At 40.0% G+C, this 72,089-nt stretch overlaps 1 long non-coding RNA gene across 5 annotated transcripts; it reads left to right on the top strand.

The window, feature by feature from the left end:
* The first annotated feature begins 32,456 nt into the window (after window positions 1–32,456).
* Window positions 32,457–41,249, top strand: LOC309846205. Of its 5 annotated transcripts, none has more exons than XR_014301785.1 (6): window positions 32,457–33,154; window positions 33,476–33,615; window positions 34,452–34,621; window positions 34,908–34,980; window positions 35,602–35,693; window positions 40,695–41,249. It is a non-coding gene; the product is annotated as an uncharacterized lncRNA (long non-coding RNA). The 5 variants fall into 5 exon arrangements; XR_014301787.1 differs by having other exon boundaries at window positions 33,464–33,615; window positions 40,834–41,249; XR_014301788.1 differs by having other exon boundaries at window positions 33,464–33,615.
* Window positions 41,250–72,089: the final 30,840 nt, after the last annotated feature.

Genomic DNA, 72,089 nt, shown 5'->3' with positions numbered 1-72,089 from the left:
CTTGGTCTGTTAAGATGGCTGTCCCAGCTTGTTATGTGACAGATCTCTTTTTCCCTTCACTCCCTCAGTTCCCTTTTCCTTCCGCCACCCCAAACTGTCTGTTCTCTCCATCTCCCTGTTGGTCTCTGTTATCTGAGAGGTGGACAAAAGCCAGGCTTAGCAGTGGTTCTTTGCCATGTCACTAGCTACACCAGTTGTTGACGAAAATCTGGCACCGAGAGATGAGACCATCTGTGGTGAAGTTTAAACCTATTTACCTCTCTGGCAAGCTGGTTGAAGCCTTTCTTTGTATTCAGTGAGGCTGAAGATGACAAATGCAGTGGGATTAAAGCCATGGGATGAAGTTGGGGCAAAACAAAACCCTTCCCCAAAGACAGCTCATGATAGTTGTTAGCTGTAAGGATAAGCTAATTCCCGGTGTCTGGAGAGGATAGCCAAGGGGCGCCCCCGTCCTGGGTTCTACTCCCCGTGCACTTGACAGAGGCAGACAGTTGACTGTGTTACAGGCTGGACTTTGGGTCCTGGGAACTGCAAACTGGAATCTGCCACTTCTTTGCTGAATACTCTTGGAATAATCCTGGGCTGTACCTCCTATTGTCAGGGCAAACCCCCTGTTTCAGAGAACTGTTCTCAGATAGAGTTAATGATCGGCGGAACGCCACCCAAACTTCTGACCTGAAAACGGGGCTCCACAGCCTGGCCAATTACCTGAACCATAACACTTGAGTCCAAAGGATTGTGGCTGTTTCCAAAAGTCCAATCAACCCTTAAAGCTACCAGTGAGACTATTCAGACAAGCATGAAGTGAGCTCTGAAGTCAATGCCAAATGCTTTGGACAATGGCAGGAACCCTGGGCAGAGGCCAATTTACCATGAAGCTAATAAAGCTTAAGCTCCTGGGCCCCTTTTGAGGCCCTGAGAGGGATCCTAACAATGTGTTCACATGTTTGCATTTTTGTTGCAAATTCTGCTAAGGCCAAGGCTCAATGAGTCAACCACTACCTCCATTTCCAAGTCCCCTCTGCTGTATTTCTCCTCCTGTTGCATGGGGTCAGAGGAATCCCAAGCAGTTGAGTTAGAGATAGATTTAATCTGAGTTTAATGAGATATATTTATGAGGGTCCAAGTCACTTCCATGTCTGGCCACTTGGTTGCTGGCAGGCCCGGAAATTGACTCTCCATAGGAAAGTACTCCAAGGTGGTTGGGCCTGGAAATATATGGGCCATGCAGGAGGAGAAATGTGCAGAGCCAGAAGCTAGTCTGTGAAATGGGCATAAAATACATCGTGAACTTATAATGAAGATTCAACAAAATAAGGTGTGTTGGGTGTGGTAACCAGTGTTTGGTGTTGGTTGGGAAATAAAGTTACTTTAATTTCTGACTTGGGGCATGTTGGTATCATCACTATGAAAACCAGGCAGCAGGATACCTGGGCGATTATGATAGCCCTTGAAACAAATTATTCTAAAAAAAAAAAAAAACTCATGTTATTTTTTCCTCTTTTGTTGCCTCCTTATTCTCAAAACAACTCATGGGAGAAAATATTGAAAATGCTGGTTCTTTGGATTCCAGCTAATAGAAGTGCCCTCACTCTAAAGAAATTAAAATGTTCAACATCCTCAAGCTGCTTCTCAGCAACATTAGTATTAGGAATCAAGACCTTCCAAACGCTCCCAGTGAGAAGCAGAGCACATGCGATATGATTAATCAGCTCTTTGCTTTATCTATTGCTAGATTCTCTGAGGAGAGGAAGACCATTTGGGGACTGAGTAATATATGGTGCCTGTCCCGTGACACAGACACCTCAACAGGGACTGTTACACATTCCTGATTGTTCTTTCTATTGGCTCCCGCTCCCTGGCCTCTATCCAGACCGAGCTTTAAAGATGAAATTGAAATGGACCACTTAGTGTCCATTTGTTCCCATTTCTGAAGTAATGGCTGAAATCATCTCTAGCTCGAGCGATAAAAAGTAAAATGACACCTGAAACATTCTTGTCAGTGAGGCAACAACCGACAGGCTAGAAACACACTTTCCACTGCAGAGAAAAGGCCACGCGGCCCTGTCCTCTGCCCAAGCTACCTTCTGTTACACTCTTTTTCCGCCTTTTTCCCCCCTGCCTCGTCCAAAAGAAAAGAGGTGCCTCACTGAACTGAAAGCAACTTTCCCGGCATTGGAGAACCAGATCCCTGGTCCTTTTAGCCTCTGCATCACCTTGGTGAAACTTCAAGAATGTGCCCCTACACAAAAGAGAATTTGCTCCTCCTTCTGGGAAACTGCTGCCTCAGGGCCCCCATCAGGTTTGGCGGAACCCGTTGAAAGTTCAGTGATCTTAACGGTACTTTGGGACGTCAGATTCAGCCAAGGCCCCGGCTGTAAGGTGTTAGCGCCTAGGGGTGGACTGAGGGCAGAGAGGGAGAGAGGGCGGGGAGGCAGGGGGACCCCGTGTGTTCTGCAAAGTGCCTCGCTCCTGCACCCAGCCATGAGTGTATGAAATAATTCCTCCTTTGTCCACCAGCTGGCTTTCAAAGCTGTCGGGATGAGCCTGCTGGACCTGTCTGGGAAGCTTGTTAAACTGCACCGAGGAAGTCAGGGAGAGGGAGGGGCGGGGAAAAGATGAAAGAGGGGAGCGCAATTTGTGTGAGGCAGTGCGCCCGCCCGCCCGACTCTAAAGAAACAGCCGATCTAAGGAAAGGAAGAGCTTCCTCTAAAACCACAGCCCGCATGCGATGCAAATGACCCCTCCAGCAGCTGCCTCTGGCAGGCCGCCACCCGCCTCCCAAAGAATAAAGTCAGAGCAACAATTCCCTCCCGAACCCTGAAGCTTAGTGACTTCAAACAAGAAAAAAGAAAAGTGACATGTTTTTTTTCCCTTTCCCCAGTGAACTCATCTAGTCCCCCCAAATTGTGCTGATGACCTCATCAGCTGCAGCTGTGTCCTCCTGAGCTCGCCACCCGCTCCCCTCGACTTCAGCTCCCAGGGAATCACATCTGGTGCAGAGCCTCGATACCTGGGGCGGGCACATCTGGACGGAACAGTCTCTGGAAATGCAAGGGTATTGTGACCCCCTCTCACTCTTATTGATGCAGCCAAGGGGCAGGGCAGTTTGCTTCCTTGGACGATAGCTCTCTGGGCTTCCTGCAGTAAGGGATTTGCAGGGGAAAGCAGTGAGGTCCGGGTTAGCGTTTGGGATAATTTTCATTTTTCATGCTTACACTGATGAGTGATTGCGGAGCTGACTTTAGACATGATATTGGTCTTTTGAATCCATCCTGCCGGTGTTTGTTGTATAGTCTGGCAAGGCCCTGGCTGACAAGGACTATAACCGTGTTAGCTGATATGGATAACGACCCCAATGAACAGAATTAAGAATGGCACCATAGTGTCTGTAGCTTAGGGGAAAGGGTACAAACTCAAGAAGGAACCCTTTGCCCTATTGCTAGAGTATCAGTTGACCCAACAAACCCTCAAACCCTCAAAAAGGCCATTTGGCAATCCTCTAGATAGCAAGGGCCTTAAAAATGCTTGTATGCTTTGATCCACAGTTCTATTTCTGGGACTCTCTCCTACGTATAATACAGGCATGCGCTAAACCATGGTGATGATCTTCACTCCAGCATTTTTTATTATAGTAAAAAGAAAAATAAAACAGCCCCCTAATCATAAAGAATCTAATTAAATGCCCAACATTAGAGAAATAACTTTTATGGTCATATCATGGAACATTATGCAGTCATGAAAAATGATGAGCTGTTTATGCTGCAGTGGTTGGGACATGCTGTGCTGGAACATTCTAGAATACAAAATAATTTCAACTTGTATGAGATGATACATGCATGGGCGAGGGATTAAAAGAATATGTATACCCTTTCCACAGGAGTTATTTTTAGAAGGGGATACTATTACTAATATCTGTCTTTTTTAGGGCTTTCTGCACTTTTACATTTTATATAGTGAGTGTGCCTTACTTTTATAATTAAGAAAAAAAGTTATTTTAAAAGGGGTAAAAATAAAATCTTTGGCAGATCCGTGCCCCTGGTAGGACGTAATGAATTGTTAGCCCGGGAATTGTACACTAAAATGGTGCAGGTATTAGGCAGATAATATAAATGAGTGAGCCAGGGCTGGAAAAGAAAATGGCAAACCACAGGAAAGCTTATCCTGCTGATGTTTATCATATGGAAATATAAGTGGCAACTAAATTTTTTCAGAGAAGTCCTTAATATTTTTAAGTGAAATTGACTGATTTTTAATTTAATTTTGTTTTTCTTTTTAAAGATTCATCTATCCATTCTGGAGAGAGAAGGAGGGGCAGAGGAAGAAGGAGAGAGAAACCCAAGTAGACTCTACGCTGAGAATGGAGCCCCATTCAGGGCCTGATTCCAAGACCCTAATACCATGACCCAAGCTGAAATCAAGAGTCAGACAGCAACCGAATGCACCATGCAGGTGCCCCGAAATTGACTGATTTTTAAATGAAGGCAACAAACTCACATTAAACAGAAATCAGCTACATGTTTTGGGCAAACAAAAATATCCTGCCTCCAGGGCATCTCTCTGAAACCTACTTGTTAGTCAATGAAAGCGTACTCTTGGGGCGATATCCACCAGCCTAGGGAGTGTCCAGAGACTCCATTACTATTACTAATGCTGCAGTGAAGAGCCTTCTGTATCTGTCTTTTCATATCTAGGCAATTATCTCCTTAAGGTAAACTTTAAGAAAGAATATTTGAGATTCAAAAGTTACGGACATAGTGTTTTGGGAGTTATTTGGAACACACATTGTCAAATAGCTTCTCAATAAGTAAGCACATTTATATTTCCATTAACTGTTCATTAACTGCTCTCCATTTCTCACACTCTAACTGGGAGTTTGCTCAAGATTTTACTTATCACTGATCTTAGAGATGAATGTTTATATCAAATCATGTCAACTTGGATTTCTTTAATGAATGCTATTAAACTGATCTCCTGTTTATTGATCTTCTTTTATGAATTGCCTGTTCTTATTTTTTTCCCAATTAAAAATAGTCTCTTGGACTTTTTCTGATGGTTTTATATAAACTTTTTCTTTTTTATATATTATGGTTATTCATTGTTTCTCTCATATGAATTACATTGTAAGAGAATCTGTCATTTGTCTTTTAACCTTATATAATGGGAACATTTTTATTATTTTAACATTTGTCCTGAGAGTATTTTGAGTGCGAAATTAGGAGAGTAGCTTAAGGAACCACTTAGACTGTAGACAATGAGAGTGCGGTTTGTACTAAAAGAGGGAAACAAAGGGTCAGCCAAACTCAGTGCAGTGCCGGCAAATGTTTAACAAAAGACACAACAGAAGGAGAGAAACAGGGGATTTTTGCAGCACATAGAATTCATGAAGTATTAGTTTTTAGTTTATATAAAGAAATGCTACAAATTGAGAGAAAAAGGTAAACAACCAATAGAAAAATGGACAAAAGATTTGAACAGAAACTTCATAAGAGATCCAAATGACCAATAAATGTATGTAAATCTTCTAAAACCTAATTAGTAATCAGATCAATGTAAATTAAAACATCAATAGAAACAAACCTATTAGATGTTTGCCGCCACCAAATGTTTTTGAGGGTATAGATCGGGAATTCCTCTCAATTGTTGATGTGACTATACAATCTTTCTGGAAAAGCTCCTAGCATATTGTTTCCAGCGTAGATATGCGTGTCCTATGATCCAGGGATTTTCTGCATATATATGCATCTATCTATTTCTCTCTCTCTCTCTCTCTCTATATATATATATATGTTCAATAGTGGTTACCAAAGCCTGGTTTACAATTTCCCCAAACTAAAAACAACTCAAATAGCCATCAACATAGAATAGATAAACACATTGTGATAATGGAAAACTATATATCTGTGACTACGAACACATTAAAGTTGCACACTGGCATGGATAAATTTTCCCAACATGTGTTGGGCAAGAAAAGCGAGACATAAAGAACATTCACGAAGATTATTCTATGTATAACAAGTTCAAAAGGAAACTAAATGATATGGTTTAAGGATGTATGCTCAGGTGGCAAAACTGTAAAGAAAAGCCGGGTATGATTACTATCTTAGTAGTATCCTAACTACTAGAATCCTGGTTGTTTTTAGCAGATGGAGTGGTGGTTGTGATAGGAAAAAGGAGCATGTGTGCATGTGTGTGTGTATGTGTGCGTATGTTTGAGAAGAGTCACAAGGTATCAATGACGTTGTCTTTCTCCATGTAGGTATTTGCTATTTAATATTTATGCATTTTAACTCATGTTATATTTAACAATAAAATAGAAATTTGGGGAGTTAGAGAAAGCAGAGAGATGAAGATATAGGAAATCCGAAGGAATACCGTAATAGAAGGGCCTGGACAACACAACAGAGGGCGGAAAGCTGCAGAGAAGTACTAATTATTTGTTCCAAAGAGGAAAGCGTACAAGGGAATTTTTAGGGCAAAACAATCAAGTATTCAATTTGATGTCAGTATATGTCTTCTCACTCTAAATCTTCAATACATTTTGTCAAACATGCACATATTTTATCTGAGGTTTGGGGGAAATAAAAGAATATAGTTGGCATGAAAGCAGGAGGGAGGTGTATGCAGATTTAGATCAAGGATTCTTCGAGAGAGGTGAGGGGTGGCCAGTCTCATGGATCTGGAATAGGGACTTAAACCAAATCGATATAAATATCCAAAGACTGGTATTTCACCTGATGTCCATAGATATTAGTTTACAGCAGGATTTGTCTCCTCCTCCTCCTTCTATTTCTTTATTTCATACAGAAACTTACAACTTATAATCAACTGTTTACTTTTTGATTTCTGGTTTTTTATAATAGGCTTGAAAGACATTTTATTTTATTTTATTTTTTAAGATGTTATTTACTTATTTATTTATTTGAGAGAGAGAGAGAGAGACAAAGATAGTGACAGGCAGCACGAGTGAGCAGGAGCCAGTAAACAGGAGGAGAGGGAGAAGCAGGCTCTCCGCTGAGCAGGGAGCCTGATGCAGGGCTCCATCCTAGGACGCTGAGATCATGACCTGAGCCAATGGCAGACCCTTACCGACTGAGCCACCCAGGCGCCCCAACATTTTATTTTAAAGATACTTAAGTCTTCTAAAAAAATTTAAAAATTAATTAAAAAAAATACTTAAGTCCTCAGTTTGTCTAGAATTCTACTTAGTGTAAAGTTGGAGGGAGAGCTTGATTTTTTTTTTTTCCAGAAAGCCAGCTCAATCTTTTTTTCTGACAACTTTAAACATCTCATTTAATCAAAAATTAAACTTCACATTGATACGCTCTCTATTCCACATTCTATTTCTGTACTACTATCTTTAAAACCATGAAAGTTTGTTGATAAATTTAAATATTTGATAGGAAAAGTCAGTATTTTCTTGGCACTTTCCCTCTGATGATACTTTTCAAATACAGCTTAGAATCATTTCACCACATTATAGAACAAAATGTATTGGGATGTTGATACGGATATCACTGAATTTACAGAGTATTCTCAGGACCTCAGGAGCAGTACAAAGTACTCTTTTTTTTTAAAAAAAAAGATTTTCTTAATTTATTTGAGAGAGAGACACAAGCAGCGGGGAGAGGCGGAAGGGGAGGAAGATGGACAAACAGGCTCCCTACTAAGCATGAAGCCCCAAATGGGGCTCGATCCCAGGACCTTGAGATCATGACTTGAGCTAAAGTCAAACGCTTACCCCACTGAGCCACCCAGGCGCCCCAATATAAAGTATTCCTCTTAAAAAAACTTGTATCTCTAATTGATCAGTTATTTTTGTATACTTCTCTCTATTGGGCTTTTTATTTTTTTATTTTTTATTTTTCTTTATCAACATCCTAAATATTTGTGATCTCTGAACAAACTATCTTGTTTATCAGCTTCCGTATTCAGTATTCAATTTGGAACCTACTTTGATAATTACTTGTTTCTACATTAAAAGATTCTCATTACAGGGGCACCTGGGTGGCTCAGTGAGTTAAGCCTCTGCCTTTGGCTCAGGTCATGGTCTCAAGGTCCTGGGATGGAGCCCTGCCTCTGGCTCTCTGCTCAGCGGGGAGCCTGCTTCTCCCTCTCTCTGCCTGCCCCTCTACCTACTTGTAATCTCTCTCTGTCAAAAAAAAAAAAAAAAAAAAGATTTTTATTACATTTCATTGGGAATGTCAGTTGTTGTTGTTTTTAATATATTATATTTCCTTCTATTTAATGGAAAATCTTCCCAGTTTCTGGCACTGAGTTGACAGTCTCTGTTTTGGGTGGTGTGAATTTTCAAGTTTTCTTGTTTTTCTGGGTCTCCATAGATATTTTTAATAGAAAGCTGGGGAGGCCACACCAGGAAAGTCTAGGCAGGCACCATTTTAAATGAGAAATCTGTTCACTGACAAATAAATAATAGACTTCCAAGGCCTAATTTATGTGTCTTAGTGCTGCTCAAGGTTACAAACCCAGTCTGTTGCTTTCTTTACTTCAAAACCACTCCTGTCATGTTAATTGATATATGCAGCTAATATCTGTATGTTTGACTTTTAAATGTATGTGATTTCATGGTGTGCTTAATATACAAAATATGTGGCATGTTCAAGCACCTGTCACTGTTGCTTTTCATCAGACCCAACTAGAGCAGAGATCTTACTACTTTTATTTAATTCCAACTTTAGTCCTTTTATGATAATCAAATGTCAATTGCCAGGGATGGAAAAGCACTGTACTGTGTGCCCGGGGGTTCTTGAAATAAAATGGTGGGTAATTTATATTTTTAATATAAGTGATTTAGGGCCTGAGGTTTTTAACCAATTAAGGAGAGAATCAAATTAGCTGGAGATTAAATGAAGATGGAATGAGGGAGAAGTCTTGCTGGCTCCTGACTTTCTAAAGGAGGATTCTTGGAGTGCAGTGGCTCTCAACCTTGGCTGCAGAATTACTTGTGGGGGTTTAAAAGAATGCTCATACCCAGACTCCCTACCCCCCCACCCCGCCCCTCCTGGTTGGAGAGTGGAGAGTTCAGTTTGGTCTGACCAACAGCTGGGCATCAAGGATCTAAAGATCTCCCTAACTGATATGATTCTTCCATCCAGCCATGGTTGAAGATGACATAGTTCTTAACCCCTGGTGAGGTAAGTAAGGGTCACCTTGGGCCTAATTTAAAAACTGAGATGTCAGGGCTCTCCCTAGACAATTTCTGACACAGTGAACTGGGATACGGTCTAAAAAACCGCATTTCTCATATGTCTACATGATTGTGCTATAAAGGATTCCTATTCTACCCAAGGATGGGTCTGTCTGACTGCAGTCCATTCTCTCCCCTTCTACCTTTAACTTGGTTCACAGAATATCTTTCAAAAAGAGCGATCCCTTCCCCAGTCTAAAACATTCAGTGCTTACCCCTTGTATTCAAAACAGTCTTTAGTGTGGCTTTGAAGGTCTTTCCCCACCTCCAGCTTTCATCCATTTACTTGACCTTCTCAAGCATTCCATTTCAAACCTCCTCCCCCTTTATTTTTTCGAAGAATTATTTATTTATTTGAGAGAGACAGAGAGTGTGGAGCAAGGGGCAGAGGAAGAGAATCTTCGTGCAGAATCCCTGCTGAGCTCCATCTCCCACCCATGAGATCATGACCAGGACTGAAACCAAGATCAGATGCTTAACTGACTGAGCCACCCAGGTGCCCCACTGCAAACCATCTCTTAACATGCACATTAGATCCTTTCCTGAAATAACTTCTGCCTTCTTTCAGAGTCTTTGCTTATGTAGTCAGCTCTACCTTCAAAAGACTTTCCCACCTTGACCGGCCTATATCCTGCTCTCCAACAACCTGAATGCCATGACTTTCACGAAACTTTGATCTTTTCAAATGAAGACAATTCATGCTTTTCTCTCTATGCCCATTGCAATCGAGCTGCATCTCCCTTATTTTGTTTGGTTTGGTTGGACTTGAGCTGTACAAAGCTGAGTTCATCATACTCCTTTATGTCCATCATATTCTCTTCATTGGTTAATGCAAGACCCCTCTAATATGTTTGAACGGTATCCAAAAATATATGTGTATCCTCCTAAAATAAGTCATGCTACCTTGTGTGTAGATGTTTTTAATTTACTTAGATGATTTTATGCTCTAAACCTCACTTTTTCTTTTTCACCCTAGATTTTTTATGACCCATCCACACTATTACTTTTACTTGCTGCATAGTATTCCTTAGTGGGCCTTCACTACATTTTCCTTGTCTATTTCCCTCTTAAAGGATGTGAGCCGGCCGCCAACACTCCGTTGTCTTAAGGAGGCCACAGCAAACATTCTCAGAGGTGGCCTCTGATGGATCTGCATAAGAAGCTCTCTGAAACACCAACTGAAGAACAGCGTTACCTAGTCACAGGACTTATGTTGCCTCAATTTCATCAGACATTACCAGGATATCTGCTAGGCAGCTGTGCAGTTGCATTTCTTGTCTAGTCCCAGACACGCACCTCCTGGGGTGTACTTAATCTTTGTCCCTCTAAACCACCCTGGCAAGGGGAGGCACCATTTGTGAACTCAAGACCTTAGAGGAGAAACTTGAGGTTGTAATTTTACAAAAACGCTTTGAGATATTCTTATGTCTGCTACAACAATAATTATAAAAACCATGCCCTTACGAAGGAGATCATCACTGGTATTTTACAAACTACAGGTAATAATAGATAGTTTTATGAGGGGGAAGTAAGAGAGCCAAAGTTCTGTTCTGTCCAAGAAAAAGTGGTCTAGAAAACTTAGTGACTACAGTTTGATTTGGCCCATTTTATGATCATGAATAACTCAAGATCACTCAGTCTAACATTTTTTGCTAATGCAGAAACAATCCTCAAAGGCAATTTACAAATGTTAAAATTTTAGAAAAGGGGAAATGTGTCAACGAGGGAGTCACCATCACAGAATAAGTTCCTAGAGAACAGCATGGAAAATCGTCATCTTGATGTGTAGTTAATACTTCTTGAAAACTTCTTATGTACCACATATTGTACTAAATAAGGCACCAAGCATTATCTTATTTAGTTCTCATCAATTCTATGAAATAGATATTATTTTATCTCTTTTAAGAGATGAAAACACTCAAGCTTAAAGAATTTAAATCATTTGGCCAAAGTCATACAACTACTAGATAGCAAAGCCAAGAGTTGAACCTAGATGTTTAAATTTCTTTTGTTTTTAATTCCAGATTTCTAGGTCATACCTAGGTGCAGAAAAAGTGAAGGCTTAGAGGCAGGCAAACCAGGTTTAATTTCTTGCTTTGCTTACAGCTTACTAGTTATAAGATGCTGGGTGAATTACTTTACTTTATTGAGCCTCACTTTTCCCATCTATAAAATGGGGCCAGGGGTCCGTACTTCACAGAGTTGTCAGTACAAATGAGCACAATGTATGGCCCATAGTAGGTACTTAGTAAATGTAAATGTGACTTCCCTTAGGAGATCTGTTCTTTCTAATCTCTGGTACCGAGTAGATTGGTATTTATTGAATGAATTGAATAGGTGATTTTAAAATTTCAGATATTATTGGAAGTCTCCCCTACATTAATTTGGTTGATCCGAGAGAGGTGAGAGGATGTATATGAAAGGTAGGGGCCCTAAAAAGGTTACCTTGAGAAGCCAGAGGCAACTGTTGTCTATTCTGTAGTTCCCCTGAAGACAGCCCTGGCTTCTGCCCCTTCCAAGCCTAGTCACTGAGTTCCCTGACTTACTTCCTGAAAGACAGACAGAGAGAGAGAAACAAAGACACCAATGAACAAAAAGCTCATTTTTTCCTCCTTCACCAGGCCTCACGCAGGGAGTGTTGTGGGTTCACACAGCTAGGAACCAATGCAAACTCTCCCAGGGAACCGCTAGAGAGGAAATTAATTAACCCCTGCCATGGTTTCCTGGTGGGGGGCCGGGAATTAAGCTGTCACTCCTCCTGTATGTGTGGATCCGGCCCCTCTCGGTGGTTGTCTTAGATTCTGAACAGAAGCCCATCTTCCCTCCCCTCCTGGGGGCCACGAACTCAGAACACTGCCCTGAGCAGGTAAGATGGATATTCCCTTTCAGAAGCCAAATTGCACCCTACCGCCGCTGGTTTCTAGGGTTGGAAACTCCAGAGAAAGCTCTTCTGGGAGACTCAGAGCCAGCTACCCGTAGCTAAAGTAATGCGATTTGCAGAAATCTTGAGAAAGTAGCGTTAGCTGTGGACACCAAGGAAACTGTTCAGCCTTTGGGATTCTCCGGCATCTAGACCATTGTTAGTTCTCCAAAGGGAGGCTCCTGCCATGTGAATTCAAAGCTGCTGAGAGCTCCACTTTTAATGAGATCTTTCAAAGGGGATAGCTCCAACGGTCCATAAAAATCATAATGTCAGGTGGATTTCATGGTCTAGACAGATCTGACATTCCCTCCACCCTTTTTTTTCTTTAAGGTTTCCCCATAAACCAACAGTAAGAAAAAAAAAAAAACCTTAAGTTCTGGGAAGGGATTGATTTATTAATAGAAGCTACTGGTTTTCTGCATTGATGGCCCCAGGGACTTTTGCTACATGGTTATGATGACTGGCTTTCTCCACCAAGCCTCCAGAGCTCCCAGCAGTCAATTTATCAACACAGGATGACAAGTTCATTGTTGTTCTCTGGAAGCTTTGGCTCTCAAGAACTACTCGGGGTTTTAGGCTAGGAAGATGCCTTTGGGAGAGTGTTCTTATATGAAGTAGTACATCTGCTTGAAAAATGCTGGATCTTTTGAAATTGTGATAGAACCAACCTTTTACTCCCCCTCACTCAAGGGAGTATGTTTCTTTCTAGAACTTTCCAAGAGCTGATCAGCTGGAAATAAAATCAATTTCTGGCAGCCTGGGACGGCAGGAGTTTAGTTTTGAGTAACCCAGACATTCCCATGTGGCCGAGCTTGTGTGCAAAAGGGAATCCACATTCATATGAATAACTGAGCTTTCCTGCTTTTACTAGCTTTCCAGTAGTGCTATAACAAATTACCCTACGTTTGGTAATTTAAAGCAACACATACTTATTCTCTTGTAGTTCTGTAGGCTAGACGTCCCATATGGGACATTTAGCCTCATTGGGCTAAAATCGAGGTGCCAGCAGGGCTGGTTTCTTCAGAAAACTGAAGGGACGACTCTCTTTCCTTGCTTTCTTCCCTGTCTAGTGACTGTCCTCATTCTTTGGCTAATGGCACCTTCCTACATCATTCCAACTCCTGTTTCTGTTGTCATTTCTCTTACTCCTCTGACTCTGACACTCCCTGCATTCCTCTTAAACTTATAAGGATCATTGTGTCCCATCAAGTCCACCTGGACAATGCAGGACAATCTCTTCATCTCAAGATCCTTAATTTGATTAACATTCACCAGTCCCTTTTGCCACATAAGATAATATTCACAGCTTCTGGGGACTGGGACCTGGGCATATCTAGGAGGGCCATTGTTCTGCCTGCCACACTGTCTTGCTCCCATTTGTTTATAGAGGACCTTTGACCCCTTCGGTTGTTTCTATCTGGTTATTTGGAGTTCCTTAGGAGTGCCCTGACCCCCTACCAGTTGCTCACAACAGACTCCCCCTTGTTAAAGTTGGCTGCTCCCCAGAAAATGAGCTGAGGAAGCTTCACCTTGACACCAAAATGATAACTTCAAGACCTGGGCCTGGAATGCGGGCCTTCCAGAGAGTGGGGATCCCACGGGAGAGATGTGGAGGATGGCCTTGGGCTGCACCGTGTCATGTGGGCCCCACAAACTACTGTGACAGGAGTTCTTCAAGACCAATCTTGAAAATAGCTCCTTGACAGGGATTCAAGACCAATCTAAGAGGTCAGGTGAGGTTCAGGTATAGGCACAGTGCCAAATTTAGTTCCTGGGACATGCCAGATACCATGGTAGTTACTGAGGATCCAGAGCTGAAAGACAGTTTTACCTCTCGAGGCCCCTCACAGTCTTCCTGTAAGGGAAGCCTTCTCAAGCTTTAGTGAGCATAGGAATCACATGGGAATCTTGTTAAAATGAAAAGTCTGGGGCACCTGGGTGGCCCAGACAGTTAAGCGTCAACTCTTGATTTGAGCTAGGTCATGATCTCCCAGTTGGGCTCTGTGCTGGCTGGGGAGCCTGCTTGGGATTCTCTCTCTCTCTCTCTTTCTCTGCCCTTCCCCCCACCCCAAAAACCCCCAAATTCGGATTCAGTGGATCTGAGGTGGGCCTGAAGAGTCTGCATTTCTGATATTTCAAGTAGCAAGGGTCTAGGGGAGACTGACCTACACCAATAATTAATCATGATATGATCTGCTAAGTGTTTTGCCACCAAATCCACAAATGTTGTGAACACAAAAGAGTACATCTAGCCAAGGCTTGGCAAAGGATGGGGCATGATTTCTAGAGGAAATGACATTTGAATAGATGTTTTCCAGGCAAAGAATCAGGGGAGAAAGGATACAGGCAGCCAGAACAGCATGTACAAGGGAGGGAGACAGGAGAGTTCTAGAACTGCAAGAATCGCGCAATGCCAGTAGCAGAGGCAAAGGACGAGGGAATGGCATGAGGTGAGTAATCATGGAGGACTTTGTACCCCAGGCTAAGAAGTTTGGGCTTCATCTGATAAACAATGGGGAGAAGTTTTTTTTAAACCAAGGGGAAGGAGAAATGGAGACAGAATTATCTCTGTAACTACCCATTCTGGGAAATGTGCCCTTTGTTTTGATTGGCAAATCATAGGGCAATTAAGTGAATGACAGGAAACTTTGCCTTAAAAAAAATAGACCTTCTTTAGAGCCTATGGGCACATCAGGGCACTGCCATATTTGAGGTCAGCCAAGATCTGTTCCATTAGAGAATAGTGGCCAGGGCCGAACCAGGTCCTGACCATTGGAAATGAGCCTGGGTGCGTGGATGGGGTGAGGGGATGAGGGAGAACAGGACCTGCTCTACAGGCCGGTGAGGGACACCGCCTCAGGGTCTTGTTTTCAGACGTTTTCCCTTCGAATCTTTCATGCTAGTCTCAACAGTAACCTAGTCAGCATATCACCTTTTCAAAGGCGCCACATCTGGAGGGTCCGCAGGGGGCCAGCCCTCGGTATGCAATCTCCCACCCCACTCCTGCCCGAAGATCAGAAGCGAAGTCAACTATATTTGGGTAAAGGTATTTACTCGAAGTTAAACAGTTCCCTTAACTGCAGACTTCTCAGAAGCTTAAATATGGTAGCGAGCAATAGGACTCCCCAAGGGCGGGGGGATCCCTCATGTTTCTGTGGAGGACAGCCGGGAACATATAGCTCCCGTCCGTGCTCAGCTTCCTAGTCTCTGAACTTCTTTCTTATACTTCAATTCCTAATACAAAATGGGACACTTACTTATTTTACAGTTAATCTCCTTCCTTCGGATGGGCCAAATGCTCTTTGAGATAAGGAATCAGATCGTATACTTAGCTTCTCATCTCCCCTGCCCCCCCCCATCTCTATAAATACTCAAAATAAAATGTCTTTTCCTAAGTCCAGCCGTGAGTCACTAACATGGATCTAGATTTTAGGTTGAGTCCAATATTGCAATCTTTCCAGGGAGAATTTCTTATAAGCAACTTTTTTTTTTTTTAAAATAAGCAACTTTTTAAAGATAGGGTCTTTAAAAAAAAAAAAAATCAAATCACCACAAAACGTCTGTTTTACCACCATCATATAGAGAGAACCGAACTATTAAACTGGTCTCCTAAGACAATTTCAAAATGAATTCTTGCCTCTTAAAGAGATCTTAGAATACTCAGATGAGAAGATTGTGGCTCAAGCGTATTGATTGCTCGAGAGTTTGGTTATTTACTTAAAATGTTCTCCCTACATTCATACTCATGTATGGACATGAATTTATTTATATATTTATATATTTATTTATTTATTTGCCAAGCTTCTTTCTGTGCCCAAGAGGGCAGGGTGACTTGGTGCTGCTGGAAGCTGTGCATACTGTACCAATCTTGGCATATTACACTAGGCTACAAGAGAACTAAAGAGAAAGTGGAGTTCTTCTTAGGAAGATTATCTTCAAATTGGGAAGGAGCAACCCAATGTGGCTGCGATTTGTGTGTTTCACCTGACATAGGAAGAGAAGAACAGTGCGTGCTGAGGAATATTCAGCACATACATGACCTCGCTTGATCCTCAGATCTCCATAACAAGTCTTGAGTCAGGCATTATTGATGATTCTGACCCTCATTTTACAGACAATAAAACTTTAAAAAATGGGAACTTAGAGAAGTTAAGTAATTTATACAGTCTTCCTCAACTAGTAAATTATGGAATTTGAAGAGGTTTTCTGACTCCAAGGCCTATACATATTTCTTACTCATACTTACTCAGACTCTTACTTCATACTCTCTGAAGATAATTGCATATCTTGATTTCAGCTACGCAATGGCCAAATCCTCACTGATATCCTCATGGAAAGTATGGGGCATAATGAATATTGCATTGTATTTGGTTGAATCAATGTAGTTAATGAATACTGATTTATAGATTGATGTCATCTCAGAAAGAATTCCCTGGTTATATATATGCCGAGTTCTCTCCATTGTCCAGTTTTTTTTCAGTAATTTTAAGCAATAGATAAAAACATGAACAACATGTGTATCAGGTAATATTAGTGCACTCTGCAACTCACTTGCACCAAAATACAACTTTCTTCTTTTTCTAAATTTTCTAAAATTGAATTCAGTTTTTCTTTTAGGCCCTAGGTCTCACAACCTATTCTGTCCCATTTTTTATGCTGATTTTTTTCCTAGTCAATTTAAGTATTATCTCAGTCTCAATTCATTTACTTTGGAGTAAAGCATGGGTTTTCCCAGACTGTCTCCCCTTCTCTCCCCACCTTTCTTTCTTCCAGAAGATGTCTGTGCATAGAGGGAACCTTTCATAAATAGCATCACAGCCATAAGAGGAGGGCTGTCTGGTCTCTATGTCTTTGTCCAATCTTTGTTGGTGATAAAACACATCCCACCTGGTCTCTGGCCATGACCAACATCTACTGATATTTGAAAAATCCTATCATAGCCTTTAGCTGTGATGGCCTCATAGTTTGGGCCACTTGTCCATCCATACACCAGGCCACTTCATTCCCTTTGTCATCTTACTGGGGCATGTGGGGACGTCTTAGTTTCCAGTGGGCTCCACCCAAGCTGTAGGGCATGGAATGGGCTATCTCATGCCATCATCCTGAAGACATTCCAGTGATCTGCCCTCCAGGGCAAGCTAGATATGAGTGATTTGCTTTCCCTGCAAGCAAGGCACAAATCTTCTGTGCCCCAAAAGCCTTCCACACCTACTCAGAATTTATATGGTGTCCTCTTTCTTCCAGCTGCCCTCAACCCTTGAATATCCAAGTTGAGATTTTTAGAAAACCTGGTAGGAAAAGAGGGAATGGAGGTGGTCCTACTAATTCTAGCTCATCAAGCGGGAGGTCTGCCATTTGGAAAGGCATTTTTAAAACTACAAAGCAAACTCCCCAAGGGATAGAAGTATAATTTTGGGCACAAGTCTGTCCAACCTCAAAACTGGTCTTCAGCATCATAGAAGTATATTACAGGTTCATCTTCAAGGACAATCGAACAAATATATAGAAAGTATTTGACACATGGTGGATCCTCAATGAATGGTTGTTATTCTGAGAATCCCCCTAGGTATTTGGGTTGAGAATATACCTGCTGACTTGCTTGGGTTTCAGTAAGAAGAACCTGAGCCCTATTTGACACATTTCCTAGTATTTACATTACAGAAAAGACTTCTGGAAGCATCAGCTGTTTCTTTCTTAAGAGCAATTTGATGTCCATGTTCCTGAGTGTCAGAAGCATGGCTGGTACTGAAAAGGTAGAGGCAGGGGTCGATGTCAGACAGGCTGGGAATGCTCTGCTAAGTTTCTCCTCTGGGCATAAGACTATTCCTCTTTATCAGCAGTTTTCATGTTGGGTTTGCCGTTTTGCAAAGGATGGCTGCAGAAAGCGAGTTCCTGAGGGGTAAGGCAGGGGAAGATGGATAAAGGAAACCCACAGCTAGCATTTGTCTCATTAAAATCTGTCAAAGCCAGAGGAACAGAAGGCAGCAAAGAGCTAAAATCAGATGTCACTAGCTTTCAGAATATGTTGACATGTGGGGAAGCAAACTGTAGTGACAATGTGCCCTTCAGCTGCCTTGGCTCTCAGCTGGTAATAATAAAGCCCTTTGCAGTCTGCACAGAGGGGAGGCAGACAGCAGTCTAGCACCCGAGGACAGGAGGTGCAGAGGACACTTACAGCTGATGAGCTACAGGACCCTGACGATGACTTTATTGCCTTTGAAGAAACATTTTGCCCTGCCAAAACTGGCATAGAAAAACCCGTGTGATTTTGTTTCAGAGAAGAGCTGTGGATTTGGGTACGCCATGAAGAGTTCAATTCTTGCACCTGTAAGGTTGAAAATATTTAAGCATATAATAGAGAAATAAACAGAGCCTTATCAATTCAGCCTCTATAATTAATACTGGATACTATAAATGATAGAGTAGTTAATTACTTGGAATGGATGAAGTAGAATATTGGCTTACAAAAAAAAGGTCATGCAGTCTAGTGGAAAAGTAGGGACTCTTGAGGGAGACAGAAAGGGGTCCAAGTCCTGGCTCTCCACTTACTGTATCCTTGGGCAATTTATGTCATTTCTCTGTGACTCGGTTTCCCGCATCTTCAAAATAGGAACGCTTATTCTTTCTTTCAAGTTATTGTGAACATTTACTGTATATGGTTCATTGGGACTCAATAAATGCTTATTTTTGTTAACCTTGCCTTGCCTATTTTCTTTCTATTTTCAAATATGTTTTAATTAATTTATTATTTACCTGAAGCTTTAAGGAGCACCTTAAGACTGTCAGCTACTGTAGGTGAGAATCTGGCTTCCAATCTCACATCTTAATCTGCTGGTTCCAAACCCACCATACACTTCCTCTTAAGATTTCATCAGATCATATAACTAGCACTGACACTCTTCTGGACTCCTGCTTCTCTGGGGGAAAAAGGGTCATTTGCACCCCTCTGGCTACTCTGACCTGAGTCTTTGGAGTAGTTATTGTTCTGTTGTTTCAGAGAAGACAGAGCAGCTCCTTGGGGAGAAATAATTTAGAGAAAGGAAATGAATATTTCCTTTTGAAGTTGGTGAGCAGGGAAATAGATGCAGTAAAAATACGGTACTAGCATAACTTCTCGTGACCATTGAAAAAATCAGAAGCCAGGAAATATGGTCGGATAGGGTATTTTTCATTTTTGAAAATTTATATGAAAAGTCTTATGAAAGGGGTTCCTGGGTGGCTCAGTCGGTTGAGCATCCCACTCTTGAGTTCAGCTCATCATCTCATGGGTCCTGATCTCATGGGTCCTGAGATCAAGCCCTACATCAGGTGCTGTCCTCAGCAAGGAGTTTGCTTGAGATCCTCTCTCCCTCGGCCCCTCATGACTCTCTCTCTTTCTCAAAATAGATAAATAAATCTTCAAAAAGTCTTATGAAAATATAAAACTGAAATCCACATGTGTGTATTTAACAAATGGCTGTATCAAGGAGAATAAGAGTAAATGAAACGAGTAAAGCATTTCACAGAAACAAGTAAACATAAATACCATTTAATCTAATATTTGCTGTGGAGACAGATGGTCAAAATAACCATGGTAATGGTTTGAAATAGAAGTTTCTGGGAATCACTGAGTCTTTTTTTAAGAGATTTATTTATTTACTTATTTATTTGCTGTGCACGGGCATTTTTCTTTGTCCTCTGAGTATCTTGCCTGCCCCTCCAGATCTAGCCGAAGGAATCTGGAAGAACAATTCTGATTGGACAGCTTGGGTCAGGTGCTGTTGTTTCCCAAACCCTGCCAGCCCTAGCCAACCCTGCCCCCCGGGTAGGAATAGTTCTTTAAATGGAGTGTTGTGCTCCTTTCAGGAATTATAATTTTGCCTCTTCTCTGACTATCAGATTGTTTTGTGCTTGAAGGTATAGTGGGGTTATTCCACCAGGGTTGGATCCTTACTCCTAGACCCACTAGCTCTGTGACCTTAGGCAAGTTGCTAAACCTCTTTAGGCTTCAGTTTCCATGTTATAGAATGAGGATAATGATATTCCTGACCTCAGGACATTGAGGTGGATATACATCTAAAGGACACTTAGAAGAGTGCCTAGTACACACTACGTGTTAATAAAGATTACTGCTACTAAAACACATAAGGAAAAAAACACATGAGGAACAATAGGTAATAAGGAAGTTCTCTCTAATTTTCTCTGCTTCTCCATCCACCTTCCTCATCTCCCAGTTTAGACAACTATTAAAAGTTTTGTGTAGGGGCGCTTGGGTGACTCAGTTGGTTAAGTGCCGGAGTCTTATTTTTAGCTCAGATCATGATCTGTGGGACCTAAGATCAAGCCCTGATTCGGGCCCTGTGCTCAGCAGGGAGTCTGCTTGAGATTCTCTCTCCCTCCCCCTGTTCCTTCCCCCTATTTGCATGCTCATGCTTGCTTTCACTCTCTCTCTCAAATAAATAAATCTTAGAAAATAAAAAGAAAAAATGTTTAGTGTATATTTCTCCAGAATTTTCATGCTTTTATTAGTACATACATATTTATAGATTTTGCAACATGCTTTATTTTAACATTTTTCAATTTCAAAACATTATAGATCAAGACTAGTTACTTTCTTAAACTGGTGAGGGAAGAATAGACATGGACGTGAATGTTTATACTCAAAGTAGACCAAGACAATAGTCATCAACGTCTATTAGCAGCTCCCTTATTTATATACCTGGCTGAACTCCTGGAAATAAAATTTATACTTGTTCAACAGGTTCTATGGCTGGCATTTCTCATCTACAAGAAAGTACCCTATGTTCCCAAGACACTGCTATTTCTAGACCCTTCCAGAGTTTATTTCTGGGGGAGAGATTACAGGAAGTTATTTTAATGACTACATTCCTGAAAAGAGGTTTCTTACTACTCGCCTAAACCTTTGTTGACCTTTCTTTTTGTATCTGAAATTTTAGTTTGAATAATCTATGACTGGACCACAGAGTGTTCTTTTTTTTTTTTAAGGCAGAACATTATTATATTTGAATACACAACTTCTGTACAGCCAAAAATTAAAACATCACAGTAAAATGGTGGTGAGAACACATGGTATTTAATTTGCAATGAATGGCAAATTGGTAACATGCTTAGTCATAAATGATCTCTTGGAAACCAGTAACAAAAACACTAATATTCTGAGGGAAATAAAAGAAACACACAGAGGAAAATGAAATAACAAGTGACTAGTAAGGTTTAAGGACATATGAAAATGACTGAATTGACCAGTAAGAGAAAAAAAAGCAATTTTTCTGTAATACCACATTGTCAGGGGGGCCTGGGTAGCTCAATGGGTTAAACCTCTGCCTTCGGCTCAGGTCATAATCTCAGGGTTCTGGGATCAAGCTCCTGCTCAGCAGGAGTCTGTTTCCCCTCTCTCTCTGCCTACTGCTCTGCCTACTTGTGATCTCTCTCTGTCAAATAAATAAAAATCTTAAAAAAAAATACCATATTGTCAAAGATTAAAACATTGAAATGTAATGTTGGTACTGTTTCAGAAAACAGTCTCATAAACAAACACTGGGAGACAAGATTGGTGAGGACAATCTACACTATTTGGGGAAAATTTCTACTTTTGATTCAGAATATAAATTTTGGTTATACTTAATTCCAATAAGGTGGGAACACTATGACTATTTTCAACAAATTAGCCAGAGAAATTAAAAATAATTTCTATATAAAGCATGTAACTGCCTAGAAAATTTGTAGCTAAGGGTCCAAAAGACTACTAGCATAACAATTTGTTCATCAGAGTGTTGATTCTTTCTCTTTCTCCATCTAATTCAGCTAGCTAAAATCATAGCTGTAATTTTATTGATCAGTAATCATTCTACCTTAACTTAAAATGAACTAAATCAGAAGATATCAGAAAAATGGCTTTACTCAAAAAAGTGGCTTATTTGGGGGCTGAATAGGAGACAAGACTTGTTATTCTATTTTTAAGCTTCTTACTCAATCCCAGGACAAATCAGAACTTCACTGAGGCTCTAACCCAAGAAGCAAAAGCTTCCAAAATAGCGCCTCTAAGGTTAAGAAAAAAAAAGTCCTGGTGCTATTGTGTACTTCATGGAATCCTGTGACTTGTCCATGTTTCTCTGTTGTTCACACTCAATGGGTCTCCACTTTATCTTTTTGCCCTTCCAAATCCTCCATATCTTCCTGCCTCAGGTCAGATCCCCACCATGTTCTCTTCCCCAACCCTCTTAGACTTTGGTTTCTCTCCAACTTGTAATAGCTCCTTGCGTCCTTCGTCCAACTAATTCATCCTTTCTTCATTCACTTATTCATCTGACGGCAGGTCCTGGAGCACAGAGGTGACTAGCAATTTTCAACATGAAGGAATTTACAGTATAGTTAGATTATCATTAAAAAGTAATATAATAGGGTATAGAGATTGGTATAATTAATTCATAACTCAGGGTTTTCTCTCTCCTAAAAAGATTTTATTTTTTTTCCTAAAAAAAAAAAGATTTTAAAGTGTTTTCTTGGCTTGCTTGCTTGCTTGTTTTAAGGAAAATATGTGCCAGATTCTTTGTATTTAAGGTACAGAGAACATTTGAAGAGTTTCTCATGCATGCTGTATTGTATTTGAAGTGACATAATCATTTCCCCACATGTTCCTTTTTTATTTTTTCCATAACTATGGTAAAATAGATGTAATATTTATAATTTTAACCATTTGTAAGTGTAAAATTCATTAACTACATTCATAATGTTGTATAGCCATCACTATCATCTAGAACCCAAAATGTTTTCATCAGCTCAATATAATAAAGTCTGTACCCATAAAACACTACCCCCTTAATCCCCTGTCCTGATAGCACCTGGTAATCTTGATTCTATTTTCTGTCTGTATGAATTTGCCTATTCTAGGGATCTCATATAAATGCAATCTTATAATATGTGTCCTACATCTGGCTTATTTCACTTAGCACAAAGTTTTCAAGTTCCATCTGAGCTGTATCATGTACTAGGACTTTATTCCTTTTCATGGCTGAATAATATGCTATTTTATAAATCTACCACCTTTAAAAACTCATTCATCTGTTAATGCACACTTGCGTTGTTTCTGTTTTTGACTATTGTGAATAATGCTTCTATAATCCTTGGTGTACAATGCTTTCAACATTTTGGGATGTTTACCTGGGAGTAGAATTAGTGGGCCATAAGATAGTTTGATAACTTTTTGAGGAACCACAAAAGTGTTTTCCACGGTGGCTGCATCATTTGATAGTCTCACCATAATGCATGAGGTTCTTGTTTCTCTACACTCTTGCCAAGATGTTATTTTTTGTTTGTTTTTAAAAAAATTATACCCATCCTTGTAGATGTAAATGTTATCTTATTGTGGATTTTTTTTTAAGATTTTATTTATTTATTTGATAGAGATCACAAGTAGGCAGAGAGGCAGGCAGAGAAAGAGGAAAAAGCAGGCTCCCTGCCAAGCAGAGAGCCTGATGAGGAGCTCGATCGCAGGACCCTGGGATAATGAATGACCTGAGCCGAAGGCAGAGACTTTAACCCACTGAGCCACCCAGGCGCCCCTTATTGCGGTTTTTATTTGCATCTCCCTAATGGCTAAAGATATTATTAAACATCTCTTCATGGGTTTATTGGACATTTGCCTATCTTCTTTGGAAAATGTCTATTCAAGTTTTTTGCCCATTTTTAAAAGACGTTTGTTTGTTTTAAGAGAGACAATTAGGGAGGGGCAGAGGGAGAAGGAGAGAGAAAATCTTAAGCAGGCCCTATGCCCAACATGGAACGTGATGTGGGGGTTGATCTCACAACCCCAAAAACAGGACCTGAGCAGAAATCAAAAGGTGGACACTTGGGGTACCTGGGTGACTCAGTTGGTTTGGGCATCTCCCTTCAGCTCAAGTCGTGATTTCAGGGTCCTACATTGGGCTCCTTGCTCTGTAGAGAGCCTGCCTCTCTCTCTGTCTGCCACTCCCCCTGCTTGTCTTCTTTTGCTATCTGGCAAATGAATACAATCTTAAAAAAAAAAAAAAAGAGTTGGACACTGAACAGGCTGAGGCAGCCAGTTACACCTAGGTTTTTGTTTTGTTTGTTTTAATTGTTGTTGCATTATAGGACTTCTTTATATTTTCTGGATATTATTCCCCTATCCGATACATGATTTTGCAACCATTTTCTCTCATTTTGTAGACTTTTAGCTTTCTTGATTGTGCTCCTTGGTGCACAAAAGTTGTTAATTTTTGTAAAGCCATTTTATCTACTTTTTCTTTTGTTGCCTATGCTTTTGGTGTCATAGCTCCTAAGTCCCCTTTTAAGTTTTGATTTTGAAATAATTTTAAGCTTATAGAAAAGCAGAAAGTATAATAAGAGAACTCCCACATACTCTGATTGACCAATTTTTTTGCATATTGTCACAGTGTTTTAACTATCATCTATCAGTAAACATGAATACGTTTTTTTCCTACACTACTTGAGAATAGGTTGCATGCATCATGTCTTTTTATCCCTTAATACTTCAATGTGTTTTTCCTAAGAACAAGGATATTCTCTTATGAAACCAAAATATAGCTCTCAAATCCAGGAAAGTCAACACTGGTACAATGCTTTCATCCGTAGAGCATATCCCAATTTTGTTAATTATCCCAATACCTGTCCTTCATAGTGTTTTTTCCCATCCAGTTGGGAGTTGCCTATGTGGTTTTTTTTTAATGTATTCTTTTTATCTCCATATTACTTGAATTTATTACCTAGTTTGCCTGTATTAAATAGATATTATCTGTTGATATCCACTGATTATCCATACAATGGTAAATGATCTTATTTGACTTTACCCTTTCTCATTTTCTCTTTTTGGGGAGTTGATAGTCTTTCTACTTTGTATTTCTACATAAAATGTTTAAATACTCCTTTTCATCTCATGACCTTACCATTGTTTTAGTTCTACCTCTATAATTAAATACATCCTTCATTGATCCTTTTCCAAAAGAATTCATTTATCTCTTGGTTAAAAAAAGTTTGTCCTTCAGTACATCCAAGAGGGTTCAAATTGGTTCTTGTGGCCATGTTACAGTGGCCTGTAACCTTCCAAAGGACAGCAGTACATCAACAGATACACAGGATAGGTGAGTTATTAAAATTTCACAGTGTGGACTACGTGTCTAGGAATATCTAAAAAGACTTTTTTAGAGGAGAAAAAATGGGAAAAAAAGATTGAGAAACATTTCTCTAGTGGACTCTTCAGGAATGGCTCACATGTATAGTATTCCCAGACGTGACTGATGTTCAAAACCGTTTTTCTACAGCTTTGACACTTGAAGCAAAGCTTGGTTAAACATAAAATTCTTGACTTGCACTTCATTCTTTGAACTTCTTGAAAATTCAGCTCCACTGTAGTCATATTTTCTATGTTGCTCATAACCATCTGATGTCAGCCTAATTTTTTGCTCTCATAGATAATTTGATCATTTGCCTGAAGGCCCTGATGATTTTTTTGGTCTTCAAAATATAATAGTTTTACTAGGATAGGTCTAGAAGTGTGATTGGGATCGTTCTATGCCAATTTTTTCCCAGATATATTGTGGCTCCTTACAATATATAGATTCAAATATTCTTTTATTTCTGGAAATATTCTTTTATTTACTTGGTTTTAATTTAAGTATTGACTTTGACTCCATAGTTTTGTTTTCCTTCCTCAGACCCTCCAATTATACGCAGTTTGGATCTTCTTTGCCTTCTTTACTCTCTGATCATTGTTACTTCTTTCTTTTCTCATTTTCACTCTCACTTATTTTTCTTCTTTCCTTAATATCTTACTAACTTTTCATTTTAACTGATTCTCCCTTGTGCAACTAATAGTTTATTCCTCATTTTATGACTTTATCTTTTTCAAGTTCTTTTTTGAATTTTAGTGATTCTCACTGCATTTCTTTCTAGTTTTAGTTTTTACATTTCCGATTCTAAGCATTAAAAAATCTCTGAAAAAACTTCTTTAAATGATTGCTTACAGCTATTTAATTTACTTTGGAAGTTAGTTATTGTTTTTTCTGTCTTATGGTTTATTGGGGAGGATTTTCAACTGGAATTGTTTTTGTTTACTTATATACTTCGTAAAGGATCTTTGCATAAAACTCTGTTGCTTTTTTGGATTTCATTTTTAAGTAGTTTGTGGTTACATTTCAAGAGGGTCCTCTTTAGTATCTGCAATTTCTCTAATGGTGGATGCTGATGGTAGCAGGTGTAGGAAAAAAGATTGGTGTATCTTATTTTTCTAGTTTCTGTAGAATTTTTTTTTTATTTCTCCCTTTTCTTTCTTTCTTAGCACTGCTATATTTCCAAGGGTCACAGTATTTTCTGTATTTATTGTATTCTCCCACAGAAGGAATGTTTCTCTGAAATTGCCACCTCTAACCTCTCTCACTTTCAAGTCCCTTCCTATAGGCATTTTTTGAAATATCAAGTCCCAGATCATTTAGCATTTAATGTTAGATATTATCTTTTTGAGGGTGTTCTGTTCTGTTTTGTTCTGTGTTCCATCCAGATACTCTACTCTTTTCTCCTTGTTATGGAGTCCCTCAAGCCATTTTGCTCTATTCTCTGCATTTGTAAACATGTAAATGTGGAGCTCTGTGGGAATTTGAAAATTGGTGTCATTTATTATGGGTAATTGAGGTTTGTGGTATTTTGAGGTATTGCTAAATGTAGGGGTAATGTATATTACCTTATTCTCCCTTGCTGATCTTATAGTTTTGTATGGAGATTTGATTCGAGTGGTGATAATTATCCTTAATAGAAACAGACCTTTTCATTTTAATACAGTTGATGTATTTTTTATTTCTGCTGTGTCTTCCCTACTTATTTATCAAAGCTGTGAGTACTTACTAGATGTTTAGCAAATGAATTGATGGCAAAAAAATTATAATGAATATTTTTAAGAATCATTTTTTATTGTCTTCTTGCTTTGCTTAGAAGTTATAGTGATTTTAGTAGACATCGTAGTCTTGGAGCCCATCATTTCTCATGATAGCCAACTTTTTTTTTTTAAGATTTTATTTATTTATTTGACAGACAGAGATCAGAAGTAGGCAGAGAGTCTCCCCGCTGAGTAGAGAGCCCAATGTGGGGCTTGATACCAGGACCCTGGGATCATGACATGAGCCGAAGACAGAGGCTTTAACCCACTGAGCCACCCAAGCACCCCACATGATAGCCACTTTTGATTGGAAAACCAATCGCAGTTTTGAGTCTGGTGAATAGAAAGACTTCCTTTCTTTGCCTTGATCTTGATCTTTGTACTATTGACTTGGGAAAGTGTTAATTGATGTCTTGCAATACTGTAGCAATAGTTACCTTTATTATTTTTTATTTTTTTAAAGATTTTATTTATTTATTTGACAAACAGAGATCACAAGTAGGCAGAGAGGCAGGCAGAGAGCGAGAGAGAGGAAGAAGCAGGCTCCCTGCTGAGCAGAGATCCCGATGCGGGGCTCCATCCCAGGACCCTGGGATCATGACCTGAGCTGAAGGCAGAGGCTTTAACCCACTGAGTCACCCAGGTGCCCCAATAGTTACCTTTAAATAGAAATAACTTTCTTGTACTTAGTGCTAAGAGAACAGTACAAAGGTGCAAGGCTCTGCTACACAGAACAACTGTAGATATTGGGGGAGCGAGAGGTAGATGGAAGAGCATGTGTAGGATTCAGTATGAGCAAGAAAGAAGAAGAAAACTGCATGATTCCACTGTCCAACAAAAGGAAGTTTCTCTTCTTCTGAATTACTGGAGAGAATTCAGCAACTGGGTGCCTGGGGTGGACAGCTGATGAATAAAAGATCTCATATGGTCCATGGCTTCCAAGAAGGCAAGAAATAAAGATGTCATAAAGAGGAGCCAACAGGAAGCTAAGACTGGCTCTAGTGGGTTAGAGACATGAGGACTTTACAGAAAAAGGAACTGAAGGGAATTCTCCTGGGTGATTTCATTGATTCACTGCATGATATGGAGTCTTGGGAAGCCGAGAGGTTAAACACAGAATCGAATGCTTCCCAAGGTCTTGAATGTTTTCTCTGGAGAGGGAATATGGTGTGAAGGCTTGTGAGATAAATTTGGTTTTCCTAATTAGGTCATCTAGGAATACTTAGGGTCTACATGCATTTTGCCCAAGTAATGTTTGACGTGAATATCATATAATATTTTCTGTTAATTACATTTCTCAACATAACATTGTGGTAAGAGTGCTTGTATTTTATGAAATCTCCAGAGTAATGGTGAAGGAGAATGAGCCATCCAGCAATATTTCATGAAACTAATTACCTGAGGGAATTTAGGAATATTTGTGCAGATGAATACTCTACACAGGTAATAAGCTCTTATAAAAGATGAAGTGTTCTAATTACAAAGCAATTATTGTAATGCATGACAATTTTAAATTGCTCTCCTTCTTTGGTATTGTATTGAGTTTTTATTGGAAAGCAAAACAAAACAGGTATTTGTCACTTATTTTTAGTTTCACTTTTCAATTATTCTTAAGTCATCCAGGACAGCTGGCTTTTGATTTTGAATACGATTCAGAAACAAGTTTTATTTGTTTAAAAACAAAACTATGATGGATGTATAGTTACCTTTTGCTTTTAAAATTATGATATTGATGGCATCTGAATAAGTTCGTAGGAGCTGCTCCAATTACGGGCTGCGTTTTTCTGTAATTTCTATTTTGCTTCATTTTCTTTCCATGCCTAAAGGCATACAATTTTCATCGTTTATGGTACGATTTCCAAAGTGTTTATAAAATATTTCTTTCAAACTTTACAGAAGAAAGGTAAACATTCACAGAAACCGCACATCCTTGGCCTCTTTTTTTGTTGTTGTTACAGTTCCTTTAGTTACATCTGAAACAAAAAAGGAAAAGTCTACCAGAATCTAAAGAGCAAGAAATAAATGCTATCTTTTGTAATTGTGAGAGGATCTTGTCCCGTAATGTCAGCCAAGGGGCAAATAGGGACATTGTAGGAAGAATAAAAAAATAAAATTGGAAACCAAGATTAAGTGTGTTTGCTGTGTGAGTAGGCACGGACGCGCAGGAGAGATGTTATGAGGAGTGTAAGTATATTGATTTTACGTGATATCTGCTAAAGTAACTAATTTAATTGAATCAGTTGGTGAAATAACAAGTTTTCTGTAGGAAGAGAAAACTTCTAAGTGAATTAACAGAAGGAAGACATTTTAACTTATTTAATAAATGATAGTTGTAATGCCCGCTGATAATTCTCTACATAACAGCTAGTTGCTACCCTGGTTATGTGTGGAGAGACAAGAGCCCCCATGAGAAACTAAAAATGCAGATGCTTGCTTTCCTGCCTTCCTTGACCGGGGTGGTCTTTTGACTCTATTGTGGCCATTAAACATAAGGGGAGATTGTCAGGGAGCTTAGGGGAAATGTCTTTTTCCCTGGTAAGAATAGAGAGACACTTGGGGAGAATTCCCTTGCTACTCTTGCCTTCCTTGCCTCACCCCCCCCCCCACACTCTTTCCCACTCTCTTGGAGGTTGTGTGAGAATGTGGTGCTTGGAATGGCTGTGCTCATCTTGCAGCTTTGCAGGGAACCCTGACACACAGAGGATGGCAGAGAGAAACACGCTTGGAAGAGTCTGGATCGTTGATGTGGTTGTCACTGACTCAACCTCCAGACCACCTGCCTCTGGGCTTCTATTATTCAGGTCACTTTTTAAAAAACATTTATTTATTTATTTGGTTTAGTGTGGGGGGAGACAGAGAGAGAGTATGCATGAGCAGGGGGAGGGGCTGCAGGAGAGGGATACGGAGAGAGTCCCAAGCAGACTCCCCGCTGAGCGCTGAGCCTGACTCAGGGCTCAATCTCATGACCCTGAGGTTATGACCTGGTCAAAATCAGGATTCAGAGGCTTAACCGACTGAGCCACCCAGGCATCCCTCAGGTCACTTTTTAATTACACATTCTATTACATGCAGCCAACCACATTTTCATTAAATAGGGCATCCTATGTTTCACTTTTAAGAAGTACTAAATTGGCAAAAGGCTAACGCGATTATAGTTGCATTATAGGTCATTTTGTTACCTGATGGATACCTGCCTTCACCAGCTCTCCTTTTTGGTAACCCAACGTCTGTGAATTTCTCTACAATCATCGTAATTCCAGAATTCTTAGCACCCCTTCCCTATGGCATTTTTTCAAACCTCATGAAAATCCTTTAACTGTCTCTAGCTTGCCTTTTAACCTTCTCTAGATTCTTTATTTCTTTGCCGCCTCTCCCACCAATCAACACGAAGCAGCCCATTAGATTCAGAGGGGTTCCCTGCTTCAGCAGCCGGGGCTGTTTGCACCCAGTGTGATTTCCTCACTCCCCGCCTCCATGTGTGCTTACTTTCTGCTCAGGGGTCACATGGTTTGATTTTTATTATTATTTTAATATACACACAGGACTTTTTAATATCTAAGTCCCCAGAGAGGTGGGAATCGTGTGTTTTCTGTAAACTTAATGGCGTTTTTCTCTAATCTTACAGTGTTTGCTATATAAAGTAATGGTTTATAACAGACCAAATCAAACACATGGAACAGAAAATCCCAATGTATAACTGTTCCATGAAAACGGGATATAAAGTTGCCTAATTTATGGTTAACAACCTCCAAAGAGCTGCTGAGTAACTAGGCTACTGAGCACACTATCTTAGTTCAGTATTCATCCTCTTCTTCTAGCAAAAATATTTATTAGAATATTTAAAAGCAATATATGCTTATATAGGAAATTTGGAAAAGGCAGATAAAAAGAAACACAAATCACCTGTACTCTGAAATAGTGTTGTTAACCTTTCAGTGTTTTACTGTCTCATTATTTTTTCTTTGTATAGATCTCACTGGGAGTTGCTTTTTCTTTCTTTCTTTCTTTCAAAGATTTTATTTATTGGAGAAAGAGAGCGAGAGAGTGTGAGCACACACAGAGGGAAAGGGAGAGAGAGAAGCAGACTCCCCGCTGACCAGGGAGCCCGATGCAGGGCTCCATCCCAGGACCCTGGGATCATGACCTGAGCTGAAGGTGGGTGCTTACCCCATTGAGCCACCTAGGTGCCCCTCAGTGGGAGTTTCTGTGTATTTGTTTGTTTGTTTGTTTGCAACCATTGGCCAGGCAAAACTGAAGTGGAAGGAGAAAATGAAGGGGTGTGTTAGAAAAGGCTCCCTCAAAACTCCTCCTGAGCCCCTAGTCATCATGGAAGAAGAATTATAATTTTGATCGCTTATTGAGTTCATGATGTTCTTGAGTTCCCAAAATAACACAGTTATCAACCAATGTTAATCCTTCATATTTTATTTTTACTTTTTTGAAATTTTATTTATTTGATAGACAGAGAGAGAGAGAAAGAGAGAGAGTGTGAGTACAAAAGTTGGGGAGAGGCAGAGGGAGAAGCAGGCTCCTGGAGGAGCAGAGAGCCCTATGCAGGACTTGATCCTGGGACGCTGGGATCATGACCTGAGCTGAAGGCAAATGCTTAACCCACTGAGGCACCCAGGTGTCTCTCTTTTTCATATTTTAAAGATGAGGTACGTAGGTTAGGGAATTCAGGAGTTTGCCTGAGGTGAAACAGCTAAGACCTGAAGCTGGACATGAAACCCCGCATCTGACTTGGCTTCCAAGCAGGTGTTCTCTTTTCTCTGGTGCTTTTCTGCAATTACCAAACCATCAGAACCAGTAGACAGTTGCTGGTTAGTTGCTTCCAGTCCCTTGTGTTTTTTAAAGGAGACTATCAAGAAGAATGCTCTGGAAATGAATGTTCTTACTTATTCTTTCTGGGTTCTTATGAAGAAGTCTCTGTGTCTTTTCCCTCCATGCCATCTGTGTGTGTGTGTGTGTGTGTGTGTATGTGTAGGCCTAATTTAAATGAACAAAACCTAGTACTAAACATCATGCAGATCGCTCCAAATGGTGACCACCAACAATTGCTGAGATCCTAAATTCTAAGAGTTTTGAGGCACTCCTTGATGAAAGATAAGGTCTCTGACTTACTGCTCCCTGTCTCAAGTGCCATCTTTAAAAGCAAGGTCACGCTCTGGGCCCCCTCCACCTTTTAAATAGGGTGAATCTTTCAGGGCAGAGCTAAGAGGAGAGATTCTAGAGCCTAAAACTGACAGAGGACAGCCAAAATCAGTTTTATTTGGCATGTGTTTGCTTTCTTAAGCCTGAATTGTAGTCAAAACTGGACACAGCTGTCGTTTCTCAAGATTTCACTCCCAGACTGAATGTTTGGATTTCAGCTCATTGTTTAATAGTTCTAGAATTCGACTGGTCACCGTGAGGCAGGAAGGTTAGCACTCCATTAAGATGGATGGGGAAAGTTCACACCTCTCACTTTTATTTTATTTCTTTGCTTTTCTTTCCATTTGCCTGCATACTCAGCAAAGCTGAAGCCCATTCACTACACAGTCTGTTTTTATACCCACTGAACTGAAAAGTTGATTTACTGAAGAACTCGGATTTTGCAGGAAAAGGAAAAAAATCCACAGAGAGTTTTAAAATCTGCAAAATACGACGGGATTATCAGAGGAATAAGAAATCTTAAGCTAGATCCTTTGGTTTTTAAATCAATCCCCGAAGAGGTTTTAAAGCCCATACACTTTTGGATGGTTCTTCTGGACGTCCCTATAATTATTCTTCATAGAATATCTACTAAGAGGGAGAGCTAAGACCACCATTTATGTAAACTAGGAAGCCAGTGCATTTTTGTTCAGTTAGCTTTAATGAATGTTGATTGGAAAACATGGAAGGAAATTAACCTTCACTGAGTGCCTACTACGTGAAAGCATCATGCTAGGTATCAGGGGAGACCACGAAGGGTAACACCTAGTTCAGTCTGGTCCCTTTGCTGTGATGAAGAAAAAACATACACGATTTTCTCTAATGCGTCAGACTCTGAGAAGTATTATGGTATGGATTCCTGTAACAGACCCATGGAGAAAAGGACAAGTTCATTGTGAACTGAAACATTTAGAAAAGCTTCTTAAAGGTGAGATTCAAAGGGAATTTGGCAGTTTTGTGGGAACAAGGTTAGCTGGGTGGGGGAGATCTTTTAGTAAAGGGATTAAGGTAAACCAGCATAGGTGATACCGACAGCTGAGAGCTCCACTCAGTCTCCTGGATTGACTACAGCAGAGATAGGCTTAATGTCCTTCAACTCCATCCCCCCTTCCTCAACATACAGAATGTCTACATTCCCCAGCCTCCCTGTGGTTACATGAGATCATGGGACCGTCTTTCTGCAAAGGGAATGAAGATAGAGTGATTGTAGGCCGTATTTTTCTAACTTGTTGGTTAGCTGAATTCACAGATTCCAACAAAGACCTCTGAAGAAGGCTTGGCATATGGGGTTCTATACAATGGAAGCACCCAGGCTGCTGGAATCATCAGACAGAAGAAGGCTGCCCTCCTGATGCCTAATGATGCCATGAAAGGAACAAGAATTATTCTGTAAGCCACTGCAATTTGCGAGCTAGCTTTAGAGCTGAGACGGTAAGGCTGGAAGGGTGGGTGTAAAAGGCCTATGAAACTCTCTGGAAGCAAGTCATTTACAAGAATTAAGATAATAAATTAAATCAAATAGTAATAAGGTTTGAATTAATACATGCCAGCGTCAGCAAGAAGCATAGGTCATTCTTTTCAGTGCAGATCTCCATGAGTCATGATTTGGGGGGGCTGGTTTTATGTTTACAACTTAATTTGGGGCCCAAAGTAAAAATGTCAGGAAAGGCGGCCTTCTTCAATAAAGGGGATACTTGGCATTTCATAGCTTATGGAAAGGAGAAAAGAACTTGGTGCTCCCTAAAAGGGAGTCTAAAGCTGGCTAGCTTGGGACTATTTTAAAAATACATTTTATTGCTTTTTTGATTATGAGAGTAATATATATTCCTTGTAGAAAAATTGAAAATATAAAAGTGTCAATGGAATAAAATAATAACCATTTGTAATCTCACCACGTTCTGGTGTGTTCCATGCCAGTCCTCTTTCTTTCTCTCTATCTCTCTACATGTAGCATATGTAACTTACATATAAATCGTTGAATTACACTATTTGTGCTATGTATAATATGTGAGCTGTTTTTGCCATTAAAATTCTTCATAAACTTCCTCTAAATTGTGCTGTAATTTTTTCATCATATGAATATAACAATTTTTGGCATTTCCCATAAAGTTGGACACGATTTTTCCAGGGTGTTTTCTTTTCCTTTCCTTATTTTAACAAAAACAAATCTCATTATTCATAAATATTTGCCTGTTATTATTGATTAGCCTTGATTATTTTTTTAGGTAAGATTCCTAATAGTAGAATTTGACTATGAAGTCAAAGAGTTTGAAAATCTGTAAAAGACACGAGTGAGTACAGGAAACCAGCTTCCTTGAAAGGTTGCAGAAGTTTGTTTTCCGGCTAACAGAACAGGAGATGACCTGTCTTACCACACTCTCATCTGCATTGAACGGTATCATTAAAAAAAAAAAAAATTATCTACTACTTTTTATGGTTTTCTTCACGGTCCAAAGACACAAGGGTAATAAATCCATGCTGTATCTGCTAACTAATTTTCAGTTGCCAAAGAGGCTGTCTTCTGCTAACATGGGTATAAATGTTTCATTTTAAGGCACCCCAGGTGTCCCCTGATCATAGTATATAATAAGCTGGTTGCATTTAGTAGAGGTTGGACTAAACTATGATGACAAACCATCTTAAAATCTCAGTCTTTTAATAGACTTCTATTTCTTCCTCAGTCTCCTTGTACTACAGGTCAATCGTTGGCTCTTTGCCCACCCATGAGTGCTCTAACCTTGAGAAGGGAATATGGTACATCATGTTTTTGCTCCTGAAGTTTTTACCTGGAAGGGAATATGTCACTTTTTATAACTCTGTGGCCAAAGGAAGCCATAGGACCTCCCTGACCACAAGGGTGTGGGAAAGGACGATGCCACTCTGTGCCCAGGAGCAGACCAGGAAATAGTCACTTGACCACACTAATGACCAGCACACCTGATCGACCTTGAACCTTGGAGGAAGGGGCTGCCTCCATAGCTAACTTCCTAGAGTAATTTCTGAAAGTGTTCCTGAGTGCTCTTTTCCCTTCTGAGCTTTGAAGACAAGGGTCAGCAAACTGCGGCCTATGGCAATAAATGTACCCTGCTCTCTGCTTTTGTCTGGCTTATGAGTTAAGAATGTTTACATTTTGAACAGGTTGGAAAAACTCTAAAGGAAAATAATGTTGTATAACAAATAAAAAATGATCTGACATGCGTGTGTTCATAAATAAAGTTTTACTAGGACAAAGCCATTGTTACTTGTGTAATGTTGCCTGACGGCTTTTGTGTTATAAGTGATTATTTCCTAGATGTTTCAAATTCAGCTTATTGGATTCAAAACAAAAAATGTGTTTTTTGTTGTTGTTGTTGTTTTTTTTTTAAATCTTGTCAGGGTGCATGTGCGTAGCTACTGTGGCTGTGGTGGAGCCGTGGATGGAAAGAAGGATGAGACCCAACAGCCAGATCGGACAAAGGCCATTGGAGGTACCTGGAGGCTGCCTAAATTAGCTTGTCTGCTAGACTACACCAGTTTCTCACTGGGGTCTTTCACCTCCCTGAGGATTTGTTATCTCAATCTGCTCAGGGTTTCAGAATAGACCTGGATGCAAACAGTAGCCCTCATTGCTTTCCGTTAACATAAAGAAATAAAATACAAAGGAAGGAAAGATGAGCTCCCCGACTGCAGGAGAAAACCCAGTTTTACCATTTCCTTCCCCAGCCTGTTGCTGCTGGAAGACGTCATTTCACTTTCAACTGTGATTTTAAAAAGATGTTTTGGATTTTTCCTCTGAGCTTTCATAAGCGTTTAAATAGAATTGGTTTTCTGGGTGATTTACCAGCTGCGGTGTGTGAAATTTTCAGCATATGCTTGCTCCATCCATTGTCAACATACTCCTTGTGTTAGAACTGGGATTTCTGAAGTAACGTGTTGGTCCAGTGATGGAATGCCATTTCTCTTCGTTTAGTGTCCAAGCAGTAATGCACCAGTTAGTAATGCTAGGAACGAGATGGGAGGCTTGGACGTACATATTCCAGCTGAGGTCGAGATCTATTCTTTTTAAAATGTCAAAATGACATTTCTAATACCCATGTATATAGATTCTATTTATTTGTGCACTTAAATGAACTCCTTTCTAATCCAGCTTCCACGACTGCCAAAGACTTGCTCTGAAAGGCATTTTCTTCCAAACTAGCCATCACTCACATCTATCTCTCTTTGAGGGGACACTCACAGCTTGGTGCCATTGTCAAAAGTATAGGAGGTTCGTTTTTTCTAATGTCAGAGGGCAAGTTGCACCTGAGTTGGCAACAGACACCTGTGATAGCTGCTTTCCCTTTCTTCTCTTGAGGTGGGTTCTTATTTCATTCTCTTCCTTTTTGCATTTGGCCAGTTTTCTTCTAAAAGCCCAATAAAAGTATTGAGCACTCTATGGCTTTCAGATGGAGATCACTGTTAGAATATTGTTTGCGTGTAGAACTCTAATTACACGGTGTGTCTGGACACATCTCACTAAGGATTTACTGGCTGTGATTTCCAATCTAAGAACACATGATTTGAGGAGTGTACTCATGAGGACGGTGGGGCAGTTAGGTCACCCAGGAAAATCTAGGACGTATCGTCGTTCTGCCCATGGAGTACCGGCCCGGCCATGTACAACACAGGAGATTATTTGGGGCTGAAAAGAAACTGATATTGTGATAATAACAATAATGTGTTATGGTCATAGGGTAGTGTCACTTACATGACCTCATTTAATACTCTCAATTTTCCTCTGAAACAGGGAGGCAAGTGTTATTACCCAGATTTCATAAATAAGAAAATTGACTCAAAGTGACTGCATGACTCACCTAAGCAATTCATACTGGGTTGACATAAGATCTAGTTCTTTGCTCCTGGCTAATTGCATTCTTTTGTGATGTTATTTCCTCAAGACTGGTAGTATAAGGCACTGGCCACAGGATATCCTCTGATGTAGGACAGTAGGTGGGTTTATTTTTTTAAAAGAAATCCTTAATTCAGATTAAGGCTTGAATCTTTGAGTTGGGTTCTGTTTGATCCAATCTTTATTGCACAGCTATACTGGACACTTGCCAAACTCAGGACTAGCTCCTTTCTCTAGCTTTGGCCCAATTTTTATTTCATCTAAAATAAGATATTTCTAGATGTCAAGAAACCTAAAAACCAATCAAGTGATTATTATGGTGCCCATTTATTTTTGCCTCAAAACTTTATTTTACATTATTTATTCCTTACCACATAGTTTTCAGTTCTCTATGCAATTTTAATCATATATATATATATATATATATATATATATATATATATATATATATATACCAACTCCAGAGGTGGGGATACTGAGAGGCTTGGACATCTGTCAAAGGAGAGAAGTATTCTGGATTTTTTCCTAATCTTTTTTTGGGGGGGCAGAACTGATTGGTAGCAAAGATATCTAAACATAAGTCTATATTTCATTTGTGGAGGATTCATGGTTGGGATTCTTTCTGTTCTTTAGCAGCAAGGTAAACAGCAAATCAGGACAACTTTTGGAAAAGATTAATCCTTTGAACTTGGAAAGCATTGTATATTCCATATATTATAGTAAAATAAAATAAAAATCCTGAGAAAGGTGCTCTAGATCTAGAATTATCTTACATTAGAGTAATATTTAACAATTTTTTTTAAAATTACCTGTTTTTCACAAGGAGAAGGAAAAAAGTTAAATTTAGAATGAGGAGAATTACCATGGAGCTTTTGACTAAAGACTTTCTAAAACAACTTTATAAATGATGGCTTGGTGGTGGTATCAGGTAACCAAGGTCAAAAAAGAAAATACGGTGTTGGGTAACCAGGTTCAAAAAGAAAACAAATGTCACATTGGTCCATTTTAGAAAGAAATTAAGATTTTTCCCCCCTCAATGAAGAATTCTCTTTTTGTTCAGTCCTAAGGAACAGTTTCACGTCATTCTGACAAACAGATTTAATTTCTGAGTTTCACAAACTTACTTTTTCCATTTGCTCACCCAAGAAAGGTTGAAAAATAATGCCAAATTTACTTTTATAAAAAACTTAATACAGATACACAATCATGACCATTTATGAAAGCAATTTCATTTAAGCCTTATTCTTTGGTGGGAACGAGAGCTCAAAAGAAAACCCAAGGATAGGGGGAGGGGCAAGTAGGCCCGTGTGACTCGTGAGTCCAAAACTCACCCTCATCCCTGCCCATCTCCCAGCCTTATCAACCTTGGTTTTACTATGGAAGCCCCGGCCCATCAGGGAAAAATTTGTACCTTCTATTTTACAAATATATTAGAATTCTGTTCCTATAATCCATATGTTAGATTTCCAAGGAGAGGGTGGTGGGAATGGAAAGGCATTTCAGGTGGAGAAAATAACAGAAGCAGAGACCTAGAGATGGAAATGAGAGGTAGAGTGAGAAATTGGACTGCAAAGTCATGATGGGTCCAGATCTTGGGTCCTAAATGGCAGCCCTTAGGGAACTGTGCTTTGCTCTATAAACAGCAGGATGCTATTTTTGTGTGCTTTCAAGGCAAGTGAGACCGAAGACCGTGGAGTCAGGTGCAGGCAGTGTCGATGTTGCAGTTAAGATGTTGAACCAGGAGATCTCAATGTCAAGGACCTTGAGAAATTAACGGGGCTCCTGATGCCCACTCCGCCATTGCCCTCTAGCTGCAGGCATGACAGGCTCCAGTAAGGCTGGGTCTTGCTTTCTAGCACTTTGAAAGCAGAGATACATAATGGAGGCGAGATGGTCACATGTTAATGACAGAATGTTTTTCCAAAAGCCCCGTAGGTAATTCTGTAGTTCCAAAAACTAATTCCGTAATTTCAAAAACTAATTTTATGAGCATGCTGGGAGGATTCATTTCTCAGGGGCAGATTTACGTGAACCCAAAACACAGACTGGGAGAGAGCTTACTATCTACATTTTTCCTCTATTCAATTCTCTCTCAAGTGAGATCTTTGGGGAAATCATACTGCATTCAGAATGTTGCTTAGTGAGCATAAAGTCTGAGTAAGTTCTTAAGAATTAGATACTATTCAATTTACCTAATTATTACCTAAAATTAAAATGCTGACTCAGGAAAGCTGGAGACGCCGAGCTCTTGAGATCCCTCGTCAATGGAAACAGATACCTGATGTCAGAGACTCAGATTTCTTGTTCTCACAACAGTGTTTGGATGAACCCTGCCAACATTTGTCTTCCAGGCTCTCCGTGTTTCTGTTGCCTCTGATCCTTTCTCCCTCAACCTCAAATTCTTTCTTTTGATAAATAACAAAAGGCCAGGCCCAGTTATCAGCCTTACTATTTCTAGAAATCTATCTTTCATAAATAATTACGCCAATCAGTGAAAATATACATACAAGGATGTTAATTGCAGCCTTGTTTATAATCCCCCAAATTACCAATGAGCTCAGTTGTGGGACTGGTTCAATAAAAATGGTATATTTATTTAGGCACACTAAGCAACTGTCATAAAGAGCACATGGAACAGTGCATACTGGCCAAGATAAACCTTTATTTTTAATTTAATTATATATAATTATATGTATATATTTATATAATAGATAATAGATAAATAAAATTATATAATTTTATATAATTATAAAAGTAAGTGGTATACCAATAGGTATAGAAGATCCCACCATTGTGCAAAAGAAGTGCACATACATGTGGCTGTTTGTGATGATGTAAACATCTATTGTACATGTTCACGTATATTCTTATAGATCAGATATAAGCACAAGAAAAACCTAGGAAAGGGATGCCCTCAAATGCTACAGTGGCTAACCCTGGGAGAGGGTGGGATTGTGTGTCGGAGATGATCTAAGACTTTCACCTATGTGCGCATACACACCTACACACACACACACACACACACACACACACACACACACAGTGAGATCATGGGTGCAATTTACTTTGGATTTTATTTTTCCCCTAAGACCCTCTTTCTCTCCTCTTCTTGCCTACCAGTGTCCCCAAACCTTAAGGTTTTAAGAAAATCACTATGTGATAGGATACACTACTATAAGGACATATTATATGATAAGTTATTCTAGGATAGATTGCTATCCACGTTGCTTATCAACGAAGTAAAAACTGAGTGTCTGCGCTTCTAGGAAACGGAGATTGCTTCCAACTGCATCCAAGTGGGAGCCGAGAGGCAGGGAAGAGGTGGAAATATTTTCTATTTCCCACAACTACCAAGATCATAAGCCTTGCTTTGGCAAAACCAGCAACCCACTTTTAAGTAGTGTGTCACGCTGCTCCCCTTAGGTCATCAAACTGCCCGTGGATTCCAGGACTTGAGGCACCCACACTCCACCTCCCTAACTGCCTCTTGCGTTGAAACCCACCACGGTTGTAGCTCCCCCCCACCCCCACCGCGGTTGTTTTATATGAGACTCTGAGTTTCCAATTTTTGGTTCACAAAGCATGTTCCCTCTGCCCCTAGGTTCAGGCACAGCACGTTGCATGGAACATTACTTGATCAACAGTTGCTACTTCGTGGATTATCACTTACGTTGAAAAAAAAAATAACACTACTTGACGATATCTTTGAATTCAAGCCTCTTATCTTTCCTCTTTCGAAGGACAAGATGATTGCTTGCAGCTTCCTCAAGCCCTCTAATCAAGCACAGGAAACGACCAGAATGCAATGAACTGCCACGGAAGATTCCTTTTCTTGCCCACGTTACCGAAGAGCACTTACAGAGCGTTTCATGAAAGGAATGCAGAATACGCCGAAGCAAGGGTGGGCAGAGAGTTAAAGCCCAAGCCCGCAAGACTGAATGACCTCCGTGGGCAACCCTTGCGCCCAGTCGCAAACAAATGGGACCAGGAACGCTTTCCTCTCTCACTCGCTGGGAGGCACCCCCACCCACCACCTCCTGCCGTCCATCTCCTCCTTCCCTGATTTGTGTCTGTTTTTGTTAAACAGTGGATCTTGCTATGCTTTTCAGAAAGCTGACAAGAAGCAAGCTGAAAATTAAAAATGGGTGCCGAGAGGCTTTACGGGAGTCTAAATAAACAGCTCGACAGGAAAGACGTGTGGCAGGCTAAGGTTTCAGGCTAGTGGTCGGAGAGAGTTAAAAGACATCCGTATAACAGAAGGCTGTGTTTGTTTTCCCTGTCCCTGCTCTAGCAAATTTATTGGGTTATCTGTCTTATTTTGACACTTGGGTGTTTAAGGTTTCTGTTCTAGGTGTCTAAAGACATAAAAAAAATTATTGTACCGCTTACATTCCTGGCAGAGGCTTTGGCATGTGCTAGCTGAAAAGTTCCTATCTGCCAGTAATTTTGCAGAAAAAAGCCTTGTAGAATTGGGTTTTCGCAGAGGCTCCAAGAATCCTCTGCAGAAAACGCCGAGAACAAAGGGGTTCTTATTTTATTTCTGACCCTATCATCCGAATGTTCAGTGATGTGCTGTCACCCAGCTATGTTCTTCTCATTGTTCTGCTTTCGCTCACCGTGTAACATACAAGGAGCACTTCTGGTGTCCTGTGGAAGGAGAGGATTTTCCATCAGTGGAGCTTGCAATCAGCACAGATTGCCAAGATACCATCTGATTTGCTTTTCGGGTTAAAAATGCATGGCAGTGTTGGGTGGACACTAGGTGTTTTGAAAAAGCAACATTAAAATATGACAGTCATATGTGTGGAGAATATTGACGTTTTGATGACTGATGTATGAAACCAGCCATAAGGAACGTTGTTATATTCTCAGAATACAAATTTCAAAATAGTTTTACTTATAAATGTTTCGTTCCTCATGGATAGTGAGGCTACCCTTACTCATTAAGGGGAGGTAGGGAATATATTATCTTTTTTTTTTTTAAGGATTTTATTTATCTGCTTGACAGACAGAGATCATAAGTAGGCAGAGAGGCAGGCAGAGAGAGAGGAGCAGGCCAGCCCCCGCTGAGCAGAGAGTCTGAAGTGGGGCTTGATCCCAGGACCCCGGGATCATGACCTGAGCTGAAGTCAGAGGCTTTAACCCACTGAGCCACGCAGGGGCCCTAGGAGGTAGGGAATTTAAGGGGTTCTCTGGCATAAACATATTTCCATTCATTCATTCTTCAAATGGCATTCAGTGACTACTCCTGATTTAATAGTGTAATTGTTAGCAAGCGTGGGGAAAAGTATAAAGCACAGTCTGCAGTTGTGATAGAAATTCTGTTTCTTCTCTCATTACCTTTTGTAGGAGATAATCTGCTCGGCATAGTCTGGTCAAATTTTCATGACAACTCTTTTAGTTCACAGCTTATGGCTCCCCCAAGGCAGGTTGCTTTGCAGGAGCTGAGGCAATCTGAGCGCCTTGTCATTTCCTTCTTTGTCAGTCTTCCTTCTTTTGGTTCTCCATGGGGCCTAAGATTGGGACTTGGCAGCTTGCACCTTCAGTGTCTTCTCCTTAGAATGTTCTTGGCAAAGGGTGCCTGGGTGGCTCAGTGGGTTAAGCTGTTGCCTTCGGCTCAGGTCATGATCTCAGGGTCCTGGAATTGAGTCCTGCATTGGGCTCTCTGCTCAGCAGGGACCTGCTTCCTCCCTCTCTCTCTCTGCCTCCCTCTTTGTCTACTTGTGATCTCTCTCTGTCAAATAAATAAATAAAATCTTAAAAAAAAAAAAAAAGAATGTTCTTGGCAAAGTCTTATCACCAAGGCCACTGGACAAATGCTTTTCTTATCTTGACTTCCTTCTCTGGTTTTCAGCGTGAACATTTGCATGTCCCTCCTCACCTCATAGTTTGTGAAAGCTTCAGTTCTGTGCAAAGGGCAAGGATTTTTGGAATCAGCATACCTGAATTTGAAGACAGACAGTGTCACTTCGTTGGGGGGTGACTCTGAGCTTTGATTTATCATCAGTAAATATGTGGATAATCTTGTCTATTTCACAGGGTTACGAACCTGAAACTTGATCACGTACTTGACTGAAGCTTGGCTCCTGGCTCTAATGAGTGGTTAAAAAAATGCCTACTCCTTCCTTCTTTAAGTCCTATGGAGAAATGAGGCCTTTGAGAGAGTCAAAGAAAATATTGGTGTCATAGAGACTTTATAGTTCATTGCTTTCCTGTTCATTTCAGACAAATGTGCTATAAATTAATTTCTTTTAAAAAGAAAGGAAAATTTATACCTCCTCTTGTGATGGGATGTACCCTAGCATTCCCAGTTGTACTGAGCACATACTATATCCAAGTCCCAGAACAGGTTCTGAGAGGGATATAAATACATAGCCTAAAGCACATTTTCTTGTACCTTTAAAACAATTTGAACTAAAATCTGTATAGTAAAAGGTTGAATAGTAATCAAAAGAAGTATTCCATGGATATTACTAAGAAGCAAGCAATTATTCATTGACTGAGTTATTATTATTATTATTTTTGCCTGTAGAGCTCCTCATAGAGACTTCGATATCTTAATACACACTGAGAATCTTTAAGACATGAATAGTGAGCAAAGCTTTCTAGACTTCCATAGTCATGGAATTCTTTAATTTATTTTAATTTTGTCTTTATGACAATCTTAGGTATAGAAAAATAGATTGGGGTCATGGAAGGTGAATGCTAAAGTGAAGAATCAGAACTATACCCTAAAAGCATTGGCATTTCTAGAAAGGAAAGTCATGATTCAAGTATTTCACGTTTTAGAAAGGGTGGGTCATTGGTGCGAATCAAGAGAATGTGTTTTTCCAAGTAGAATGAATAGGATCTAAACTAGACTGCAGTTAAGAAGATCTGAGACTGTGATTTAGAGTCAGCAGGTAGTAGAATGCTCTTAACTGTGATTTTGGAAGTGAGAATGTGAGACCTAGCCAAGACAGCTGTGGCTCAAGAAGGTTGTATTCAGGACCGGAAAGATGAGGGCGTGTTAGATGATCATGAGGAAAACCACAACAGAGAGAGGACCGTGAATGGTCCTAGAGGGAGAAAGGAGAACTGTGGGATCCAGCCCCTGGAAACAGTGGAAGGGAATAAGGAAGAGAACATAGATGGGGAAGGAACCAAGACTTGTATGTAGCATAAAAGTGTGTAGTATAAAGCACAGTCTGCAGTTGTAATAGAAATTCTGTTTCTTCTCTCATCACCTTTTGTAGGAGACAATCTGCTAGGCATAGTCTGGTCAAATTTTCATGACAACTCTTTTAGTTCACAGAAGACAGAAAGGAATGCAACTCTGATTTCATAATGCAGTCTTCTATGTGTACCAGCTAGATCCAGCAAATACTGTCTTTCTTCTTCATTGTCGTAGTTACATGTCATAGAAATGATGATCTGAAATGTGCAGACATGGGAACTTGCTCAAGGTCACATAGCTACTAAAAGGTAGAACAGAAAAGTCACAAAATTCCAAATGATAATCTTGAGCAGATACTTCCTGCTTGAACATGGGTGATCCAGTAGGTAAGAAACACTTTGACATGGCCAGAGTTGGGGCTGCCTTCTGGGGGGACGGGATGGGGATAGGCAAATTAGATCCAAGCCTCACCCCCAAGCCAGCCTCAGGGCCAGTCTGGAAGATCCTTGAGCCTACAGCTTTATGTTGTCATGCTAGAACTTGCTGGGTTCCTCAGGTAAGGATGGAGGAAATTGATCTGTCTTCTTCCATGACAGTATATATTTGTATATGTGTGTATGTGCATATGTGTTTGTGTATTTAGGTACCTATAAATGTGTAAACATAGATATCTTCACGTATATATCTTTGTAAAGCAAGACACAAGTTTCCCAGTGAATGATATCCTTATCTCTTTCAGACAGGTACATAGCCCTTTGGTTAAGGGGAGAATTCCTTTGGGATCAAAAAAAGTAGTTCTTTCGACATTATCTCTTACAGATCTGGATACTGGGCCCTCAACTTGTGTCTACAGTGGATGTTCTCCTGGCAATTCTCTTAAATTGGTCAGGGCCCAGTGACTTCCCGTGGTTGACTTTTCTTCACCTTTCTGTGTCTTTTTCACATCTTCCATCTTACCTGGAAGATTCTGCTCTAGTTCACCGCATTCTTTGGGTTACAATCTCCCAGTTTGTATCCCTGGAAGCCTCTTGGCATGAGGGGATGTGTGTATCTCCTCCATTTTCAGAGAGCAAAGGGCAGCTGAGATACTAACTTAGCGTCTCCCTCTCTCTCTCTCCAATTCCATGAAGCCACCACCTACACCACTGCTAGGTGACTCCATGTTGGATCATGTCTTCTTCTTAAAGATTGTAGTACATGGCATAAACTTGGTGAGTTAGGATTTCTTCTTTGCTACCTTCCTCCCCAATTTAAGGCTTCTCATTTCTAACTGGGCCCTACACAAACTAGTTAAACCCTGGGGAACTCTGTATCTTCACATCTCTACTCTCCTTCCTTTTATTCTCTTTGATGTCCCCTTCCCTTACAGAAGGACTGCTATCCCTTTTTCTTATTGAGTCAGGATTTTCCTCAATTTTCACTTCTTTCTCACATATTCAAGCTACACAATTTTGCCGTAATGGCACAGAGATGTCTAGAAATACTTGCTACAAATATCATGTGTAAAAACATGGGTTTATGAATGCCTAATATGTGAGGGTTGAAAATTACCAGTATTAACAAGGGACAGTTTGCCCCACCCAAATTAATTAAACAAAACACATACTACAGCAAAAAGCAGAGGAATAGGCTTGAGAAATATAAAACAATTTCCACATTTAGGGAGACATAATCTTGCAGGGAAGGTAAGATTATTTAGACAATGGAAACATGAAAGGATATAAGGCAGTAAGGGGTCCATGAGACAACAGCTGTGGGTATTGGCAGGTGAGAGCAGTCATATCTGGCTGAGACCACCAACAAGGACATCTAGAAGGATATGGCTTTGGAGGGGAGCCTGAAAGGACTGGGTATGGGCATGTACATCATAATTGGCAACAGTTATTACAAGACTTCCCTCCAAGTCCTGTAGAATAGGTCCAGAAAGAGAAGACATTCTACCGATGGCTAGCGTGGGGGATGTGGCCATTACTCTTTGGGTACAGAAGCACTGTAAAGGCATCAGTGCGTGAAGGTCGCCTGATATGGCTGACCTCAGAGCACAAGCTAAGCGAGGAGGCCAAATGCAACCAAAAACTTGCCAATGGACTGTGGAGGCCGGGAGGAACAGGAGTGAAATGGCCGTAGCCAAAATGAGGAAACGGGAGAAGGGGAAGGTTGTAGATGGACACAGGGACTTCCACCACCTTGGAGACAGAACATTACCACAGGATGGCTCAGGCGAAGCTTGGTACAGTGAGTACCTAATACGGAAGGAGATAGAAGAAGGTACAGAGCACAAGGTAAATTCTGAGGTCAGGGCTTCAGATGGTTAGTTGACTGAGTGCTGGGAATAAGGGGCTGGTATTTTTCACTTCGGCCAGCCAATTGGAACTGCACCCGATGGCTATAAATACGCTGCCCTGTGTTTTCCGCTGACCCTAGGTCACCGATGGAAGATGCTAAACCCAAGCCACATCCAGCTGTGCCCAGCTGTGAATTCACCCATGCAGGAGGCGCCGCAGCTACCCATGTCACTCGATTGGCGTGTTTCAGCTTTGACTCAAACATTTTTGTTTGTTTTCAACGCCCACAGAAGCGGGGTTTGAAAGAAATGTATTCCGTTCTCCTTGCCTGCAGTTCTGGAGAGGAAGAAAAAAAAAAAAAAGACAAAAACTCAGGAACACCTGAGTCAGCTCCAGTAGCTGGAAATGTAGCAGTTTAACACCAAATAAAGGCCTGTCCAATGGCTGGTGAATCAAATTAAATTCTGAACAAACAACTCTCTAGCCACATCTCAGTCAATTTTAGAATCAATGCAGGTGATTTATGGTTCCTTAGGGTTGTATTCTCTTTCCTGTGTGCTGGGATTTCCACATGTAGCTACCGCTTACAGCTAATGAACGGCACACATCAGTCCCAGGGCACCTGGATGGGAACGCATCACTTACTCTCATTCAGCGGCGTGGGCTCTTTCCATGCAAAAGGGGCTCCTTAGCTGGGTCAGGAGCCTGAGTCCGCGGGGTGGAGGCCGTTAGTGCAAAGTGGTGATATTTTCCAGCCTTTTTCTCCCAGAAGCACCAGTGCTTTTTAATTTAATGGCTCTCTGGTGTGTGAGAATCCTTTGGGACAAATTTTCTTCTCCAGCCTCAGCCCATGGAGTCGAACAGAAGCTGGGTAGCAACAGAGGAGAGCGTTTGTCTTTCTTTGTTACTATTTGAGGAAAATGAATCTTGAGTCTTTGTTTTCAAGGGGGTGAAATAATACCTTTGTGTTTATCCCAGAGCCTGCCACATAACAAGAGCTCCGTTGATATTTGTGGGACAAATGACAGGTAGAAGCCCACATACAGTGTTCGTCTCTCCTAACAAGCATTTGGTAATTCTCGGAAGATTATCCTCTAACTGCATGTGAGACAGAAGAGATTCTGGGAAAGCGGATGGTTTTTGAATGCTTGACTATGTGCCAGGCCCTGTTTCTCACTCCTTCATTTCACTCATTGCTCACAGTAATCTTTTTAGGTTAGCACTCTTGTCATGCCCATTTTACAGATGAGGAAGCTGAGCCCTAGAGGGACTAAAATGATTTGCCTGAGGTCACACAGTGAGTGCTGCGGCTGGGCTGTCAGTTAGCCTCTGAAGATCCTACAGTTTTGTTTTGTTTTGTTTGTTTTTTTGTGTGTGTTTTTGTTTTGTTTTGTTTTTATAGAACATTTTACTAAACACACAGCACCTTCTGGCAAAAAAGACAAGATACAGGAAAAGTTGGTGGAATAAAGCAGTTGGTTGCTGCTATAGAAACAAACATTTTTGTTTGTTTTCATCCTGGAAAAGGATGAAAAGTAAGCGTGATTTGCTGATTCTGTTTTATTGCCCTCACAACTAGACCCACAGCCGGCATTAGCTCCAAAATAAAAGGAAACCAGGCTGGGAATGAAATAAAACCATACACAACCAATATCCCCACCTGCTGAGTGTCACTTAGCTACACCCAATGAAAAGTCACCTCCCCCCAGTGGTGAATTGCTCGTGTTCACTCGTTAAATACATAATTTCATTTCTCCTTTTCTTTTTTTAAAAAAGATTTTATTTATTTGAGAGAGAAAGAGAGAGAGAGAGAGAGCGAGAGAGTTGGGGGAGGAGCAAAGGGAGAGGGACAAGCAGACTCTGAACCCAGCACAGAGCCCAACGCAGGGCCCAATCCCACAGCCCCAAGATCATGGCCTGAGCCCAAACCCTGAGCGGACTGCTTAACTGACCGAGCCGCCCAGGCACCCCTTCTCTTTTCCTTCTTGGAGGTGGTTTACGAATTCAACTGAGGCCCTCCATCTCACCACGAAGGAGCAGGGAACTCTCGCAGGCCTCTTCCATTGGCATGGTAGAGTTTTTCCCCCAAAGCAGGGAAAAAACTAGCTTTACTTCAAAATGACAAGCAAAACAAAGACACAATATTTGCAGCCTCTTGAGTTCTCAGCTTTCCTAGCACTTAGCAAGGCAGACAGGAATTCACAGTTGGTTTCGGACCAAAGAAAGCGGAGGGTGACTATGAGGCAGGGAGAAGTGGTGGGGGGAGGGGGAGGAACAGCTTTCTAGGCTGGTCTTGAGGCATATCTTATCATTTTGAAGACAGACGCTGGAAAAAGGAGAAAAGCAAGGCAGAGCCTGTGAATTGGCGTAGTGGGTGGGGCCCTCCCCCTCCCCTGGGAAGGGAACCGCTTTGCACATGCGCAGGGGAGAAGGATTCTAGCTGAGACAGAGATGCTACCTCGTGTCGGTGGTTAGCCTTCCAGAGCAATAGAATAATGAGAACCCTGAAAAAGTAATTTTCTAAATGAAACCGTAGTTCCCTGGGAAAATACAGCCCCTACACGAGGAAGGAAATTAAACATCTTTCCATTAGCTCTTGGGATGCAGGGTTTCATTTGCTTCCTCAAAACAAACAAACAAACAAACAAAAATACCACGCGGTGGAATCCAACTAATAGCGCTTGCATTCTCTAATAGTCTGTCTTTCTCTAAAAGAGACTGAGTTCCATACAAAATTGAGTTGACGTTCCCACTGAAATTGAACTTAGCACAAGTAGTCGACAAACAAAATAACAGGCAAAACATTTGGAATCTGTTTTCCAACCCAAACTACAATTTCAGGATCCAGATTTCATAAGGGAAAGGGAGCTGCCCACTTGGAAATTTGATTTAAAAATTAGTTTCTAGAAAAGTATTAAGTAGGCCCCAATACCTCCTGGGAAAACAAGAGGCTTTTAAAAATCTTAAACTGCATTGTAGAAATTTTTATGAATGAGCAACACATGGATTAAATTACTCATATTTGAAAAAAAAAAATCCAATGACAAAGCATACTTGGCAGTTTTATTGCGCCTGAGTTCTTTGGAAAACAGCCGGGCGATACCTTCGAAATCCCTAGCGGAGCCTAGTGTACGGGACCATCTTTAAAAAATGAAATCGAGCCATTCACAGAAAAAGGGCTGTTTCTCCATTTGGGTGTAGAGAGCTCAAGATAAAAAGGTAGCTAAGCTGATTTTCATAAGTTTTGAGGGATTTCACAGAGGAGGAGGCCCATGGCAGTGATGATCATATACATGACCTTGGGGAAACCCAGGGCAGAAACCAGTGGAGGCAATGTTGATTTTCCTCTTAGTACCAGTTTGGCAGATAGGTTTAAACTAGACTGTTCACTCTGTTCCCTAATTTTGCAACACAGTCATTGTCAATGTTGAATGAGACTGGTTTTCTGAAAAATTATCTGTGGTCAATTTATTGTATACATTATGATTCCTGTGGCTATCTTTCATTCCATACACGAAGTTGTGGGGAAACCTCTTTAACTCTGTTTCAAAATCTTGCTGCAGTTTAAAAATAGTCTGCTCTAAAAATAGTCTAAACATTTATTGAGTACTGAATGAGCAAATGAGTGAAGGTACCCAAAAGAAATAAGAAGGTCCCTGGTTGAATTTTATTAAGTCGAGAAAGGGAGAAAAGTCATGGGTCTTTCACTACCCTATTCTGGTGCACTGTACCAACACATTGAATGTCAAATATAGACATGAACATTTTCCAAGACTATCTTGGGCAAATCCGATAAAGGCTTAGATTTTTAAATCTTTAGGCCCTCTTTATCAATAAGGGACAGTGGCAGGACTGGATCCCAGGTCTTCTGATCTTAAGGGCCGTGCTCACTCTTCTAGAATAAATTCCTTCGATCTCTTAAAAATCCTAGGCTCCTGGACCGGCATGAGTATTGAACTAGGATTTATAAAGTGGGGACCTATCACAGGTTTCAGTTTTCAAATTCAGCTATCCAAGCGCTCTTTTAAATAACTCAGATGAAAATACCTTAAATTCTATGCCTTATACACTTATACACCCACAATTGTATGCATTATACATCTATATACACATAATACTAAACAGGGTTGTCAACATAAAACACGCACATTATTCTTTGTGGATGGCTTAAGGGATATTCAAGGGTACTTTTGCCCACACTCCTGAGCCTTCTATGCAAATTTGGGCACTAAATCCCATGCCAGGTAAGATTCCATTTACTATGATGTCTCTGGATCAGAGAGCTTTATGTCAATTATAATAAAACACACCATTTTGGCCAGTCACGCTCCATTTGCCCAACCCCACTTCTTGCCTTTAACGTAACCGAAAAGTTCATGTTGGAAGGTGAGCAGGTGCTAAGGGAAAAGATGTGCGGATGCATTTTGAGTAAAAGTGCAGGGCAGTTGGTTCCTCCAGGGAAGTCCATCATGGCAGACTCACCTGGCCAAGAAAATGACTGTTTTAGGAGATGTTCTGTCTCCTTCCACTCCTGAATCATCACTGTGGTTCTGTATTCCTCGGAGACAGGCCATGATCAAGGTGGAGATTCTGAGGTAATTCCAGAGTGAAGACTTCCCTTCTTCTCTTGTGAGAAAACTTAGTAATTGAGAAAATTGCTTTAAATTCATCCAAAGAACAATCCCAGAGAACATAATGTCAATGTTAAGTGTGGAATAATGGTTTCTGGCGCCCATGGTCACTCCTGCTGTTTCTCTGAGTAGACTTTACTTTCTTCCTGGCGTGGCCCCTCTGCTTTTTTGTTTAACTAACTCCTCATCATCCTTCAAAGCTCAGTTTAAGCACCTTGGGAAGCCCTCCCCAGCTGGTCTGGTGCAGACGCTTCTTCTCCAGGCTCCTGTGGTAACACCGGGCATGACTCTGTGGTAGGATTTACTTGTTCTGTAATAGCAGATTTATTTGTCCATAAAGGCCAGAAATAGACCCCTTGAGGGCAAGAATCACATCATTTCATTCTGAATGCCGAGTTCCTGGCCCAGTGTCTGGCCCATCATAGATCTTCAAAAAATGTTTATTGAGCTGTGAATAAATGTGAGGTTCACATCGTTCTGCTGAATCCCCAACCCCGATTATCCATGGAAACCCAGAAGCATTGCTCTTTGCCCTTTCTCATGATGCTTCAAAATGGGTCCTGCCTTTGGAAAAAGAAAAACAATCGCATCCCCCAATGTGGCGAAATATGTGAATATAATTTGGAACTTGGAACTCAGAGTTTCAGCAGCAGGAAGACATTCGTGGGAAAACAAAAACCAACCCAATAACCAGATCACCTTAGCAAACTTGTTTGAGAACCTATTTTCTCAGCTTTGTTTGCAAGTTTATGGATTTGTACGTAATTGCAGACTTCCGTGGTTACCACTTAAGGGGAGACAGGATTGTTTATTAGGCGTCCTCCGTGTCCTAGGCACAGTGATAGATGATGTACATGCCAGCACAGTAAACACCTCTAGTGACTGGAATGTGCTGGAATTGCTTTCTTGGTCTTACAAGCAGTGCGGCCCAGAGAAAGTGAGGCAACAGTGTAATTAAGTGGCAGAGACACTTGAACAGACATCTGTTCGACTAAGGCTGTTAAAACTTAAAAGTTTAAATTACCTGGAAATTGATAAAAAATAAAAGTCACAAAAGTCATTTCATTTGGTCAAATTTCTGGCAGTGGATTTATTGGGGTGTGTGAAATTCATATGTTTTTTTAAGAGCTGTGGCTGAACTACTTTCCAGAAGGATCGGAAGAATGAATTCACAGTCCACCAGCCTGCATATTTCTCGAAGGACCAATTCATGTTTTATCTCCCTAATCTCAGAAGCTAGTACAGTGCTGGACACACAATTGCTTCTTCACGGACATCTGCCGAATGAATGACTGAAGAAATGGACCCTGCCACTAGTATTGTAGATTTCCTTTGAAATCCACATCATGTAATGCCAGGAAAGTATATAAACCTACAAACGGCAGATAGGTTTCTTATCCTCGAATGCAAGGAAAAAGATGACCCTTGCAAAGCAGATTGACTCTGTGGGGAAAGTAGCTGATCTCTGTCCTTTTGCAAGCAACACAAAACCTTCTTCCCCATTTTGGATCTAAGAATTTAGCAAATCATTTTCCAAAATATGTGATCTGAGTCAATCCCAGTCTGCCTGGGGGCCCAGACTCAGTGTACTGCTGCAGTTAGACACACAATCCTGCAAGTCAAAGTCATTACGGCGTAGTCCCGGGCTTTATTTGCATTGTTCAAAGGGAATCTAATAACTCTTCTGAAGATGCTCCCCTTTCTCTCTTCTCCAATTTTTTCTGTCTTTCACTCCTCTCATTCCCACCTGTCTCTACATCTTCATTCTCAGACTTCACCCAAAGTTCTATTTGAGTCTTTAAACCTAGGCCTCTTTTCATTTCCCTTGTTGGAGTTTCAGTGGTCTCACCTCTCCTGAAGTAGCCCCCTGGCTTTCATGACCCCAGATCCTTTCTCTTCACCTTTGGAAATTTCTTTCTTTTTCTTTTTCTCCTTCTTTCTCTTTCTTTTCTTTTTACCTCTCTCTTTTTTGCCTTAAAAAAAAGTGCTTAACTTCATCATATATAGTTCTTTCTTTTTCTCTTTCTTTTTTTTTTTTTTTTTTTTTTGGAGAGAGAGAGTATATGCGAGTGGGGCGGGGCAGAGAGAGAGGGAGAATCTCAAGCAGGCTCCATGCTGAGGACCCTACATGGGACTCAATCTCATGACCCTAAGATCATGACCTGAGCCTAAATCAGGAGTTGGCCGCCTGACTGAGCCACCCCAAAATTAAATATATATATGTATATATATATATATATATTTTTTCTTTTAAAGCTGAAATATAGGTATTGTTTAGAATCAGTTTATTGACCTGAAACATTGCTTCTCAAATTACGCTACAGTTATCCTGTGGCCTCGTCAAGTTTTGCCACTTTCTCTGTAGGATGCTTTCTTAACTATCCTTCTTACTCTCCATTCCGCCAGCTCCAGCCCTCGCCCGTATCATAGTTTTCATGAAGGCTTTGACAGAAACATGTCCATCATTACAGTCATTCTCTAATTTCTGCCCTCTGCGTTCTGCCCCTGTGTTTTCTTACTGACAGCTCCTTCTCTTCACCTCAGACACCTTCGGCTGTCAAAACAAGGAAGGTTCGAATAGAATTTACCTTATTAGGTTAAACTGAAATTCACGTTTAGATACATCTCTCAAGTATTTGTCTTTAAAACTCTCTGACACATTTGTGGAATTAAATCTCTTGAGTGTATTTGAAGTGGAATGAGGTTATTGTCTGTTGTTCATACCATTTGTTCCAATCATAGAACTATTCACCCTGATTCAAATTCAGTTTTACTTTTATGACCTTTAAAGAGTTAGGTGACATTATAGCTTTGGCAACTTACACAAATATGCACATACACACACACACAGATATACACATATATGTATGTGTGTGTGTGTGTGTATATATATATATACGTGTGTGTGTGCATATATATATATATATATATATATATATATATATATCAAAGTAAGTTAAACCTTTACAGGGTTTTTGTGTGTGTGTGTGTGTGTGTGCTTTTAGGAAAAAAAACAATTCTCATAATTCACTGTTTTGTTATTTTTTTTATTTTTTAAGATTATTTATTTATTTATTTGACAGAGAGAGATCACAAGTAGGCAGAGAGGCAGGCAGAGAGAGAGAGAGAGAGAGGAGGAAGCAGGCTTCCTGCTGAGCAGAGAGCCCGATGCGGGACTCGATCCCAGGACCCTGAGATCATGACCTGAGCGGAAGGCAGCGGCTTAACCCACTGAGCCACCCAGGCGCCCCACTGTTTTGTTATTTTAATTCTTCAAAATATTAAGAAAATTTGACAGTTTAGAGTAACTGGCATACTTGCTTTGTGGTTTTAATTTGCAATGTTATTAGTAGATGTATTATTTTTTAATTAAGAAAAGTAAGAATATGATTAGTTTTGGAAACAGTGTTGCATATTTAAGAAAACCTAGGGTTTTTTTTTTTTTTAACCTTTAAAAATTTCTTTTATTAGATTAACAGAAATTGTGCTGGTAGGGTTTGTAAGTCTGCCCTGTGGCATTTGAAATAGTTTCAGCTCTATCAGATTTGAAATGTGTATCCGTTAGGGTTCAATCTGAAAAGCAGATCCAGTAGGAGGTGTGTGCGTGCATGTGTGTGTGTGTGTGAGTGTGTGTGTGTGCGTGTGTGGTTTATCACAAGGAAAGTGGCTTGTGCAATTGTGGGGGTGGGTTGAGCAAATCCAAAGTCTGTAAGGCAAGTCATTAGGGGAGAAGATCCTGACCTGATAGGTTCTAGCTCCATCAACATGGGCCAAATCTGTCCAGACAAGGAATTTCTTTTTCTTCCTCCTATGAAAGCTTCAGCCATGTTTTTAAGGCCTTTTCACTGACAAAGTCAGGTTCACCTTTGCTTACACCAAACTGAATAAGGGTGCTAATTATATCTGCAAAATCCTTTCACAGCAACACCTAGACTAATGTTTGTCTAATTAACTGGAAGACTATAGCATAGTCAACGGACACATCGAAAAGTATCACAAAAAATGTTAAAGATATTTTAAATTAATTTATGAATGGGTTGTACCCTTTGGTGGGGTTTTATCTACTGAATTTATCATGAAACATAAAGTAAAAGTCTGCACTACATTTTTCTTTTAAGGTAGAATCACTAGGGGTTTTTTTCCCCCCTTTTTAAAGAATTACTAGTATTTTTAAATAGATGGACACAACTTATAAAATGAGCCTAAAGACATGAGAAAGCCAAGGTTTTCATATTTATGATTGTGATTCGTAGATACAATTGTGGGGTTATAGTCAACCAAATAGTTGCAAATGGTCTTTTCTGTGCACAAGTCTTTCCACATTTGTAAAAAAAGCAAACCCTCAATAGATTGAGACTGGCAGAGTAGAATTACATACACCACGGGGGTTCTCAGTCCTGACACATAGTATGGGAATTACAGAAAATGGAACCCAAGCCATTATGGAGTGATATTTGAGAACTTTCAAATATATTTGTATCAGTGTTTGATAATGATAATGATGAACACCCTTTCAATCTCATGATCCGCGCGATCCAGCGTCTGAGCTGGATCATGGCAAAAAATGATAGTAATACCCAGCAATCAAGAGAAATTTCAAAATAACTTGAGGGTTTTGCTTGCATTTCTTGATGCAAGAGTGAATCACAGGAATACTTCTAAAAGAATGCCTCTTTTGTGTGTTGTCTAACTCCCTTTAATAGCACTTCTGTGATTCCCCCTGCAAATTCCCACCCCTGTTCCCATTCTCAGCCCTAGTCTTCTTTTTCTTGCCTTCTTTCTCTTTCTGCATGAGAAAGCTCCAAATAGTTGTTCTACCCAAGGAGGACCCTTGCTAGAGGACAAGGGAGACCTCAATACTTAGGAGGAACAGAGGGAGAGACAGGCGACATTCACACACCCATTGGTTTGTGTGTTTATTCTTTAGGACAGTGATCATTCAGCGTGAGTGTCGGGGACACGGGGTCCCACTGATAACAGTACGGATGCTGGAAAACTTAAGGCCAGAGAAAAAAAGCCAAAATGTGTTCAGTTATGTAATAGTAACGCCAATTAGACTTAATGATGTAAACTATTTACTGTTTATGCCTAATTACTCCAAAGCACAGTCATGATTATGCACCCCATTAACTATGTATGTCAAGTTAACCTGCTGGTAAATTCCGTCTATTAGGAAAGTTCTGCTAAGATTACTGCTTCTTTTACTCAGTAGCCTGCATGTGCATGGGATCATTTGCTTATAAATTAGGAAAACTTGGTGGGGGGGGGCCTATCACACCTCTAAACTTCTGCAAGATTCAACCATGGCTCGCCAGCTTTTGGCCTCTCTTCCTTTCCAACTGTTACATCCATTGAAATAAGAATAATCAAAACCTCCTAGAGTCTTCTCTCATCTCACAAAAGCTCCTCAATCTTACTCCTTAGGCTTTTGACTTTCTGTTACACCAAAGCTATATTTTTCTTTAAACTGCGAATCTGTGCGAGGTATCTTCCTGAGTTTTGCTCTATTCTCTCGATAGGTGTCCTTTTTTCCCCTTCATTCAAATTCTTTGTCTCATTTGGATTCTTCAGTGTACTCTGTCTCTGGTTTAGTTCCTGGGCTAGTCCTCAAGGATGAACAGCAGAAGAAACAGAGAATCCAGGGGCCCAGTCTGGGTTCACCATTGACAATGGGATAAATAAACTACTCTCCAAGGTAGCATGGGGTGCCCTTTAGGGACCAGCTTTTATGGAATCATGACAGAGCCAAGAGCCTTTGCTCCCATTGTGTGCAGGAGCACGTATGGCCTCTCCTTAAATCAAGCCCTGCTTTGAACTGCAGGACCTCCTTTTATAAACAGGAAGTGTCTGGACCAACCTACTTGTAACAGAGCCCATGTTCTGGAAAATAGAAACCTCAGGCTATTGTTCTTTCTTGTATTTTTTTTTATTGTTGTTGTTGTTGTTTTGTCATGGGTATTTTCAGACCTTTGACCCCAGCCCTGGCAAGGAGACTAGGACAGGATAGGTCCTGGCAAGGTGCTGGCAGCCAAGTCATGGTGGGGCAGGGTACAAAGGCTGGGTTTAGGGCAGGGGCATTGTAGGTGATATCCAAGAGGCAAAAAATGGCTGAAAATGGAAGGCAGGGGACAGGGTGAGGAATCTTGGGTGCTCCCATACAGCTCTGGGACACCACTGTCTCTCATGGGGACTCTAACATAGCTGTCACCCTACTTCTGCCCCGAGATCTTCAGAGCCTTCTCCCAGAGCGCAGCAGCCAGAGGGGGTGCTTTTAAAAGCACCAATCAGATCATGTTTTCCCACACCTAAAACCTTACAATGGGGGCACCTGGGTGGCTCAGTGGGTTAAGCTGCTGACTTCAGCTCAGGTCGTGATCTCAGGGTCCTGGGATCCAGCCCTGCATTGGGCTCTCCGCTCAGTGGGGAGCCTCCTTCCCCATCTCTCTCTCTGCGTGCCTCTCTGCCTACTTGTGATCTCTATCTGTCAAATAAATAAATAAAATCTTAAAAAAAATAAATAAAACCTTATGATGGCTTCCAATAACTAATAGCTTTTACCTGTTTATGCCTATAATTCCCACCTACTCTGCTTTGGCCCCTCTAGTCTTTTCTGAGTATGCCCCGGCCTTTCCAGTCTTAGGCTCATGTATGCACAGTTTCTTCTGCTTGGGAGCTGCTCCTTCCTGAATTCAGGCTCCCAACTCAACTGGATTCCCCTCTTCCCCTGTCATTTTCCATCACTTCACTCTGTTTCATTTTCCTTGTTAACCATGGATCCTAGTGAAATTATCTGTTTCATTTCTTTCCTGTCTCTTGGCCATCGTTTATGTTCCTTGATAGTAAATTTCACATTTGGCTTGTTCACCATGGTGTCTCTCTAATGCATAATATAGAGATTGCCACATAGCAGGCATTGTGCAAGTATTTAAGAAATTAAAAAAAATATTCCATTATGAGCTATTCTTAGAATTAGTATACGCTGGAGAATTGAGTTGGCCAAAACTGTGTGGCTGGGGACTTCATTTTAGATCCACAGGCAGAGAGTCTTTCTATAGCGCCTTCAGGCTGAATGGGGAATTGCTGGCCCAAAAATCCATTGCTGGAAAATCTTTTCTTTCTTTTTTACTGCAATAAAATAGACAAAGCATGAAATTTACCATTACTGACATTTAGTACGTTCACAATGTTGTGCAACTCTCTGGATCCAGGACATTTTCTCCACCCCAAAGAAACCCTGGGCCCAAGAGGTAGTCACTATGTTCCCCTCTCTGCCTCCAAACCCTGGCAACCATTAATTTACTTTTTTGGTCTCTGTGGATTTGCCGATCTTGGACATGCCATATGAATGGAATCGTATAACAAGTGGCCTTTTGTGTCTGGCTCCTTTCATTTCCGATAACGTTTTCAAGGTCCGTCCTCCATGCTGTAGTATGCATCAATACTCCATTCCTTTTTATGACTGAATACTATTCAATTGTGTGGATACGCCACATTTTGTTATCTACTCATCAGCTGGTGGACATTTGGGTTGTTTCTATCTTTCGGCTATTGTGAAGAGTGCTATATGAATATTCTTGTCAATGGTTTTGTTTGAACACCTGTTTTCAACTCTTTTCATTCATTATCGGGAGTAGAATTGGTCAGTCTTATGGTAATTCTATGTTTAACTTATTGTGATGGTTAATTTTATGTGTCAACTCGATAGGGGCTGCAGGGTGCCCAGATATTTATCTATGTATTATTTCTGAGTGTGTCTCTAAGGGTGTTTCTGGATGACATTAGCATTTGAATTGGTGAAGTTAGTAAAGTCGTGGCCTTCCCCAGGATGGGCATCATCCAATCTATTCAAGGCCTGAATGGAACAAAAGGGTGGAAGAAGGAAAAAAATGGTTCTTCCTGCCTGACTACTAGCCTGGCCCATTGATCGCTTCTTGCTCCCCACGTTCCTGGTTCTCAGGCTTTCAATTCTGAACTGGAAGCAACATCATCATCTCCCCTTGTTATGGAGCCCTAGACTTGGACTGAGGCAATTTCCTGGGTCGCTGGCTTATAGATGGCAGATTGCAGGACTCCTCGGCTTTCATAATTGTGTGAGCCAATTCTTGAAAATAAATATCTTCGTTCTGTTTCTCTAGAGAATTCTGAGGAACCATTAGTCATTTTCCACAGCAGTTGTACCATTTTACATTTCCACTGGCAATGTATGAGGATTCCAACTTCCCCACATCATCTTAATCAACTCCTGTGCTTTTTTTGCTTTGGGGGTTTTAAAAACAGTATAGCCATCCCTGTGGGCATAAAATAGTATCTCATTATAGTTTTCACGTGCACTTCCTAATAACTAATTATTCGTGCTTGTGCTTGTTGGCCATTTGTCTGTCTATTTCTCTTGGGAGAAGTCTAGTCAAGTCCTTTGCTCATTTTTTGAATTGGCTTGTTTGACTTTTTGTTGTTGAATTATAACAATTCTCATACTCTAGATACTAGATCCTTATCAGATAAGTAGGTTGCAAATATTGTCTTCCTTCTGTAGATTATCTTCATTTTCTTGATGCACAAAAAGTGTCCTTTGGTACACAAGATTTTCATTTTGATCAAATCCATTTTATCTATTTTTAGTTTTGTTGCTCATGCTCTTAGTGTCATAAGTAAGACTCTTTTGCCAACTCAAAGGTCATGAACATTTATCCCTATGTTGGCTTTTTTTTTTCTTAACTTATACATCTTTGGTCCATCTTGAGATAATTTTTGTATATGGTGTGAGGTAGAGTTCAACCTTCATATTTTTTTGCATGTAGATATCCAGTTATCTCAGCATGATTTGTTGAAGAGACTATTCTTTTTCCATTGAGCAGTCTTAGCATTCTTGTGGAAAATCAATTGACCAAGCATGTATGGATTTATTTCTTGTCTCTTAATTCTGGAGAAAATCAAAATGCCTTTTTTTTTTTTTAAAGGAAACACTGTGGATATGTTTTGAGATCCTGGGGGAAAAGGCCTGAGAAAATTTCAGAAAAATCATGTGGAATATAAAATGTAATCATTTCTAAAATACATGAATCATCTGTCTTTTCCACCCTTTTTTTCACCAGACTTAAGACTTAAATAAACCGTTGACTGGACTTGGTAATATGGGTCCTACCAAAATCAATCTGAGATTAAACTATTCCATTAAACATAGATCATATTTTCATTCTTATAACAAGCATTCTTTATGGAGTGTCAGGCTCTGGAGCAGGTATTGCAAGAATATGAGATATTCCCTGGTTTTGAGCATATTTATTATCTGATGAGGAACATGTAGAAGCACAGAGCTGGGATATAATGTGATAAAGGCCTCACTAAACATTATGTATAAAGTATTCAGATAGCATGGGGGAAGAGAGTGATTAATCCTGCCTAGGGTTTCACAGTTCTATTAGAGCTTGAGGTTGGGAACTCTCTTTCTTCACCCTTGTACTCCCATTACTGAGAAGAATTTTTGAGCATTTATGTGCTCTATGAATATTTATTGAATAAATGGACAGATTAAGACTTGAATGATAAACAGAAGTTTTCCATACAGAAAAGGAGAATAGAATTCTAGGCTGAGGGAACAGCATGTTATGAGGGCATGGAGGCTTATGACTGTGATTCATCCATTCAACAAGGTTGAAAGGGTCTGAAGGTTCAAGGGCAGCAGGAATTGAAGACGAAAAGCAGCCAAGGATGAATTCATAGGGAGCCTCAGATGGAACACTAAGAAATTTGGAGATCATTCTGTCGGCTATAGGGAGTTATGTATCTTATATAAACCCAGTTTGGTGGCAGAAGTGGGGGACACAACCATTACATGAATATTTAACTGTATTTTAGAAAGAATACTCAGAGAGCACAGTAGAAAGTGGATTTGTGGGTGGAGAGAGGTGGTGAGACCATACAGTAGCCTATGATATAGCCCAAAGAAAGGCTGAAGAGAGCCTGAACAAAGGCTATACAAAGGAAATGATGGGTCCCAAGGATACTTTAAAGGGAGAATTGGCAGGATTTATTGTTAGGGGTGGATGTTGGGTTGTTGAGGAGTGAGACCAAGTTTCCAGTTTGAGGAACTGTGTAGATTATGATACCAAAAAGGAAATGAAGAATAAGAAGGGAAACAGGATTGGGCCATGTGGATGAGGAGAATGGGAAGGAAGAAGATGGACCAATGGAGAGATCTGTAACTTGGTTGAAAAATCTAAACCTAGGTGACGAGTATGAATGAGGGCATGGATTACATGGAGCACTGAGTTTTATAGGCAAACAATGAATCATAGAACATTACATCAAAAACTAAAGATGTGGGTGCCTGGGTGGCTCAGTGGGTTAAGCCACTGCCTTTGGCTCAGGTCATGATCTCAGGATCCTGGGATCGAGTCCCACATTGGGCTCTCTGCGTAGCAGGGGGCCTGCTTCCCTTCCTCTCTATCTGCCTGCTTCTCTGCCTACTTGTGATCTCTGTCTGTCAAATAAATAAATAAAATCTTTAAAAAAAAAACAAAACTAAAGATGTACTGTTTAGTGGCTAACATAACATAATAAAAAAAGAAAAAAGAAATAAAGTCAAAAAGTAAAATATATTTATATATAAATATATAAAATATTATATTTATTATCTTTACATATAACAAACTATTATATTTATATATTAATATAATATGGCAATGTTAATTATTAATATTGATATGTTTGATATATAAATATATAAAATATTATATATAAATATGTATGTATTATACACATATAAATATATATATAAATATATAAAATAAAATATAAAATGGTCCAAGAAAAAGAACCAATCAGATAATCTGGCAAAAAGAAGAAAATCCTATCTCAGTTATATTGTCATCTGACAATATAAAAAGATCCTGTCCATTTGAGGAAAAATGTTACATTACCATATTTGCACTGAAATTTCTCTTTTTCTTCCAATGTCAGTTTTCTACATTTTGGTTTAAATTCTACTGGTTATTAAGTATTTAATATTAATAAGAACTAGCATCACTATGTTCCTGGCACTATGTTTCTTACTTTCTGTATATCATTTCACAGTTATTTGAGGTAAAGGAAATGGTTATGATTTCTCTTTGACAAAATCTGAGGCTCAGAGAAGCAAAGTGACCTGTTTAAGCCCACACATCTGAATGACAGAGACAAGTCTTGAACCTGGTTCCTCTGAGTCCATTGCCCCCTTTCAACCACTAGGTCAGTGACTTTCAAACTGTCGCAACTCATTAGTGTATTGAGAAATCAGTTTAGTATCAGCATTAAAAAAAAAAAAAATTAGAGGGGCACCTGGGTGGCTCAGTTTGTTGGGCATCTGCCTTCGGCTCGGGTCATGATCCCAGGGTCCTGAGATGGAGCCCTGCAACCGGCTCCCTGCTAGGCAGGAAGCCTGCTTCTTCCTCTCCCACTCCCTCTGCTTGTGTTCCCTCTCTTGCTGTATCTCTCTGTGTCAGATATAAATAAAATCTTAAAAAATAAAAAAATAAAAAAAATAGAATATAATCAAAAAGCATCAACATGTTTCACACATCTTAAAGCTAACTATTGTTTTCTAAGGCTTTTGTTTCTCTCACACACCTGTCCACGCAGGCAAATGGCTGGGATTGCAAATAGTGGGTAGTAGGTATCCACTACTGGAGTGAGTGTGGGTGGGAGGTGATTTCAGAGGAAAGCCTTTCCGTGTGGGATAGTGGAGGAAAGTTCAGAGATGATGTTTTTACAGAACCAGAAAGGACAGTAAGATTTGGGCAAAAGAGCAGGATCATTCCGGGAGGGAAGTGACTGCTACATTTTACGTGAAGTAGGTATGTCTAATTTCATTCGTTGAATCTTTTTTATCCTAAGAACGAAATTAGCACTGAGAACCTATGTATGCCACCTTGGTTACTTTTTGGTCATCTAGCATCCTCTTCCCCTTCCTAAAAGAATTCAAATTTTCATTGGGAATTTGGCTTTCTGGTTGGGGAAAAGATTTGGGGTGTTAATAGGATGGCCATTTCTCCTCTGGGTAGGGAACTGCCTTGGGACGGGACATAGTTTTAGCTTCTTCATTCCCTCGTGGACTACCTGGGTTTTATTGCACTTGCTGATGCTTCAGTCTGGAGAGCAAAGTGGCTGGGGCTTCTGGTGATGGGCATTCCCTCCTCTTCCAGTCATCTCTTGTTTCCCCAAATCCTAATAAATTTCCTTCACCTTAACTTTGAATTCTAACTGGAACAATGAGCAAAGTCTTTTTTGACCATTAGCTCGTTGAAAATCTCCATAACATACCTGCACAGTATTTTACAGAAAAGCAAACAGACTCAGAGGGAGTCTTGCCCAGGAAAGAGATGGAACAGGGGCCCTTGAACTCAGGTCTTATTAAGGACAATGTTCTTTATTTTTTCCATTATGGCAAGCTGCCTCTCCAAAGCTGGGTTAAGATTTTGTGCTTAGAAGTTTTCATGATTTTAAGGAGTTCTCAACTGTTGTTAAAATGATCCAAAAAATGTAAATGATTGACTTAATATAAAAAGGTTCTTTTCTTAAAAGAACCTGTTAGGCTTAAAGTTTCCTTGTCTCAATAAATAAATAAATAAATAAATAAGTGAAATCACTCAGTCAATAAAACTGAGCCCTCTCCTGCTTTCTGAATGTTTAATTAGGGAATCTACGCAGGGGCTCATATAATTGAGAGGGTTAAAATGAAGGAATGGAAGGAGAGAAGAAAAAGTTCCCTCAGGCAGAATGGGAACTAGAGCAATGGGAAATGTCTCTTGAGAAAGAAGAAAACGTGTCCAAAGCAAAATTATTTTTAAAGACGTTGAGAGGCTAGAGGTTGGGGTAGGATAGAGAGAACAGGGAGAAGGCAAAGAAAATCTACCAGAGAAAAACACAAGAGAGGGAATGAAGTTTGGTCTGGTTTTAATTTATGTCAATTGGCAAATAAATCCATGAAAGCTGTTCTAGGCATGGAGACCCCCTCTGTAACGTAAGTAACTGAAACCAGTTCAGAATGCATTTTTTCCTCCTTTTCCTAAAAATATGATACACCCTATAGACAGAGGCCACATCAATAAACTTTCTTGCCTCTGGTTCCACATTCTCCCTCCCTGTCACCCCCCTCCTGTTTCTGCCTGCAGTTCAGAGCTGATATAATTAGGGGAATTAAGGCTATTCATGAACATAAAATATATGTAGGTTTAATTATGCTGTCAAACCAAAAGATAAAGGTGAGCAGTCAAGCAGTGAATGAGCAAAATTCCTCTTCTAAGATTTTGTTGAAAAGTTTTGATCCTTAAAGACTCACCCATTTCCGGGACTTTCCCTAACTTTGGGGTGAGGATAAAAGAAAAAGTATGTTCAAGTATAACAATTGTGTTCAGAACTTTTTTTTTTAATTTTCCTTGCTGAATTCCAAAATGAATTTTGAGATGATTAGATAGGCATGAATGTGAGTGTTTCCACAGAAAGCTAACCTTTGTTGATTGACCGCCATGGATGAATTAGGGGAAGTTTGAAAATTAAGGGCAGTGAACTGAAGATATTGAATATCTGGAAAACAACTTCTACAAATCAAAAAGAAGACGAACAATCTAGTTTTAAAAAAAAGTGAAAGGTGTAATCAGGCTTTTGCAAAAGAAATATGAATGTTTCATAAACATATAAAGAGATGCTGAACTTAACACTGCAATTTGAAACCACAGAAAGATGTTTTCATACCCACCAGTTTGTCAGAAATTAAAAACTCAGGCAATACTAAATGTTGGAAAGGATGGACAATGACAGGATCCTTGTACAGGAGCGTATATGGGTCAGATAACTTTGGGAAGGAGTTTTATATTGCCAATCCCTGAGTAAGTAGTCCATTAGAACCCTTAGCATATTAATCCTATGATTTAAATTCTTGGTTTGATAATTCCAGTATCAATGTCATATCTGAGTCTAGTTCTGCTGTCTGCTCAATCTTTGCACACTTTGTTTTCTGCCTAACCTGACTTGATGTCACTGGGTAAAAGAAATCCTAAAAATAGGCCTGTAGGAGGTGGTGATGAATATGAGGGGAAGAGAGGTAATTGCTAATCCTATGATTAGGTCTCAGTCTTCTAGTGAGTCTGTGCCTCTGGACTTTGAAACTTAACAAGTGTTTCTCAGTCCCCTGTAAGGCAGGACAGGATGGCTAAAATAGGTAGAGTTGGCTATTTCCCTCCTCTTAATGGAGGGCGAGAGCCAACAGGAGTTGGGTGTTTCCCTTTCTCCAGGCTGGTTGGGCTCCAATTAAATACATGTATGGTTAGGTTCTGGTTCCAGTTTCCCCTGAGGGCAAGGGCAACCCTTTGCTACAAACAGAGTGCACTGGCATGTTTCTAAATAGTCAGCAAACATCATCTTGCTGAAGCAAAACTATGGGTCCCATTTTGAAATTGTGTCTACAATTTAGACCATGACAGAAAGGAGTTTGGGATTGGGCCAGGAGATCTAAGGCCTCAATTTTAAATTTTGACCCTCTCTTCAAACAAGACTATCCATAGAGCACAGAGATTCACTATGCCAACTCTTCCCCTTCCCCTGCAGAAAGTAAGAGGAGATTTTTCTCTGATATTCACTGTGAGAACCTGGCTGAGCTTCTGGAGGTAAAACTGACAAAGGCTGTGGATGAGCAATGCATGAAGGACCTCATGAGGGCACTAAGTATGTGACAAAGGAAAAAGGAGAGAAAGGACAGAAGAATACAGGCATAAGTTGCATAACAAGGGGCTACCTAAAGAAAGGATATCAAAGTGTGATTGGCTTTGAGGGTAGAAATGTGGGTGATTTTTTTCTCTTAAATTTCTCTGCTTTTCTGTACTATCCAACATTTTTACAATGAGCAGAAGGGGTTTTGTAATTAAAAAAAAAAAACCTGATAAGCCTTACTTTAAAAAAAAAATAATAATGTATCTGTCTTTCCCCTCTATAGGTGTGCAGTACAGAATCACAGATATTTTCTTTTTCTTTTTCTTTTTCTTTTTTTTTTTTTTAGCTTGAAGGAGCTCTGAAAATACTTTGGTCCAATTCTTCTCTCCCTTGTCTATTGTAAGCAACCACCATATCTTCCTGCTCACTGTATACAGGGCACTTCGCCAAAGACACAGTTATATCAGGAAGAATATAATAGGATCTGGGCTCTTATCTCCACTTCCCCTTGGAAAAATTCCCCCAAGAGGAAAATTATAATAGGAGGTAAAGTATGCTAAGTGTTCTACCATTGTGTCAGGGAAGGGCAGAAGGTACTAGAAAGGTAGTTAACTCATTTAAGTGCATCTGTAAGACAATACTTCATACTCTCCTGTGAGTTGATATTCTTGGTATTTTAAGCCTAATAATCAGAAATCAAGGAGAAAGCCAAGGCTTTGAACAGTTAGGTGTGGTATTTTCAAAATGCTAGTTAGCACTGTATTTTGTGTCTTCGCCAGTATTTGCGTGTAACAGTTTCTTGTCCTAGTCTCAAGCTCAACTTGAAAGTAGTTGATGATTATTACTTTTTCTTTAATCCAGGGATTATCTAAAACAAGAGTGGAAATTTACCAATGCTATCTTCATTTAACAAAGGAGAAAGAAACACCACTGTTGCTACTTACTAGATGTGACTTTAATAATAATCATCACGTTTATCACATGCTTACCTCATACTGGGTACTTGACTTATATAATCTTAATCCACTCGGCAATCCTCTGAGTTGATATTATTCTTTCCATTGTACAATGACAGAAAATAAAATTCACAGGAGTTTAGTAATTTTCCCCAAGTATCACACATGTTAGTCCCACCATGAAATTTAAAATCTGCCTGATTTTAATTCAATAATCTTAATGACTTCTCTGTACCCCCTCCTTAGACAAGTTATTTCACTTCTCTGAGCCTTAGGTTTGCCATCTGAAAAAGTAGGGAAAATATTTCCTCCTCCCTGGTTTTGTTCTTAGGAAGAATCAACATCAAACATTCCCTGGGTGCTCCATAACTGGTGCTTCTCCTCGAGACAAAAGCTGAAAACAACAGGAATGGCATTGAGCAAATCTCAGGTGAAAATGAAGGTTTAAAAAAAAAAAAGGTAAAAATTCATGTCTTCTTCTTAGGTTTTCAATTTTTATGGGATATGGCCAATAAAGTAAACTTGCAATATTGAGCGTACATATCCTTATCCAAAATAAGAGCGTGGAGCTAGGATGATCATTTCAAATGACTTCTCTAGCAGTCAGAAGAGGATTAAATAAAAAATGAGGAACTCAAGAGTATTTTTTTTTTTTTAACATGGCCATTGGCATGGAAATGCAATCAACTCCTTTGCTTTGCCTGCCTGATTACCACCAAGCGTGTGGAACTGCTGAGTATAAATGAAACACGCTTGCCTCAGAACCAGGTCCGGCTTCATGTAACCTACAGCCCCGCTTGGAAGGGCCGCCTGCTTGGGTAAATGCTCTCCTCTCGCTGTCTTGAAATTCCTAATAAGTTTTGAACAAGGCACCTAGGTTTTCATTTTTCACTCAGCCTGGCAAATTATGTATGCAGCCCTCCTCAGAACCTTTGGTGTCCCCCAGTTCACCTCACTGAAATGCCCCTCAGTCCAATGAACACATCCCCAGGAGATCACAGAATGCTGCTTTAGCAGATTTCCCTGCTTTGGTTTTTGTTAGCGAGCAATCACCCACCCACCCTTTGAGGTTACGTATAATGCAGGCTATGTAGAAAGGTCTAGGGGTAAGGGTGAAAGGAATATAGTAATGCCTTTCTTAAGAAGGAAAAACAGCGCCATGGCCAAAATGAATGTGCAGAGGACAATTGTCCTTTGGAATGACTTCTTCATAGGGAAGTTTTGAATTTCTGCTTACGAGTAGCTTTGGGTGGGGTCTGGGTATCTGTATTTTCTTAAAATGCCCCTGGGGAACCACTGAGTTAAAAACTTGCTGAAAGAAGTGGATACTTCTGGAAAGCACTGATAGAATTTCTTCAAAAAATCCTCTAGAGGATTGTATGTAATCAACTTTGTATTCCTGGGGCAGCTAGAGTTCTGCATATGGTAGGTACTCAGCCAACTTTTATTGACTGACAGGAGACCGAACTTGACTTTAATTCCTTTGTTAAAGGACACTGTAAACACAATCTGTACCTAAGCTTTTCAGCCTTAAAAAGAAAGAAAGAAAGAAAGAAAGAAAGAAAGAAAGAAAGAAAGATTGATTGATTTTGCTTACCCCTGGACTAATGATTGTAAAGTTACATTTTAAAAACATTCCATTTATCACAGCATCAAATAAATCTAATCAGAAAAGCTACAAGATGTCTATGCCAAAAACGATATTTTATTTCTTGAAAAAGTTAAAGGTCTCAACAAATAGCTATACAATGTTTATGGATTCTAAGACTGCATATTGCTGACATGTCAATTATTTCCAAATTGACCCATAAATTCAATGCAATTCCGAATGAAAACCCAGCAGGATTTTTTTGAGTAGAAATTAGCAAGGAAGTGTTAAAATATATAGGGAAATGAAAAGCATCTAGAACAGCCAGAGCAATTTTGAGAAAAGATCAAGAAAGAAGAACATTATTGGAGCCACACTGCCTGATTTCAACATTTACTATAAAACTTCAGTGATTGAGACAGTGTGAGATTGGTTAAAGGATAGGCAAATAGAGGACAAGAATAGAGTTTGCAAACACACCTGCTCATATACAAACAATTTATTGACAAGAAAGATACTCTTTTTCTTTTAAAGATTTTTTTTTTTTTTAATTTGACAGAGAGAAATCACAAGTAGATGGAGAGGCAGGCAGAGAGAGAGAGAGAGGGAAGCAGGCTCCCTGCTGAGCAGAGAGCCCGATGCGGGACTCGATCCCAGGACCCTGAGATCATGACCTGAGCCGAAGGCAGCGGCTTAACCCACTGAGCCACCCAGGCGCCCCGATATTCTTTTTCTTAAGTGGTCTGGATCTATCGGATAACCAACTTGAGCCTGTCACTCACTGTACAAAAAAATTAGTTTGAAATGCATCTGAAAATTATCATAGACTCTAACATAAAAGCTAAAACTGAAAAACCTCTAGAAGCTACACAATGTTGGGTTGGAAACATTGTTAATAGGAAATAGAAAAGAGCAAGCCATAAAAGAAAACCATGATAAATTGACCTAATCAAAATTTAAAACTTCTGTTCTTCAAAAGATACCACTAAGAAAACCAAATGGCAATGCATAGTTTGAGAAAACATTTGTACATAAAGAGTGGCTACAGAGATGTAATGTTGCTGACTCTGAAGGTGAGGGTAGGGGGTGACTCGGCAAGGAATGTGGGTGGTCTCTTGAAGTTAGAGTAGTCAAGAAAGCAGATTCTTCCCTAGAGCCTCCAGAAAGAAACACAGTCCTGCCAACACTCAGCATTGTAGCTCAGTGAGATTCATATTGGACATCTAACCTACAGACCTGGCAGATAACAAATCTGTGTTGTTTTAAGCCACCACATTTGTAGTAATTGTTACAGCAGCAATAGGAAACTAATGTAATTCCTTAGGATTTTCTACATGAGCAATCACATTGTCTCTGCATAGAGACAATTTCCCTTCTTCCTTTCTAACCTTAATGACTTTTTCTTCATTGTTTTTCTTTATTGCACTGGATAGGAACTCCAGTATAAAGCTGAACCCAAAAAGAGAGACACTCTTTTCTTATTCCTAATCTTTGGGGAAAACATTCAGTTTTTACACCATATAGTATGATGTTAGCTGTAAGTTTTTCATAGTTGTCCTTTATCAACTTGAAGAAGTTCTCTTTTCCTGGTTTGCTAAGAATATTTGTGATAGAGGTGTTAAATTTTGCCAAGTCCCTTTTCTGCAACTACTGTGCTGATTATACGACTTTACTTCCTTTACCAATGTGGCAAATTATTTATTGATAAGTGTTGAGCCAACTTTGTATCTTTGGAATAAATTCCCTTTTTCTGTATTGATGGTTTGATAGAAACACCTAAGCTTCTGTTAGTGAAATATAGGATTTAAAATAAAAACAAAAACAAAAACAAAAACAAAACTGTGCATTTGAGAACAGAGTTCATAGTTTCATTTTTGAGTGAGGCCACAATGGCCACTTAAAAAGTATTGAGCGTCATTGCAGCCTCAGCCAAGGGCCCACAGAAGCTTAATTTATGTCTATGTTTGGTCCATCATACTCCATAACATCCCTAGCTTTTCAATAGGATTTTAGCAGAATTAAATTATTCAATCATGTATAATGAATTTCTTTCAGCTTCTATACAATGACTTATTGATTTAGGCTGCAAATTAATAGCTGGTGACAGTAAGGTAAATGCTGGTAATAGCAAAATGACAGTTGAGTCTTATCACATAGTTCTTGTGCATTAAATAATTTAATAAAAGGTTTTTTTGTTTTTAAATTTCTACCGGTTCTACACTGGGGTCAAATTGGTCACATATGAGCATATTAAGTCCTTGGATTCAGAAGGATGGCTTGCTCTTTGTCCTAAGGCAAAGCCTGGGGCACTGGTTATTCCTCTTGTAACTGAAGAATAATTTAAAGATGTGCTTATAGTCAAACAGAGGTGTAAGACTTGTAGCTCTGAAGTCAATCGGACCTTGTGTGAATTGTGACACTGCCTCTTCCTAGTTTTGTACCTTTAGGAAGTTTGTTAAAGAACTCTAAGCTGTCCTTTTGTCATTGATAAAATAAGTGCAATAGGAGAACCTATATCAAAGAGTTGTCGGAATTAAGTTAATTCATGCATAATGCTCAACACAGATTTTGACACCTAATATGCACTTAATAAATGTTATCTCTAACTATCACTTCCACTGTTATGGTCAAGTGGAAAGAGTATGGGCTTTGGAAACCAACAAACGTGGGCACCGCCATTTCCCTGGCATGTGATCTTGTGCAAGATAGTTGACTTCTCTGAACTTCAGGGTCCTTGTTTCTAAGACAAGGAATATAATACTTTCTAAGACTGTCATCTAGCAGAGTGCCTGTTGCACAGAAAGCATTTTACCAAGGCAAGTTTTGTTCTCCAGCTTTTCTCTAATATTCTTCTAGAGGCATCTTGTGTAAAGAACAAGAGACCCTGAATAACAAAATTGCAAAATGATCTCTCCTTCATGCAAGAGGCTAGTACGTAGCTCAGTGTCAGGGAGGCAGGGTCCTTCCAAGCTGTTGCTTGGCCCTCCACTATGTTTTAGCCTCTGGGAAAGGGATCGACGGAAATGGGGGGAGGGGAGACAGGTTTCCTTCATTTGAGGAAAACTTTCAGAACCCCTATGCCTCACTTCTACTCATGTAGCAGTGGCCAGAAGCTAGTTATTTGACCACACCTACCTGCTAGGAAAGGAGGTGTTATCTTTGGCTAGGCAGGATGATGGGGCGGTAGGTGGGGCCATCAGTCCCTGCCAAAATACATTTCTAGCCTAATCCTGCCAGATGAAATGAGAGAGCGCAAGACTCTGTTTCCCTCCAAAGTGGTGGAGGTGAGTTTCCTGGAGGATGAGAGTAGAAAAAACAGAGTTCGATTGTTCCAAAGAAAGAGACTGGTATGCTTGCATAACGGAGCTCATGTTTTGGGTATTAACAGGGCTTAACATGACTGCAGTTGCTTTTGTTTCTCATTCCTTTCCTTTATTACCAACTAATGCTTGCTGGGAATGATCTCAGCGACGTGTTATCTTCAACTTTCACTGAGCATGGAGGAAAACACTTCTTCTGTTCTTTAGCCCCAGAAACAATGAATCAATCAATAAGTAGTTATTAGCTTCTAGAATTTATTCATTTATTCATGCATTTATTATTCAGGCATTCATTTATTCGTTTTCTCTCCTTCCATACATATGTCTATTGAGTTTTTACTTTGTACTGTGTTCCGGGAGTGGTAATGCCTCCCAGAC

Source organism: Mustela nivalis (genome assembly GCF_964662115.1).
Source record: "Mustela nivalis genome assembly, chromosome: 13".
NCBI classification, from domain to species: Eukaryota; Metazoa; Chordata; class Mammalia; order Carnivora; family Mustelidae; genus Mustela; species Mustela nivalis.
The sequence above is the reverse complement of the archived record's forward strand: the minus strand, read 5'-3'. Positions and strand labels throughout refer to the sequence as shown.